Source organism: Aquarana catesbeiana, linkage group LG03, assembly GCF_042186555.1.
Source record: "Aquarana catesbeiana isolate 2022-GZ linkage group LG03, ASM4218655v1, whole genome shotgun sequence".
NCBI classification, from domain to species: Eukaryota; Metazoa; Chordata; class Amphibia; order Anura; family Ranidae; genus Aquarana; species Aquarana catesbeiana.
The window spans coordinates 283244090-283316178 of record NC_133326.1 but is presented as its reverse complement, the minus strand read 5'-3'; the positions used below and the strand labels follow the sequence as shown (position 1 = coordinate 283316178).

Here is a 72089-nt window from a genome sequence, read left to right as displayed (position 1 = left end):
GTGCTGTAACCTATAGCAACCAATCAGTGAGCAGTAATGCTGTGCAATAACATCTTTCAACCAATTATTGAGCGGTAAGGATATGCAGTAACCTCTAGGAAACAATCAGTGAGCAGTAATAATGTGCAGTAACCTCTAGCAACCAAATGGTGAGTGGTATAGATGTTCTGTAAACTCTAGCAGCCAGTCAGTGAGCGGTAATGATACACTGTAACCTCTGGCAACCAATCGTAATCGCTGCCTGATCTGTTTCAGTAAACTGATTTTGAGTCTAGCTGCTATTTATTGTATGTCTCAAAGCATGTGGAGAGTGAAATTTAATCAAAGTGGGGGCCCAAGAAAATGTTTGCCCAGGGTCCAGTCAATATTAAAGACGGCCCTGACAATTGACTTCAAGCAAAGTCCATCCAGGCCCTCAGCCCAGACACTGCTGAGGCCTCCAGAGCAGCTGTACAGTCCATGGGCTGCCTGAGGGTACCAACCCTTCTGGCTCTGGAACCCTCCTGGGGAAAAGGAAACCAGCTCTCCAGTACTTCAGACTATTTATCAACATTCCAGCCCCCTTCAGAACATTCTTCCCCAGGGATAGTCTAGAACCTGATAAATATTCAGGCTGGTTGTTTTGAATCTCCCGTCCTAAGGTCTGGAAGCTTCTTCCATAGGTAGGGGGAAGCAATCAAACTCCCAGCCTGTGAAACCCTGAACAGGTCAGGACAAATGATCACTGTTTGATTACAGAAGGAGCCAAAAACGAAATTTACCTAGCATCCCATGTAAGAAGGCTGCTACATTTGCAAAGTGGAACAGTTGGCAGAGCCTCCATCCAGGACAGGGGGACACCTGCAGTTTACGCTTATTCGTTTGCATTAGTAGACTAATGTTCTCTGAGATGGCCTGGGAGGGGTCCTTTGTAATTACAATTTTCAGGTACATAAAGGAAGGCACAACAATGAGAGGGATCTGAGGTGGACTACAGTGATGCCAATGGCATTAAGACAGACTTTGGCAAGTTAATTGTAAGACCTGAGTATTCATGAAATTTTTCTGTAGCCTGAGTGGCCAAGAAAAAAAGGATGACCTGTATGTTAAACATATAATATTAAATACTTTGTATATATGCCTATTCCTTCAGTAATTTGCCATAGGGTAATACCTTTAAAATGTTGTATTTTCCAGCATTTACATTGCAAGAACCTCTAATGTTATAGCAAAAAGGGGCCATCCTGTCCCATACCCATTAACAGAGGACAGAATAGGGGGAAATGAGGCTAGTAGTCAGTGTATTAGAATTTAGGTGTGTGTAAAGAATAGTAATCTGTTTTCCTAGCTTCCTAGCAGGAGAAAAGCAGCTTAGAAAACTCCCCAAGCCGCGTTTTTGCATACACGTTTAGGCGAGTTTATTTCATTGTCCAGAATATTAATTTATTCTGGCCATTGAAATAAAAAAATGCTCAGGCATTTTTTTTCTATCAAAACACTCCTCTTTTGAATGAGCAAATGATAATTATGATGTTTTCTGCCTCTAAACTCTTGTAAAAGCCTATGTGTGCATGGACACACAAGCTAACATGGAGGGGAGATTAGGGACAGAAAAAAAAATTCAAACACCTGTAAAACAGGCGATTTTTGAGCTCAAGTGTGCATGACTAAAAAATGTGGGCCTAAAAAATGCCACTGAATAGAGCCAATAGCCTTGACAGTGTCTAAAGACACCAATGCTCATGCCTCTAGGTTGTATCCTTTTAGTTGAAACAAAATTTGTGTCCTGCAGATATTCCTGTAGACTTAAAGACATAAAGCCTACTGGATTGTCATTAATAATTGAGAGTAGAGATGAGCCCGCGGTTCGAGTCGAACCTATGTTCTAAAACGAACCGAACATATGGGGCGTTTGTGGGAAATTCGAGCCCGCGGAACGCCCCATAATGCATTACGAGATCGCCATGCATTGCTGTATGATGATTGGCCAAAGCATGCACAGGTGCATGCTTTGGCCAAAGGCAGGGTGCCTTTGGCCAATCAAGGCTCAGGGGGACTAAGTCCATGCCCCACACTATATAAGGCTGCTTACATAGCGGCTGTGTATAGTGTGTGCACAGAGATAGATTAAGCTAGATTAGGCAGGCAGGTTAGTTAGTGGCAGTGTATTTGATATATATATATATATATATATATATATATACACATATACACATATACTCTGCATTTAGTGTAGGCTATACATTCAGTGTAGACTCTATATTCTGTCAATGCAGGCAGTGTAGTTTATATAACACAGTGTATTAAAGTGGTTAAGGGGAACCCTGCGTAAACCTTTAAAGATTGTTTTTGAATTCCATTTCTAAGTGGCTGTCAGAATACCCAAACAACAGCTATCTGATTGCATGCAGCCTCTGTTCACCCGATAATTTTCTCCCCTGTACAGAGAAGAGCCCCAACGTGTTTTGATCGTATATTGTTCCGATTTTCCTCAGCGGGATGAAGACATCTAATATCACAAAACATATCAAGGTTATGGCATTCTAAATGAAGAAGTGTACATATATGGACACTTATTTCAATTGATTTAGCCATTGTTTGATCAAAAAGTTTTCATACCTTTAAATTGAAATATTGTGCATATATCCCACTATCAGAGAAAAAGGGAATAGAAAAGGACCACATACCAAATTGTCAATGAGTATTTCCTCTAATGATGTCAAAGATTGAACACACGTATAGAATACATTTATATAGCGACATACTGGTATATTGCCCACTTCCAGGCTTAGGGCGCTTCTCACCCGCACCCACTGATTATACACAGTGGTAGCCTGTCAGCAAATGCCCGCCAATGATTCACCAGCCACTGGCTATGAACTTCCTTGTTTTAGTCCGGTCGTACGTCATCACGTACGAATTCGACGGACTTTGGTGGATTGTGTGTAGGCAAGTCCGTTCATTCAGAAAGTCCATCGTAAAGTACGTCGAAAAGTCCGCCGGGCAAAGTCTGCCATAAAGTCCGCTCGTGTGTACGCGGCATTAGTGTCCTGAGGGTCCATGTACACTGGGCTTAAGAAAACACTGCTTCTATGGGAGTTTTGCATTTTTTTTTTCTCCTGTCTGTAGAAGCAGCTCAATGTTAAATGTGGTATTTAGGAGCGTTGGCGGTTTCAAGTGCACATTGAAAAATGAGCAGAGGGGAATGATTTGGGCAAAAAAAAATCGCTTGTAAAAGCAAATGGCCATAAACTCTCCTAAACTCTTGTGCAATATGAGCCACTACGAGCATTTTTTCTGCTCCTAGTGTGCATGGACCCTGAATGATTCAGGGCGACATCTAGACTTTTCACTTCCACATTCTGCTTTGGGGATGTTGCTTTTTTCTTGTATTGCAATAATACAATGTACATCTAAAAAATACACAACAAAGCAGAAGTGATTAGTAATAACAATATACATATAAATACAGAATCAGTTGGTTAAATAAATATAGCAGTGAAGGAGTGTACAGTGTGCGGTCACTGTCTACTCACAAATGACTTATTCAAGCTGCATTTCCCAGTATGTCTCGCACTAGTACAATGTTAAAGGACCTGCAGGGGTAGTAAGAAAGTGTTAATAAAGGTAAGGATTACCCATATCAAATAGATCCTTTGGAACTTCAGTCCTTTGTCTCATTTGTTTATTTTGTTGCGTCAGTGTATTGCTATGCACATTTTACTAGCATCCATGTGGCAAAGTTATTTAAAATCTCCTGTGCAGACCATACACATGTAATTTTCTGTCAATTTCCTCCCCATTTAATTAAAATTAGAACAATACATCTGCTACCATCAGTTTCTATCTAAACCATGCCATGTTGTTTGGTTGTTTTGACCCATTTGGCCATTTCTTGCAATTAGCTCATAAAAGCCACTGGTTTCACTTGCAAAAGATTGTTGTGTGTTTTATAGCAAGAAGTAGGCTATAAGGAAACAACACAAAAAGGTAAAGTATCTTAAAACCTATAACAAATATGCTAAAATCTGATTGTACAATTTACTTTAGGTTTACTAAGGCTCTGTTTCCACTACTGCGAGTTGTTGTGCGACTTGACAACATGTGAAGTTGCATGATAAAGTCAAAATCTATGTATTTCAATGTTCCCCATTCTAATCGGTGCGACTCAAGTCGCAGCGACTCCAAAAAATGTTTGCACTACTTTGTTCTGACTTCGGTGCGACTTGTTCTCCATAGAAAGTAATTGAGTCCCAATGAAGTCGCATTTACATGTATGTCACCGCGACTTTAACGGAAGTTTGCGGAATCACTTGATCTCTGCTCCTCCTATATAACACCTGACAAAGAAAGAGGAAGAGGAAATGACTGAGCAGGAAAAGGAATTATGTCACTATGACCAAATCGCATAACATCAACGTCGCATGAAAGCCGTTTGTAAAGTCGCATGAAAGCATATTGCAAAGTTGCACTGTAAATCGTGTGATTTTGGGGTCGCAATAGTGGAAACCTAGCCTTATAGACATGTAATACAGGGACTACTTCTGTAGTGTTGCTACTTCATATCACAAAGGAATGACACAGGGGGTTTATTTACTAAAGGCAAATCCACTTTGCACTGCAAGTGCACTTGGAAGTGCAATCGCTGTAGTTCTGAGGGGGGCATGCAAGGCAAATAAAAAACAGCATTTTTGCTTGTATATGATTGGATGCTAGAAAACAGCAGAGATTCCTCTCATTTCAGATCTTCCCCTCAAATCTACAGTGACTGCACTTCCAAGTGCACTTATAGTGCAAAGTGGATTTGCCTTTAGTAAGTCAACCCCAGAGGATGAAAGATTTAACAGTCTAAAGCTGGCCATAGATGATTTAAATCTTGGCCGCTTCAGCAGGAACCAGATGTTATTCTAACTGTGTGTGGGCAGGTTGAATGTACCAAGCTGATCAATCGATCAACTTGGGTACAACCAGCCTGCCAGATTTGCCTGCAGATTCAGCAGGAACTGGCCAACTTTCAGTGTGTACAGCTCCAGTTGCAGCTGGGTTTTTTTTTTTTGGAGGGGGGACGGCAAACAATCCCCCCCCCCCCTCCGGTGGGTCAGTCAGTAGTCAGGACCCCGCACTTACCCCATCTCGCAGGCTTCTTTTCTGGCTGCGGACGGCTGCTTTCTCGGTTCCCCTGCATCTCCTCCCTTCTCCTCCTGGTGGCCAATCTGATCTCCTTTCGGCCAATCGGTCTCAGACCCGCTTCCTGATTGGCTGGGAAGAGAATCAGTGTTACAATAGCAAATATTCATTTGCTATTGTCAAACAACTGGGTGGGCTTCGGATTTAGTGCTCTGTGCCCCCAGCCTACTCTTTTTTGAAGCCTTTTAGAGACTCTGGCTCTAATCACGTGCTTCAAAAAAACCCAAAAAACCCTGATTGGAATTCATGCGTCCGGTGACCTGCATGTAGATCAGGGGACGGAGCATGGATGGGGGGGGGGGGGGGGGGGCGCCCGTGCGCCCCTAATGGACGGGCTGCCACTGTGCAAGCTTCTGTCAAACAGCATGCTGGTAAACCAGCATCCGATCAGCAGCCATTCAGCGCTGGTCAGTGTGTTGTGGCTAAGGAAGAGTTGGAGTCTGTGCCCTGTTTGTTGGAGTGCAAAGGCACAGTAGGGGAATCCACGGCACTAACATTGCTTGTGTTAGTACAGCAATCTCTCTAGTGTGTACCCAGCCTTACACTGGCCATAAACATCTTATTGGACAATATTCTTAACTGTAGTAAAACTATGCAATGCATGGAACTACCTAACTGGATATAAATTGAATAGGCCCTAACACTACATAATTGTTGGCAAATGTAATTGACATTGTACAGGGATTGTGTAATCAGAATGTAAAATGTGTAGCTTACAATGTTTTTGAGTATGAGGCAGGCATAATAAAGACAACCCTAAAATCTCTGATTCTGGCCACACAGGTAACACATTGCAACTACGTGATCGATAGATTTAAAGTGTTTCTATTGCGGTATTAAACCAAAAATGTATTACATTGCAGCTTACCATCATTACAAGTGGTGGCTTTCTTTTTTAGGCTTTTCCCTCTGTTTTTTCTGGCCAGTAACACATCTCCTGTATTATGCCGCGAACACACAATCGGAAATTCGGCCAGCAAAAGACAGATGAGAGCTTTTGGTCGTAAAATGCGACCATGTGTATGCTCCATCGGACTTTTGCTGGCCGAATTTCCGCCAGCAAAAGATTGAGAGCATGTTCTCAATTTTTCTGACGGAAAAAGTTTCTATCGGAAATTCTGTTCCTGTGTATGCAATTCCGACACACAAAAAAACACCCATGCTCAGAATCAAGTACGAGACGGAGCCACTCAGTCTGGTAAAACGACCGTTCGTAATGGAGATGGCACATTCGTCACACTGCAAATTTTTAAATCTTTCAATGCAGCGCATTCTCTTCTTCTTTATAATGCTAGAAGAATGAAGTTGTTTTGCTGCTCATATTCACACAGACTTCTCACAAACGTATTTCTTTATTTTTTCTCGTGATCTCATGAATAATCTTTTTTGTTTTTAAAGCCAGATCTCCATAATAATGTTTTTAATTTTTTTTTTATAGTCATTTTTTTTTTTTTATTATTTTATAGTCATCTCCTATTTTTTTTTGTATGTCACGTTTCCACAACACCATTACTATCTTGTATTTGTAAACCTCAAGGAGGTTGCTTGGTGTTGGTGTCCCTTGTTAATTTGACATTGTATTTTTGAAATGTACCTGCCTACTCACCAAAAAACTGTCCTATTTGAAGAAAAACACATTGGCAAATATTTTCATATAAAAAATCTCCATTTATTCTGGCTCAAAATAACAAAATAAAGAGGGAAGGCAACGCTGGAGAAACAGCTGGAGACATCAACCCTGTGGATAAAAAAATTGGTAGCTGGGGAAATCCATATAAAAGGGAGCACAATCTGGGCCAGGACTCCCAGAGATCAGAAACAGCAGCAGATGACATGTATGTCCCCAGTCTGTGGTACTACAACAGGCTGCGTCTTCTGTCAGATCAGACTGAACCCAGGCCATCACTTTCTTTTCTTCGGTGCAACCTTCCCTCAACGCTGCCCTGCAGACTTCCCTGCAGGCTGTGGCTCAGGAGGTGGACTTGTGGCAGGAGGAGGAGGAGGATGGGCGAGCATATATAAGTGGACGTCATCCTTCATTTGGCCACTCAACCCCTTATGGATGGCCTCAAAAATGATTTTCTCGCATTTGCGGCGTGGGCCCTCCTCCATTTGCTGCAAATTTGAGGCTATATAGATGCCATAGGCCTCTACAGCATCGAGGGGGGCTTTCAGGGGTCATTAGCCTCCTTAATGAGGCCCAGTGCTGCCTCCTTCACGTTCCTCCCCTTCCTGGGCCTTTTTGTTGTAAGGCGGAGGGGAGGCACCTGGGATTGGGTGAGGCTACTCGGCCCTGCCACCTCCTGGCTGACACTTACCCCCGCCTTCCCCTGGCTGACACTTACCCCGCGCCTCCTCCTGTGTGCCACTTTCCAGAGCCTCGTCCTGGCTGAGGTCTTCCTGTGTATGAAAAAGGGACATAGTTTTAGTTTTTGGTTCATCAATCACACACAATTTTCAGCTCATGACTGTTGCAAATGAAATGTTAATAAATAGAAAAGACTATCATTCTGAGCCCAGCATTTTTCATTCTTGTCCCAATCATTTTTGGCCCCTACTGTCTATTGATATGTAAAACACTTTTTGTTAAAACATTCATTTGTTAGCAATAATAACATCTAGTTAACAACAATCATTTTCCCACAAAAAATATGTTTTAAAATACTATACCTGGCTCCATCTGTGCGCCTCAATTTCTTCCAGGATGGAAGGCCCAGGTTGGTTCTCGGAAGCCTAAGCTGGGGACGAGGGAAGGGTGGATGGAAGGGGGGCCGGAAGAGTCGAAAGTGATTCCCTGTTGTAGGACCACAGACTGGGTACATACACGCCTTCTGCTGCTGCTCCTGACCTCATGGGCTTATGGACCTTCTGAAGCTCATTCCTATGCGTGCTTCTCAAGCTACCAATTTTCTTATCCACAAACTCGATGTCTGCGTTGGTGACCCGAGTCTTCACAAAGTCCAGCAGTTTCTCCAGTGATACCTTCCTTGCTGGTTTGTTGTGATAGAAGGGGTTTTTTTACCTCTCACAAATTGCGCATATCCCTGTATCTGTCTATGAATTTGCCGAAGAAGTCTGGGTCTTTAAATTGTTTCATTTTTGCTGCAAGACCAAACAAAAGACAAAAACACTAATATCAGGCTAAACTCTCCTAATCTTATCCCAATATAGGCCTCAATCTAGAATCAGTATAGGCCACTCATGTCCCAAGTTAAAATGTTACCTTCGTTATTATGTTCGTCGCTTCCGGTCCTCCTACCTCTGCACACAGAACATAGGTACGACACACGCGTGTTAGCTTTATAGACACTGCGCATGCCTGAAACTCCGCCTGCGACGCCCGCCTCTGACGTTCTTTCTAGAATATTCCCCACACTTTCTCTTTCGGTGCAGTGGGAGATGACATGGCGGAGACACAGCAGGTGCATAATAGCAGTAACGACGAGGAGGAAAGCCCGGAGCCAGAAACGTCCCGATCCAGTAGGAGATATAAGGCCTCAAATATGTCCTTTGTAGAGATAGTGGAGATGGTGGACATATTGAAGAGGGACGACTATGATGGGAAGTATGGACCGTACACCAACCCTAATGAAAGGCCAAGATCAGTGGCATCTCCAGATTTCATATTTGGGGGGGGCACATGGGGGGACAGGGACAAAAGTAGGGGGGGCAACTATAAAATGCAATTATATATATATATATATATATATATATCCTGGGGCCCTTTACTACGATATCACAACGGACCCTTTCACATGTTCTGCAGTGAACTCCCTTCCTACTGTATTGGGGCCCCCCAGGGTGGCAGAAAACAAGCTATATATGTCACCAGCGTACCAAGAAAATATAAAGGTCCAAAGCAGTGGGAGAACTATCAGAGTTGCAAAGGTCGTCTTGCCACCGGGCCCTCGTGTTCTGCCACTGTAAGGTTCCCCAGCCTCCTCTTGCTGTCCTGCCCCTGCTATTGACAGCGCTGGTCTGGCATCTCTTGGAATTTACAGGCTGGCTCTCCTGTCCTAAGGACGGGAGAAATTAGTCTGTTTTTTCAGTAACTGAGAGTCCTGGTGGAGTCCCTCCTGCAACTCGCTCTTCTCCCTGCCAATAAAGGTGCAGGGGAAGGAGCAGATCGGGCGGCTGTGGTTGTGTGAGCGCTCGCATTATGCAGTGTCAGCGAGCAGAGGGGGGGAAGGAATCACCCGCAGGAGCTGACCGGGGACGCTCTCCTTTTCAATAGAGACTGTGTTACTCCAGCGGCGGCCCGAGTAAGATGCGGCGCATCCGCTACGAATGCAAACAAAAAGACATTGCCTTTTTGTAAAAAAATTTAAATAAATAAATATTTTTTTTTTAAATTGGGGGGGCACATTGTGGGGCACAGCATAATGTTGGCCCCCTCTGACCCCCACCCCCCACCCCCAGGGACGCCATTGGCCAAGATCATGAAGAGTCTGCAGAGGAATTTTGGGATACGACGATCCAAGGAGCAATTGAGGAAACGCTGGTCAGACCTGAAACTGAGGGAGCAGGGTCAGTACAGAAAGATCAAGAAAGTGCTTCTAAAAAGTAAGTAGTTGTTGTGTGTTTCTATTATTATTATCCCTTGCATGCTGCGCCATGTGCTTTTCTTTACTGTTGGACAGTTTAAAATGGCTACTTTCATGTTCGTGGGCACAGTAATCGGTCGTAGTAAACATTTTGCCAGATACAGGGTTAACTACATTTGGTCATGATAATTTGTATTCAAAGAAGTTTAGGACATTGTTGTCTAGATGTGTTTCAAACTAGAATGAATTGCAAACTTGATTCAGTGTAATGTAAGGAGAGGACACTCAGCAGCTGTTTACACATCTGGACTCAGAAGCACTAGTGTGGGACACAAAAACAAACTTTTTAGGGTGTCCCACACAGGTACTCCAGTGGATACTTGGGGTGTCTACATGTGTGAAACTTGTCCAAAAAAGGTAAGTATTCCAGCTTTGTTAAGGTAAAAAGTCATGTCTTCAGCTTTGAACTCTGCCAAAACAGACAATTGTACCCCACTTCCAAGCAAGGTTTCATATTCCTATTTCAGGCCTCAAATATCAGTGTGCTAAGTATACCTTTTGTTTCATTCTCATAGGGGAGCAAAGACTGGGAAAATATGAGGACACCAGGGACCCCCCACCTCCTGAAGAAGGGAAACAGATGTCACAACCTGAGGATGTGGAGGAAGGAGAGGTGGTTGAAATTAACACCACAACAGGTCAGTGTCTGACACCACAAATTCAGGTAATAGATGTATGCCTGCATATTTTTAATACATAGTGTGTATTTTTATTTTAGGTGATGTTCAGGTAATGGTACCAAAATCGAGTCATTTCACCAGTGACAGTGCACAACGGCTTATCCAAGAAATCATGTTTTGTAGTCTTGATTTGGACCTTATCAAAGAAAAAACCAAGGAGATTGAACAAAGACTGAAGAACATGATTGATGTACTAGGGAGAATCTAAATCCTAAAAAGATTCCTGGATTTTTTAAATGTTTTTTTCTAAAAATGTTATCTAAAGTTTTAATACAGTTTTAGGTATGGGATCAGAAAGGAAATCCCCATTTTGACTCACAATTTGTGTGCATCTTCTAAATTTGGCTTTTACTGGGGTGACATCACCCCATCTGATGAAGGCAATATCAAGACCTTTTTCACACTATAAAATGTCTGATATTGCCTTCTTTTTTGCAATGTTGAGCTTTGTAAGTTCCAGAGTTGTGTATGTTATGTTTGGAAACATGCCTGTTTCTGTATTTTTTCAAAAAATTTCAAGGTAAAACTTTGAAAAAAAAAATGTTTTTTTACCTCCAAATGTTTTATAAAATGCACATGTGAATGTGCACGGAGTAAAAGTTTTATACTCAACAATGTGTGGCTTCTTCTTTCAATGATCAATACCATTTTTTGTGCTAAGTTGGTGTTTTACAGTGACAATTAAAAACCCTCTTCCCCGGGGTGAGGGTCCTCTGGGGGAATGGCCTCATCACGTGGTCACCCCCACCCCGAATGCCTCATCTGCAACGAAGACAAATGGCAGTCCTTCCAAGTTCTCCTCCGGAGGTGGCAATCCCAAGCCACCACTCTCGTGGTAGGTCAAAGCTAGAAGCCCAACACCAAGCCCCCGCACAGAATGAACTCTACGACAAGCACGTACCCGCAACATGGCTTCAAAACGGTCGGCTGGTCAGAACGAACTAAACAAAACGCACTGAAGAATAGCAAGGCCTGTGAAGAGCGAGCTGAAAATCAGTAACGAGCGGACAAGAACGCACTGAAAAACAGATACGAACTGACTACACGCACTGAAAACCAGATCCAAACCCACAAGCACAAACTGAACAGCAGTAAAACAATCTGAAAAAGCACGAGTCTGAATAGTAAAATCGTCTCTCAGCAAACTTCTACTAGCACGCGATAAACACGAGATTAGCAGAAGGAGCCCAAAGGGTGGCGCACTGGGTACTGAACTTCCTTTTTCTAGTCCCGTCGTATGTGTTGTACGTCACCGTGTTCTTGATGGTCGGAATTTGGTTTGACCGTGTGTATGCAAGACAGTTTGAGCAAAATCACTTCGGCATTCCATCGAAAAAAATTCCGACCAAAATTACGAACGTGTGTACGCAACATTAGAGTATTTTTCTTTGGGGATAAAGGTTTTGCACGAATAAATAAACGCTGATCATTTTAATCTAATTTTGCTGGCTGGATCACCAAATGAAAATAGAAGAAAAGCAAGCCTAAAGCTAATACAGCTATCACATCTAACAACTGGTAAGCTCTAATATAATAGAAGTTTGCTTTTGGGTTTAATACCACTTTAAGAGTTTCAAATAATTGTTTTATTAAAAATGGCCATTTATTACAACAAAGAAAAGATCCGTTTGGTTGGTATTTTATCACATTGTCCACTATAAAAATATATAGTCTTGTCGAAAATAATATTTTATCAATTTTCAAAAGATACAATTGTTCTAACAAAATTACCAATATTTTGAATCATATTGTTATGTGTACAGCCTGCATTAGGACCTTCTCTATAGACACGCATCCTCTATGAAGCCTTGTAAACCCTGCAAATCAGCAGTATCCACACTACTACACACATTCTGAACCCCTCAGTGTCCAAGTCCCTCTTAAACCTCGTACACACAATAAGAATACTGGACAAATGATCATCCGTTTTGTTTTGTTTTTTGCATGCTAGTCTCATGTCCAAAATGAAGAGGTTACTCAATTTACGCAAATTCTCATACGACACAATACAACATCAAAGTGATGTAATAAATCATATTGTATTTGTATTGTAATTTCAGAAGAAAACTGTGCTGATTAACCACTTGTCGGTACTAGCTTCTGTGGGAGGAGGCACACACGCCGATTGTGCCAATCAGCATGTCCAGCGAACTTGATGTCCGCCGCCCACCCGCAATCGTTCCCCACAAAGACAAAACGGGTATCTGCCGAAGTAAACAATGCAGATCTCCGTTCTGACGGGATTACACTGAGATCTTGTCTTTCTGCTATGCAGGAAGATGGATCTCTGTGTTATCCCAGGCAGCTCATCCCCCATACAGTTAGTAAACACACCCAGGGAACAGAGTTAACCCCTTGAACGCCCCTGATGTTAACTCCTTCCCTGCCAGTGTCATTAGTGCAATGTCAGTGCATATTTTTAGCACTGATCATTGTAATAATGTCACTGGTTCCCAAAAAAGTGTCAAAAATGTCAGTTAGGTGTCCGATCTGCCTGCCGCAATGTCGCAGTCCCGCTAAAAATCACTAATCGCCACCAGTACTAGTAAAAAAAAATAAAATTAATAAAAATGCCATAAATCTATCCCATAGTTTGTAGACGCTATAACTTTTGCGCAAACCAATCAACATACGCTTTGGGGTTTTTTTTTGCCAAAAATATGTAGAAGAATACATATTGTCCTAAACTGATGAATAAATTAGTTTTTTTTTTGTTTTTTGGGATATGTATTATAGCAGAAAGTAAAAAATATTGTTTTGACTGTGACATGGGACTAATCTGGGAGGCGCACAAGGCGGTGATCCGCGGTGTGCTTATAAAGCACGGTACGAGGATCAAAAGGCAAAGGACTGCTCAACTAACACCATTACTTAACAAACTCCAGGCCCTGGAAACTAAACAAAAACAGACACCGACCAGACCACTGGGAAGCGAACTCAACACAGTACGCACGCAGATAACTGACCTTCTCCACTTCAAAGCTAAGGCGGCACTCCAAATCTCCCGCAAAAAGATATATGAATCAGGTAATAAATGCGGTAGATTACTAGTACAAATTTTACGATCTCAGAAACTGGCGTCCTACATACCGTATATATACTCTCCAACGGGACAAAAAGCAGCTCTACCCCAACAAATCACTTGAGAGTTCAAGTCTTACTACGAGACCCTATACAATCTGAACTTAGCGCAACCACCCCTGGAACGCATAGTGGAATACATAGCCACATCCACAATGGCCACCCTACCGACTAAAACACGCGACCTCCTAGATGAGCCAATAACATTGACAGAGCTACAGCTGGCAATAGGGAACACCAAACAAGGGAAAGCCCTGGGACCAGATGGCCTCACAATTCAATATTATAAGACTCTAATCCCATCCTTAGGAAATCACCTAATCAAACTTTTTAACGACCTTAGTAAGGGGAGCATGCTACATGACACCACATTACAGGCCCAAATAACTGTGATTCCCAAAGAAGGTAAAGACGCGGCTCAGTGCGGGAGTTACCGACCAATGTCCCTACTAAATACAGATCTCAAACTGTTCACTAAAAAAATAGCCTCCAGGCTACAACTGCACATACCCCGCCTGATACACTTAGACCAAGTGGGCTTTGTCCCAACCAGGGAAGCAAGGGACAATACTACCAAAGTCCTGAACCTGCTCTATACAGCCACCCTAGCAAAAACACCAAGTGTTTTTGTCAGCACTGATGCTGAAAAAGCCTTTGACCGGGTAAACTGGGCTTGTATGTTTACAACACTGAGACACGTGGGTTAGGCTGCAACATGATGAAGTGGATCTCGGCAATATACAGGACACCGGCAGCAAGGGTCAGGGCCAACGGAGTAACATCAGACTCCTTTCCAATTACAAACAGGACACGTCAGGGATGCCCACTCTCGCCCCTCCTCTTTGCACTATCTCTCATTGTGGGAATATCGATCAACCAAACTCAATATAAGGTGTTAACCTACGCAGATGACCTGCATTCTCAAAATCAATTTTTCCACCCTTACTAAAAACAATCAGAACACTACTAAACCAATGGCATTCCGTTCTACACTCCTGGCCTGTCCCGAAGAGGACTTCCTGAGAGCGCTTAAACTAAGCCATTTCCTTGGCTCCATCCATTCCCCACAGACAGTAGCCGCTTACAACCCTGGAAGAACTTTGTACTACCACGGGAGTGCTACCACACACACTCTCTCTGACCTACAATCTATTAAATACACCCCCAGCAGATTTCATACCCCTGGGACTACTCAAATGAGAAAAAGAATTAGATTGCCATTTCAATACCACTAAGGGGCAGCACATTCTTAGATTCACACACAAATCCTCCATTTGCGCCAAGATACAAGAAACCAATTACAAAATTCTTTCAAGATGGTACAGAACCCCAACAATACTACATAAATTCTTTCCAACGATGTTGGACCTTTGCTGGCGCTGCCGGGCAGACAAAGGGACCTTGATACACATCTTTTGGTCATGCCCCAAGTTAACGCACTTCTGGCGAGTAGAGCGTGAGACGGTACAGCAATTTACTGATCGTACCATTACAGACGACCCAGCATTCTTTCTCTTACACGCATCAAACATCCCTGACAGAATATATAAGAAATCAGTGATCCGCCACCTGCTAGATGCAGCCAAGGCCTGCATCCCACTCCACTGGAAATCTACTCTTCCACCAACTATTGACTTATGGCTCCAAAAAGTAGAGGAAATTAAAAAAATGGAAGACCTAATCCTCACAGCACAGAATAGACAGGAGACGTTCTCCAAAACCTGGCAGCTGTGGAAAATGTTCATAAACTTCGCTGAGGGACAGGCCCTGAGAGGGTCTGAGGCTGATGCATGAGCATATACAGTACAACATATTGCCCCCAAGCCCTATATGCAGAGGCATAGAACCTCACAGATATAATCCAGACCAGACTCCCCAACGCTCCTTGCTTGTGGGACACAACTCCCCCCCACCCTTTCTTCTAATCTTCTTTTTCTTTTCCTACTTTTTTACTTCCTCTCTTACTAATCTATACTATTTCTACCCCCCCCCCCCCCCATATTGGGGGAACTATATAGAAAAAGGGAAAAGATGGGACTGAGCCCATGGGACTGCAACACCACTCCATACCACACCGTCAACACTGATAAAAATTTCCCCCTGAGCTGAGGACCTTATGACAATTTTAAACATAATACACCTCGTCCCGCCTCAGGATAGACAGGAAACGATATTTGAACCCAACACATCAACTGTAACTACCATGTTGTAAATTGATTCCATTGGTATTGCTAATGATGAGATATGATGTTGTATTACAAGTTCTCTTGATGTAATCGTTTTCTGTTGTGTGCAATGCTTTGTAACTTGTGGGCCTCTTTCCTGATATAAATAAACAAAAAATAAAAACCGCAGAGGTGATCAAATACCACTAAAAGAAAGCTCTATTTGTGGGTAAAAAGAATGTCAATTTTGTTTGGGTACAACGTCGCATGACCTGCAATTGTCAGTTAAAGTAACACAGTGCCGTATTGCAAAAAATGGCTTGGTCATTAAGGGGGTTAATCCTTCCGGGGCTGAAGTGATTAACATTAAATTTTGGAATGCATAAATTCACAAAGGAAAACTGCATTCACTGTTAGAAATTTACGCTTATTGGGTTTTTTTTTTTTAACAAAAATATGTAGCAGAATACACATTGGCCTAAATTTATGAAGAAATTAGATTTAAAAAAAAAAAATTCTTGGGTATTTTTTATAGCAGTCTTCTTTTGTTTATAGTGCAAAAAATAAAAAAAGGGGGGAAAAAAGGGACACAATTGCATTTGGTTACAGCGTTGCACGACTGCGCAATCATCAGCTAAAATTACCGCAGTGCCGTATCGCAAAAAATTGCCTGGTCATTAAGGGGTAAAACAAAGATCGTACGATCTGCTGATTTTTGTGTTTGTCCCTTCTGATAATTTTGGATGAACTGTCGTAATCTGTGTACTAATGATCAGATTACCGAACGATTGCTTCGAAAGCTGTATTTTTCATACGATTTTCTGATCGCGTGTACTAGGCTTTATGTACAGTGTTTTCTTGCCAAGGTCCACATATTTACATACCCTCTCTTTCCATATGCTGCAGTTCTCCCCACTGTCTACACTAGCCTCTGTCACAGTTGATTATGTATGAGCCTGTTCTCACCTCTCTCTACCCCAAACTCCTCAATGCATGATGTATTCAGCATGGTTCACCCTTTTCACTCTCAAGCTATATACTGTACAGTACTTTGTAGTGAATCCTGCAGCTGCTGGCTTATTGCCACCTTTGGACTTTGGATTCTGTGATCAATCTTTTCCATAATGTTGTCCTTCTGTATCTGCATGCTATCGCACCTGTTGTCTGGCTGCCATAGTGGAGATTTGGTTTTGTGAACGTTGTAACACATTTTAGACAATGTTTTATTTGAAGATTATAAAAAGAAACCCGTGTTTAAAAGTTTTGGACAGGAAAAAAAAAATGAATAAATGATTTACTCTAAAGTTCTCAGAACTTTTCCTCTCTTCCGCTGCTCTATCCCATGGAAAGAAAATAAAACAAAAGGTGCTTTCATGACATCTTTAACTAAATGGTTATGATGCTGCTATGTGCACATACAGGCCTTAGTGATGTAAGCCTTGCTAATATAACTGCTTTATAATAGTTCTTTTAAATTAGTATGTAAGCCAAGGTACTTACTCCACCCATTGGAACAAGTAATGTACGCCAAATCAAAGACACAATTAATTTTCTTTTACATGCTCATGTCAAACCCCAAACCCACTTGCTACTGGTGGTAATATCAATTAAGTCAATTAGAATACTTTACGCAAACACTACAGTACTACCCTGAGATAAACAACACCAGATGTGCTCATCATTTTCCCCCTCCCTTCTTCATTCACATGGAGCAAAAATTTCCTGTTCATGGATCCCCCTCTAATCCTGCTGCCTGAGGGCTGTGTGATTGTTCATGCACATCCAACCATTGTACGTAAGCTGGTTGACAGGGACCTAAAAACAGGGGAGGCTGGTAAACACTAGTCTGCAAGTCATTAAATTCCAATAGCATTAACAAAGTTCTTAAACCCTTTGAATTATAACTATAGGCAAAATAAAAACTATTTCCACTAAAAAATCACAGTGAGAAAACAGAAAAAGGAATTATTTAGGGCTGGTTCACACCAGAAATGATCCAGTGCATTTTTATTCTGCATCAAAAGTGTTTAACATGGATTCCAATGGTTAGGGGATTTTTTTTCTCAGAAAATAGGTGCTGGAACTCAACCACGACCCCCTAAAATGCCTACACCCCCCTCCTCCCCATACACACACTCTCCAAACTGCATTAAACAGTGGGTGTGGGTTAAAGGGGCATTAAATACAAGAAGGGCATTATATACAGAGTGCAGAGTTCAGGGGGGTTACACACAGAGTGCAGGGTTCAGGGGTGTGCTACGTGCAGAGTTCATGGGTGCATTACGTACATAGTGCAAAGAGTGCAGAGTTCAGGGGTGCACTGCACAAAGAGTGCAGAGTTCAGCCTTTTTACAAGTAATGATGCTGAGCAGCGAGCAGAGGATATAAACCAGAGGTGGTGGAAAAGTTTCAGCTGAAAAAAAGCTCTGCCAATAACCCTAATTCACACTAGTGCAGTGCATTCCAGTGCAGTCAACAAAAGTAGAACATGTTGCATTTTATCTGTATGGAACACATCTAGAATGTAGCAATCCGCATCAAAAACACATTGTCCTAAATTGAGATGAAGAAAAAAAAAGGAAAAAAGCACAGCAACGCATCAAAAACACACCAGAAATGCATCTAAATTGTGCATACAGAACTGCATCCGGAATGCAGAAATTGTGATGTGACCCTAACCTTAAACTTATAATTTTACCTTCTGTCTGTTTATAAGGATCTGGTGATCCTCGGAATGCACTGCTTGATTACATAAGTAGAGAAGGTTTATCAACTTTGTCAACACGGAAAATCCTCCTCCTCATTGCGGATGCTGACAATGTCTGTCTTCTTTCCGGACCTTGTAACTGACAGCATACTGCTATCCATACCTCCTAGAGAGAAAAGTGATGCTAACGATACAGGATGCCCTCTTCCGTCTTTCCTCCCAGATCCAGAGGCCAGAAAATTGCTGTAGCCCCAGGCGATACTGTGCCCCAAGTGACATGGAGGTCTGTTGGGGGAAGCACTGACAAAATCAGTGGACCAGGAGATCGACATTTCCGGAAGTGTCTGTTTCTTAGTGGACTTCATGGAAAGATTTTTCCTGAACAGAGCAGTGTTTGTATGACCAGTGAAAGAAGTAGGTATATTTTCTCATCTTTTGCAAGACTTCTGACTTTACTGGTCTAATTGCTTGTCTGGGTCAGTGACTCAAAGTATTGCAGCCTGTGAGTAAGAGGCAAATATAATTTTCAGAAAGAGATCAGTAATGGCGGTCTTCATATTTGGAGGCATGACAGGTTGACTTTCAACACTGCTTAAAGTTTGTGAAAGGCTTCTAAAAGCTTTTTTAAAGCTACAATCCGTGCCTTCACTATGATCCTTGATCCTTATTCAGAACACTAGAGTGTTCCTTAACCCCTTCCCGCCATTGGCTCCCTCTGCTGTAAATCAAAGTCAGTGAGCCAATAAGGAGAGAGAGGAGGCAGGGCCGAGCCACGGCTCCATGTCGGAATGGACACACAGAGCAGTGGCTCAGCTCAGGTGCCCTCATAACAAGCTGCTTGCTGTGGGAACACTAGGCAGGAGGCAGGGGCCAGGAGCACTGGCGAGGGACCCGAGAAGAGAAGGATCTGGGCTGCTCTGTGCAAAACCACTGCAGATTTAGATACACTAGCAGATTGAAGCCAAACTCTAGCTCATACTTTCTAAGCAGTTACAACAAACAGTTTTTTTCCTTTTGGGATAAAGATTTTGGACAAATAAAAGCTGATTATTTTAATCATCCCGCCAGTGTCAAGCAGTTTGTTCAATCCATGTAAACTGATACATTCTGCTGGAGAGTATGTGCTGTAAAAAACAACAGGCTTGCTGGCTGGATTACCAGATGAAAATAGAAGAAAGAAAACCTAAATAGGGAAACTAAGACAGCCATTCACATCTAAGAATTGGTAAGCTGCAATATAATAAAAGTTTGGTTTTGGGTTTAATACTGCTTTAAGCTAGTGGGCCAGCATCACCAACAGTTAACTAGTACTTTCAGGCCGGGTTCACACTGATGCGAATTGGATGCGGTTTTCCCAGCATCCAATTCGCATCTCAGGAGACTGTGACCGGCTCTCAGTGGAGCCAGTTCACACATCTCCGGGGCAGCCGCGGAGCGCACTGGAAAAGGGTCCTGTGCCTCTTTGGTTCCGTTTCAGGTGCGAATTCAGGCAAAAATTTGGACCTGATTCGCACCTCAAACGGTGAACGGGGACGCACCGGACCCCCGCTGTGACCCGCGTGCCACAGCAAGTGTGAACCCAGCCTTAGAAGGAGGTCAGCAATGGCGGCCCTTGTATTTCTATCCACGAGTAGACAGTAAACAAATTACAGTCCAAGAATTCAACTAGTTTTGTGTATAAGGTTAAAAACATTTCATTTATTCCAAGTCTAAACAAGGCTTGCCTTTAGCAAACAAAAACAATGTAATAAAATGAAACCAGTTCATCACAAAAAAGAAGCCTTGCAGATAAGAGGTAAGAGACCCTACAAACATTAACATATAATGCTTTGTCCAGACTAAAAAGTCATTTCTTCATTTACTTACAAGGAATAGTTTATTCTGCGGCACCGTTTAGTTATATAGCTATCGCAGGTAACTACATAACACATAGGCCACTATTTACAGTTGTCTTTGTTACCCGCTTTACTTATCAATCATTAAAGATATCATATCATCAATGGATATTTGCTTAGGTTGTTACATGTTTACTATTAGTAATATCAATGTAGCGGCCATTCTATGCTATAAAGTAGATTTTGGAAATTGTTACATGCTGAGAACTACAAAATACTGCAACATAAAAACATTTGGAAAAGCCTGATAAATGTACACAAACAAATGTTGTCTTGGGCTGGAATAAAACACTTTTTGGTATGTTTACATGTCTGCTTAGCCTAAAGCTATAAACTTTAGCTGTAAACTTACATTTGAAATTTTTCATTTTTAGAATGTTTGTTTTGATTTTCTGTTAGTGTTGTCAAATTGATGTTTGTTTTTCACCACAGTGACAAGAAAATTCAAAGAAGTAGGATCAAAAAGCCCTGCAAATTAAGAGACCCCCCCAGATCACCAGAATTAGTGTCCCCATTGGAAGATTTCCCCACTAGCACTTTTCTGGGGATAACCCAAAATTTGAAATTTTCTTTTACTTTCACTTTCAATGATAATTGTAAACAGGACAAATAGAGAGGGTCAGGGGCGGACTGACAACTCATGGGGTCCCCGGGCAATAGGAGATTATTGAGCTCCCAGGCAATAGGAGATTATGGGGCCCCCAGGCAATAGATTATGGGGGCCACACAGTATACACACACACATACAGTATACACATACAGACACACAATATACACACACACATACAGTATACACATACAGACACACAATATACACACACAGAATACACATACACACACTGAAAAGATACTGGAGAGGCGGGGCAGCTATAATCTTGGGATTTAAAAAAAAAAACAGATTTTTACATACTGTCCCTGGTTTTATTGAGGCTGGCAACCCTGATGGGGCCCCTTAGTGGCATGGGGCCCTCGGGCAGTGCCCGAGTGCCCGAATGGTCAGTCCGCCCCTGGAGAGGGTGAATCTCCCTCTCTATTTGTCTTGTTTACCATTATCATTGAAAATGAAAGTAAAAGAAAATCCCAAACTTTGGGTTGTCCCCAGAAAAGTAACAGAAGGGAAATCTTCCAATGAGGACACTAGTTCTGGTGATCTGGGGTCCCCAAGGAATTCCCCTAATTTGCAGGGATTTCCTCTCACTTCCTGTTAGGCTATGGGACAGGAAGTGATGGAAAATCTCTGCATGGGGACACAGATGGCGGGGAAAAAAAGTGACAGGGGTTATAACCCTCCCTTGCTCTATCCAAAATGTAAATAAAAAAGTTTTGCCCACAGTTCTACTTTAAAGTCTGGTCAAAAGCTAAATAAGCTCAAACCTACTCCTTCCCCCATTCTAAGCCTTATGATAACTACTATGTAAAGGAAAGATGTGTATACCTACCTAATCTAAGGGCGCTCTGGTCCTGTCATGTGATCAGATCCCAGTGTCAGCTTTAGTGAAGAGGAGGGACAGTGGACAACAGACACGTCATAGTAAGCCTATTGGTGACATTACGTATAGGCATTGCAGTCATTATTAAGGATGAGCTCCGGCGTGTTCGCACACTCCGCATGTTGAGCCCACCAGGAAGTGAGACATTTTCCAGATGTGCGGCTGCAGAGATCGGGAAAAATCTCACTGCCTGTGATTAGCGCAGCGCCATGCCGACTTCCTGGCGGGCTCGGCACGTGAAGTGTGCGAACATGCCGGAGCTCATCCTTAGTCATTATCACTGCTCTCTCCTCTCCCCTGAAGCCAACCACTAGAGAGATCACATGATTGGACAGGAGTGCCCTTAAAGGGGTTGTAAATGTTTAAAACAAACATGTCATACTTACCTCCGCTGTGCACTTGGTTATGCACAGAGTGGCCCCAATCCCCCTTTTCTGGGGTCCCTCTGCGGCACTCCTCCTCTTCTCAAGTGTCCCGCCAGAGAAGCGCTCTCTGACGGGTCACTCATTCGGGCGCACCCCCATGTCCTGCTGCTGCGTCCGTAGACAGAGAACTCGGCTCCAGCCCCTGCATCATTGGATTTGATTGACAGCAACGGGAGCCAATGGTTGCGCTGCTATCTATCCAATCAGGACACGAGACACCGGCCGGAACTGGTGTGCTCGTTCCCGTCGTGGGAATTTACGGGGTTCAGGTAAGTAAAAGGAGGGTGGGGGGGGGCACTGCTGCACCACAGAAGGTTTTTCACCTTAATGCATAGAATGCATTAAGGTGAAAAACGGCAATGGTTTACAACCCCTTTAAGCTAGCCATAGATGGAGCGATTTTCTTTCCTGCAACCACAGGTGTTGATGGGGAATCCCTTTGTGTTCTGGGGGGGGGGGGAGCCGTCCTCACCAGGAGAACACAATGATTATTGCTAATGACTATAATAGCTGCTAGCAATAATCGCATGTAAAGACCAACAGGCTGATTGCACCTGAGATAATCGATCAAACAACTTGGGTACAATCAGCCTGCCCATACATGGTTCGAATCTCGACAACAAGGATGCAGATTTGGTGGTTTTACAGAGTTACCTCATAGCCCTCCTCACTTCCTGTCAGCCACATGTGTAAACCTTTGTTTAGTGTAAGTAGCCATTGTTTTATTTACTTCCTGGCCCGTGAAGTCCACCTATCCTACAAGTGAAGGAACAAAGCCATTATTTTAATATATCCGAGCTCCTAAAGGCGGCTTCTCTTTTCATCTCCGCCCGATACTATGACACCACTCTGCATGAGCTCAGTGTAGTCTCATGAAGAACCGCGCGCCTATAGCGACAGACGGCAAGGTGTGTTGCGGCATTTCTCTACTCAGGAGAATGCTCCTCATTGGACGGTTGCCCGGGTAACACTTGTAAAAGAGGGCGGAGCTCCCCCCCCTCCTCTCCCGCAGCACGAGGGACACACGCGCACACAGCTAAGGAGGCGTGGCTTCCGCAGATAGTGGAATGCGCGCGCCACGCCCTGTACAGTCTCGCGGAGCGCGCGCGCACGCGGAGTGTCCATTGAGCAGCGGCTCGCGGACGGTCTCTAGCCCTCCCCCCCCGCCCTCGACAACGCGCATGCGCGACTCTCGACCGCTACAGGAGGGTGGCGCGCGCTGGAATGCTACCTTAGCACTCGTCTGGTGGGAAGACGGACCGTTGCGCGCGCAAGGGGTGGGAGTCACGGGGGGCCGGGTGAGAGAAGGCGGCGGTGAGGGGGCCTCACACCACAAGAACGGACACACACTGGAGAAGGTCCAAGTCCATGGAGAGTCGCGTCTCCCCCGTAGCGTCACTGCTCTCCGCAGCCAGCAGGCTTCTCTAACCCCGGGCCGGCTCTCCTCCCGCACCGGGCGCTCTCGGACGTGTAGCGAGGATAAACGAGCGGCGAGAGTCGCGGTGACAGCAGCAGCAGCACTCGGGGAGGTCGGAGGAGCAGCCGCCGCCTCTATGATGAAGTTCAAGCCGAACCAGACTAGGACTTACGACAGGGAAGGCTACAAGAAGCGGGCGGCCTGCCTGTGCTTCAAGAACGAGAGGGAGGATGAGGTGAGACTGGGGGGAGGGGAGGCCTGCTGTGTCACTGCTACCCCGCCACTGGGGGGCACCCGAGATCACTGCCACATGTGTCTCCGGGGGATCCACACCACTCTGATGATCACTGGCCCCGGAGCAGCCATGACCAGACAGAGGGGGAAGTTGTATTCATGTCTGTAGATGTCTTCTCCGATTCTCATTGTGTGTGTGTGGCCAGAGATCATAAGTTTGTCTGGGTGATGTGAGTCTTGTACACCTGTGGTGCAGAGTAGCCAAGTTCACTCATCCATAGCAGAAGTATATGGTTGCCATGGGTTACCGCACATCTATGCCCCAGTTTCCCTTTGCCAGCTGTAGCCAGTGATGGAACTTTGTTGAATTGAACTTTTCATGAAGATGTTACTCTAGAGTGGTCTTCTGGTGGCAGGCAGGCTCTGATGTCCCATCATCTACTTTCAGTGTGCTATGGATTACATAAAAACATGTGTATGACAGCTCGTCTAGTTAGGACTCTGCTTTTTTTCCAATGTACAAGTTCATGGTGCATGTTGTTAGTGTACCCAGGGTCACCTACCAGGAGGGAGATGTCCGCTTGTGACAAGGAACACACCAGAGGTGTCACCGGTAAACCTAGGAAGGCGCAGGTATAAAAGGCACAGCTTACTGGTATTACTGAAGCCTGCCATGCACAGCTCAAATTTCTGCCCATTCCTGCTGAATCGGCTGGAATTCAAACCTTGAGTGACCCTGTCGGGACCACCCAGCTCAGGAAAATCAGTTTTGTCTGTTGGTTTGAAGAAGCTTGGATGGTACATTGCACCCAAACAGTGACTGCATCCAATCGACGGACAAATCTCCTCTACCTGCAGCTTTACTGTAGCAGGGGAGACTTGTCCATCTGCTCTATCGAAAATAGAATCCATTCAGGTTTTTTTTTTTTTTCATTTATTTCAGGTACTTGTATAACGCTGTCAATTTACGCAGTGCTTTACATATACATTGTACATTCACATCAGTCCCTACCCTCAAGGAGCTTACAACCTAAGGTTCCTAGCACACATTCATCTACTAGGGCAAATTTAGACAGGGTCTGATTAACCTACCAGCATGTCTTTGGAGTGTGGGAGGAAACCGGAGTACCCGGAGGAAACCCACACAGGCACAGGGAGAACATGCAAACTCCAGGCAGATGATGTCGTGGTCGGGATACGAACCGGAGACCCTTTTAGCTGCTAGGTGAAAGTGCTGTGCTCCCCATTTAACTCGAGGGCTGAACTAAAGGTGTTCAGGAGTAAGGTTTGCGATATATTCTAATTTTCTTTAGTTTTACCAAAACCATACAATGTGAGGTCAAACGTAAACGCTTTCAATTTGTATGCAGTCGGGCAGGGCCTTGCACTGCATAGTTCAAGGTAAATCTAAAGGAAATTGAAAAAGAGAATTGTACAATGTCTGGCCAGCTTAACTTCATTCTCCTCTGGGTGATCTTTGTACATTACAAGGATTTTTTAAAAAACTTTTTTGCACATACCTACTTTTTTTGTTTTTTTGTTCTGAACAATCAGTGGTTTGTGCCCATGTGGAAAGTGAATCTAATTGGAGTGATTTTATAATTATCAATCCGCTGCTGCGCATGCAGTGTTCTGAGGAAAGTGGTAGGGTCTGCTTCCATTTTAGATGTGATCTCCTTTTGGGAGTATCTACAAAAATTGTATTTTTGTTGTAGGGAATGCCCAAAATCTGGTTTTGTATCATAGTGCAGACTTTTAAGAAAATTAGCCAGTACTACAAGCAGGAAATTGCGTATCTGGGGGGCCATCTGTGTACAGGACACCTCCAGGTTGCTATATTGCATTTTACTGAAAAGTAAGGATGAGCTCAGGCACGTTCGCACACTCCACGTGCCGAGCCCGCCAGGAAGTCGACACTTCACATCGCTAATCGCAGGCAGTGAGACATTTCCCGATCTCTGCAGCCCCATATCGGGAAAATGTCTCACTTCCTGGCGGGCTCAACACGAGGAGTGCGCGAACACGCCGGGGCTCATCCTTAATAACGACTGCAATGCCTATACGGTAGTGTCACCAATAGGCTTACTATGACGTGTCTGTTGTCCACTGTCCCTCCTCTTCACTAAAGCTGACACTGGGATCTGATCACATGACAGGACCAGAGCGCCCTTAGATTAGGTAGGTATACACATCTTTCCTTTACATAGTAGTTATCATAAGGCTTAGAATGGGGGAAGGAGTAGGTTTTGAGCTTATTTAGCTTTTGACCAGATATCTACTTTAAAGTAGAACTGTGGGCAAAACTTTTTTTATTTACATTTTGGATAGAGCAAGGGAGGGTTATAACCCCTGTCAGTTTTGTGTCCCTATGCAGATATTTTCCATCACTTCCTGTCCCATAGCCTAACAGGAAGTGAGAGGAAATCCCTGCAAATTAGGGGAATTCCTTGGGGACCCCAGATCACCAGAACCTAGTGTCCTCATTGGAAGATTTCCCCTCTGTTACTTTTCTGGGGACAACCCAAAGTTTGGGATTTTCTTTTACTTTCACTTTAAATGATAATGGTAAACAAGACAAATAGAGAGGGAGATACAATGTCTCACTTGATTAGCGCTGTGCAGTGCCGACTTCCTGGCAGACTCTGCACGTGGAGTGTGCGAACGCGCCTGAGCTCATCCTTACTGAATAGTACAGTGCTGCCTATTGAAAATGAGAATTCTTAATAACATTCAGTTACACTATAACTTGTGGAGCAATTGTTTATGGTATATTAATCTTTTTATATTCTGTTTTTTAACCACAAATGTGTGGCTACCCTTTAACATCCTGAGAAGTTAGTTTTTTTTTTTTTTTTTAGATGAAAAATTGGTTGTACATGTATTTATTTTTACCATTTAAGAAGTTGCCTGGCATACTTAAAAAGCCAATATTTTATAAGTTTACTAAAACGATATTTGATCTTCTGTTCTGCAGATTGCTCGCACTTAAGTTTATGATGATGCAAACTGTTGAAGTTGAGGCCTTCAAAATGCTTTCAAAAGTTCTCTAGCTGTTGTACTCTCTATCAGCAATAGATTATATAAAAAAAAAAGTTTGCTGGTACTATTAGAATCATTTGTGAACGTTGTGTTGTCCATTTAATTGCATTGCAGAGAAGACCAAGGACTTGGCTTGGTATTGTAGTGAAGAAAACCCAGATAGCCGCACTCTAATGCAATCACCTTTTATTGGTACAAAAGACAGTCCATACAGTATAAGGAACAGCTGTAGCTAGCGCGTTTCACACCCTCACTGGTGCTTAGTCATAGCTTGGCTTGGTAGATGACAGTACAGTGACTTTTTAGTAGAACATCTCACCACAGTGCACTTAGAAAACAATTGTTCTCTATGTGCCCTGGCTGTAACCTGTACTTATCCAGTGCAGGAAAAACACTGGTGACCGCACATAGTGTGAATGAAGCCTGAAGTGCATTCACTGGCGGCTGTACCAGAATTGGGCACAGTTTACCCCCTTGTTCTGGTTTTTAGTGTGAGTGCTCTGAACCGTGCCCGGGAACAGTTAAGTGCATCATGCCCCTTGGAAGAGGTGTTCCTGGGCATAATCCACTTGTGGTTTGGAATGGGTTGGCTCCGCATGAGCGCAAACTTTGCCTGGGCACGTAACTCCACAGATCTCTGGGCACAGAAGCAGGGACCGCTGTGGTCTGGGTGACATGAGCGTGCCCGGGAATACTTATTTTAAAGCAGAGTGAATTCAGTAGGAGGGACTGGAAATTTCGTAGATCTTACCCAGAAGTGGGAGCGGAAAGGTGACACGATTGCTCTGATTTTGCCCGAAAGGTGCCATGTGACGGTGGAGGGGGTAGGAAGCAAACAAGCGGAGCTTCCCCTTTTGGGTGGAACTCTGCTTTAACTGCTCTCAACCAATAGAAGTGCCCCCCATCGGATAGTGCCCTTGCTGAAGGGCACATGCGCAACGAATGCGTCGTACATAACAGCTGATTTTAACATCAGCTGTTGTGACGGCGCAGGTGCACATTAGCTGACAGCGTTTTTATTTTCTGTCAGATTGTGCCCCGCGTTCCCATGGCGAGTTTATGTCCATGATGGGTGGATTTCTTCATGTTGGGGGCGGAATTAGATGGCCAGTGCTGCAAAAAAATAACACTTTGTGATGGGCTATTTTTTAAATTTCTTGTGGGCGGAATTAGATATTCCGCTCACAAGAAATGTTAAAAACTGCCCATCACAAAGTGTTTTTTTGGAGCACTGGCCATCTAATTCCGCCACAATCTGCCCATCATGGACATGAACTCGCCATGGGAGCGCGGGGCACAATCTGACAGAAAATAAAAATTCCGTTGGCTATTGTGCGCCTGCGCCATCACAGCAGCTGATGTTAAAATCAGTTGTACGTACGGCGCATGCGCCCTTCAGCCCGGGCACTATCCGATGGGGGGCACTTCTCGACAGAACACCGGCCAAGGATTCATGACCTGGACCTGCTGATCAGCTGTGTGCAATCGCATGCACCCCAGAGCTTATGTGTTGGTAAACACAGAGCTCTGTACAGAGTGAGTGATCTGTCAGTTTCTCTACAGGGATGAGAAACTGAGATATCTTAGTAAAAGCAGCACACATTATATGTAGGCACCTTTTTAACCCTTTGATCACCCTAGATTTTCCACCCAGTATCACATGATTCTGGCTAAAATGAGAATCACTATTTTTTTTGCTTAGAAGATAGATCACGATTCTCTCACGATTCTCGCAGCGTAATATCATCTTTTACATTAAAACAAAAAAATCGGGCTAACTTTACTGTGTGTTGTTTTTTTTTTTTTTTTTTTTTTTTTTTTTTTTTTTTTTCATTGAAGTGTATTTTTTCCCAAAAAATTGCCTTTGAAAGACCGCTGGGCAAATACAGTGTGACATAAAATATTGCAGCAATTGACATTTTATTCCCTAGTGTCTCTGCTAAAATATATATAATGTTTGGGGGTTCCAAGTAATTTTCTAGCAAATTATATTGATTTTAACTTAAGCAAGTCTCAGAAAAAGATTTAGACTTTAAGTGGTTAAACTTCCTGCATTTACAGTAGTTTAAAAACTTGGCAGACTGCCTGGAAATTTTTTTTTCACACAGAAGTTTATCCCTTTGATCTAAGAAGGAAGAGTTGGTTACAATGTTTCATGTTAAAAACTTGGCAGACTGCCCAGATGTTTTCTTTTGACAGCTGAGTGAGCAGATAAGTCTCTCCACTTGTTATATGAAAGAATCAGCAAACTCTGCAGTAGAGATTGTCAGGGGGGTTGAATTGAGATCACGATTTTTTTTTTAACAATTGTGCAGTTCTAATTGACAGCAGCAGCTGAGGGGACTGCTGCGCACAAAGTTTCTTTTTTTTTTTTTTTTTTTTACTTTTTATGCATAGAATGCACAAAGATAAAAAAAACCTTCAGCCTTTAAATTCACTTAAATAACTGTTTTTGTTTCTTGTTTAGACTGTTATACAGCAGCCAGTTGTACCCCTTCGTGACAGAGCCTGGGTTCACATTGGTGCGATTTGACATGTCAAATCGGTGGAAGGAAGGCACGAAAAGTATGTGGCTGAGACTAGGAGTAAATTATTGTCCCAATGACAGTGGAATTAAGGGCACTTTCACACTGCCAGTGCCCGGTCTTAGCAGTGCTATTTGGCCGCTAGCGGATCACTTTTAACCGCTGTTAGCGGTCAAAAAAGGGGTTAAAACCACCCGCAAAACGCAGCAGTGCTGCCCGTTGATTTCAGTGGGCAGGGGCGCTTTAGGATTGGTGTATTCACTACTTCTACAGCGCTGCAAAGAAGCTGCTTGCAGGACTTTTTGTGACGTCCTGCCATCACAACGCCCCAGTGTGAAAGTACTTGGGCTTTCACACTGGGATTGCAGCTGAGGCTTTTTTCAGGTCCTTTACAGGCGCTATTTTTAGCGCTAAAGCGCCTGAAAAATGCCTCCAGTGTGAAAGGAGTCTAGGGGAAAAGACAAGGTGACTCTCACCAGCCAAGACACAATCTGCCCTAAAAACCTTACAGGTGCTCCAAGTAGGATAAAAATGACACACGCCCTGCATTGGGCATCGTGGACCACTGGAGACCTGGGCTGCTCTCCAGTATTCCCCTAGCAAAATATATATTTTAAACAGTGTTGCGGCACAAAAAAATTAAAGAAACCTATTTAGTACTTTATATGCAGCTTGACTGCATTCGAGTAATGCCCGTGCGAGGGCCATGTTTGCCTGCTTTTATGTTAATTGGGATGCATCAGCTGGGCACACAGCCGCTGCACCCATTGTGCACCAGCATGACTTTCAAATTGGGAGGATTGAATGTGTCCTTGCAGCCGCTGCATCCTAATTGACATGATGCAGGACTAGCTTTCAAACATGTGACCACTGTGACAGCCAGTCAGTGCTCACGTGATCAGGCAGAATTGAGAGCAATTGAAGGTACTTTTTGAGTTAAGAAAATACACTATAACTCTTTAGCTTTTATAAACATGTATTTAGTGTCATTTTATAGGAGATTTAAAGTCTCAGCATACACTTTCTGCCTGGTAGCAGCAATGGGAATGATACATGAAAAATCTTGTTGCTCCTTATCTGCTGGCCATCTCTTCCCTGGATTACCTGCATGCTTTACAGCTTTTCCTCATTTATTTGTTTTACTTTTGAGTTCCTGAAACTCCTCTGAGCATCTCTCTGAATTGTGTGACACAGCAGAGCATGGTGAACGTGTCACGGAATTTAAAGTGGAAGTCAGGGCTGGATCTAATGACGTTTTTAAAACTGCTTACCCCAGTGTTCAAACTTCAAGATCGATCAGATTAGTAGGATTAGGCTAGAAATAATTGAAGTTCAGTGTGGAAATATAGGATTTACATTTTCTACAGTGGACACGTGACATTTCCAGGCTGCAATGTATTTTGCTGTTACAGATGCACGTGGAAACAGAACTGAATTGGTGGTATGATAAGTGAGCTGGTCCATGAAAACAGGAATTTAAGTAACCTGTCTTGAGAGAAGTGTAGTGGTTGTCAGTGCTAGGCTGACCTTAAAATGTAAGTCGCTTCAATGCTTTGAACCACTGTTTATGCACCAGAATGCAGAAGGCAGAGAATACATTAAGGTAAAAAAACTTCTGCCTTTTACAACCACTTTAAAGCTAGTATGAGTCCGTAACGGTTAGTCGACTAGCATTTTCAAAGGAAGCTGTACTTTGTGTCAATCCTGAGCCATTGTATGGTATCATTCCGTGGTAATCAAGCACAGATTCCCCATTATTCCCCAATTGACAGTTTAGGGAAGTGTACATAAGCCTCTGGCTACTAACACCACAGAGAGATAAGTGTGTAGGCGTTGCCATTGGAGCCCTACGAGCTGTTGCGGTCAATTTATGTGTAAGCTGTTTGTGCTAATGATCGGTACTCATACCCTACTTGTTGGTCTGCCCTTCATGTACATCAGCCTTTATATGCTGTGCTGTTTATCATTTGTAGCACAAGTACTGGGCAGAAGGTGATTGTAAAGAAGCATGGTTTTTAAACATTTGCAGAAAGTCTAAATTCTTACCTCACCTTGGTTTTGCGTAAAAATCTGATAGCTTTTATATATAACTGTTGCAGGTCTGTTTTGAATCTCAGCAAAACCTTTGCTTCTGGCTACACTGGATTGCAGGCTCATAGTTTGCAAATGCGTACAAAACCAACTGCATAACTTTCCTGAATGAGATGCAGCTTTTTTAGGCTACATGCACAAGGGTGGTTGATCCATGTACTTCAAATCCCAGAGTTGACACACCCAGGAGGCACTGGTACAGCATCCGGCCCTGCTGCCAGCAGCCTATCAAAATATGACAGGCTGAAATAACGCAGTGGCTGGATGCTTTACTGGTCAGTACTTGCGCTTAGGGCTGTATGCATTCGGGGTGAATGCCGCCCTAAATGTGAATACTTCGCAGTACAGCATCAAGCTGTGTATTCCAGCCCATCAAAAACTGACAGGCTGCTGGCAGCAGGGCGGGTCGCTGCATTCATGGCTCCTGAAAACCCTTGAATTTGACACACAAAGGCCAAACCACCTATGTGCATAAGGATCCAGTACCCTAAGTTAGTCAATTCCTTGATAAACCTACCAGTGGGATAGAATCAAATATGCAACCAAGGACATGTCACTGATTTTTTTTTTTTTTGTTTTTTTTTTTTTTGTCGTTCACCAAAGCTAAAGGATGGACAACCCATGGCTTTGAATGAGCATGTCCAAATCCAATTCGGTCAACAGCAGATGTATGAGAGAAATTAGTCATGTGTCAGCTTGTCTGTCAGATACCTTTCATTCCTTTGAGGACCACATGTAAGGGAGATGCCTCGCATGCCTTTCTAAAGGTGGCCGTTATTGACAAGTGATTAGTGCAGCACATCACGCTATTGCACATTGGGTTTTGGTTGTGAATGAAAAACATTTCAAGAGTTGGAGATTTATATTATTACAAATGCTCATTTGGTAACTGGATCATTTTGGAGATAAAGGTAAAAGGGTCCCAGAAGTTTGACACTTGCTGTTTTATCAGTTGAGTCTGCTGAAATTACTGTGTTTTGATTTGTGCAGCATAGCATACATAAACTTTTATGTGCGTCTCACAAGATTTTTTTCCCCAGGAAATATATCTTGCATCTACAATGAGTATCTGTTAAAGGATATATAAACCCTCACCTTGTAAAACAACCCATACATTTTAAAATAGAAATGAAAGGCAAAACATTTGTGTCTAAATAAAGTTTTTTTTTTTTTTTTTTTTTTTTTTTTTATAAATACCCACCCTACGATGGAAGCCATTTGAGTTGGTGAGAAAATGGCTCATGAGATAAACTGTAAAGATATTTTGAGACATTCATGCTTTCAGTAGATGAATGTTGATTTCATGTGAAAAAAAATTCACATGGTTGTCATAGTTCTATACATTTTAGGGCTACAACTAATAGATTCATTTGGTAAAACCTCACAAAAATGTGTGGCGTACAATTTAGTTATCCACTTGACCCAGATTTACCCTCTTCGTGACCATGCCATTTTTTGTGATGGGACACTGTTACTTTACCTGACAATTGCGCGGTCATGCAGCACTGTGCCCAAATGAAACTTGTCATTTTTTCCCACAAATAGAGCTTTCTTTTGGAGGTAATTGATCACCACTGTGTTTGGTGGTTTTTTTTTTTTTTTTTTTTTTTTTTTTGCGCTATAAACCAAACTGACAATTTTGAAAAAAAAAAAAAAAAAACAGTTTTCTACTATAAAACATCCAATTAAAAAAAAAAACTAATTTCTACATAAATTTAGGACAATATATTCTGCTACATATTTTTGGTAGAAAAATATATCCCAGTAAGCTACAGGGTGGATTTGATTGAGTCACAATTTAAATCACTAGTAAAAAGGCTTGATTTAAATAATAATTTTTAAAGAACAACTGTCATCGCTGTCCCACTGCGGCGCCTCCTCTGGCTCACTGTTGACTCACCGAACCGTCCCATTCACTTTAATGGGACAGCTGGTGATGGATGCGGCTGTAACACAATGAGGTGAGGGACGTGGCGGCAGCAGTTGAGTGGATGCCCACTAACAGGCGCTGCCATGATGGATCTGAAATGACAGGTGCTCTTTAAATGTAAGGACTTATTCTTGCTGGTAGTTAGAATTTTTAATATTTGCCAAAAAAAATGATGGTTTCCTATTTAAAATAAGCTGTCAGGTCAGTAAAACGGCGATATCTGAACCGATTCAATCAGTTTTGTAGTATACATAGATTTGCAAAACCATGGGATAAAGGAATATTCCTGAACTTTGGTTTATCTCATGGTTACTGTGAAATTGTGTGAATGCATCAATGCAGTGCATGTTATCTCAGCTTGCAGAGCTTGGATTCATTGAATGAGTTTACCAAAAATGTAAATATTACAGAATATACAGTCTCATGCTACGTAACTAAGCTCCATTTCATCGAATAAACTAAATGATGTATCTTAAATAGAAAATTATCTTTAGATAGATTTTTACTCCAAAAGCATTTTATGAAAATTTGATAAAAATCAAAAATCCTTTATTTCATTTTTTTCCCCTCTTTTTTAAAAAGAATCATTGATTTTTATCCACCCTGGTAAGCCATATATTAGTTTGTGCAAAAGTTAAAGCTTCTACAAAATATGGTGTGTGTGTGTGTGTGTGTGTGTGTGTGTGTGTGTTATTTTCTGGCATTTGTGTTTGTATTTTTATACTAGTAATGGTGGTGATCAGCAACTTATAGTGGGACTGCAATATTGCATTGGACACTGACACTTTGCAGGAACCAGTAACACTAAAGCTAGTGCTAAAAATATGCATTATCAATGTACTAATGACACTGGCTGGGAAGGGGTTAAACATCTAGGGAGTATAAAGGTTTAAATAATACAGGGGGAAGAAGGACCCCCTGAAAAAGAAGTCATGGGTGGGCCAAGCTGCTTATATCAGGGAAACTATTTATTGCACAATGAAAAAATAATACAAAGGTATACAAAAACTAGGCACCCAACACCAACACCTAGACTACATTAAAATAAGACAACGTTGTCTGAGTAAAAGCAGCTGCGTCACGCATACAGCAAGCACACATCATATACCCAAATGGATTGCAATATAAAGTGCTAGAAGTGGCGGTTGGGTAGGCACACAGATCTTAGTGTGTATCACCATAAATTAATGTGCATATCCCGTCACTGTATGTAAACAGGCCCCTGTCTAGGGGATACCAGGGTATTGATTTTAAAGTCCACACACTTGAAAAGTAAACCCCATAGTAAACATAACACTGGGTTAGCTGAATTGCTGGTATTTGGCTAATAATATACCCTGTGTAGAGAGCTGTATATAGCCACTGATAGTGATTTCAGATCATCTATATCGGGCCGTTTAGCGGGGCTAGTCTAGTATGGGGTTTTAATGTTGAACAGTGGGTAGAGGTTATCTGCAGGTGAGCACCGGCATATTATGCAAAATTATAAAAAGTCTAAGGACCAAAGGGTCCACTCGCCCGACCGCAGTAAGCAAGCACATCCGGTTTCTGACAGGTGTCCCAAGTGTGTCCACAGAACTCCGTTTGTTAGGATGGGGTCTTCACACTGCAGTAGTTTTATCATCTAGGATGCTCTATTACTGCACATAGGGTCCTGTAAGCTTTGCAGATTAGATCTGCTGATATCAATGTAACATTATACCGTCCAGGGACACTGTCCTGATTTCAAGCTATCATTGATGTTAAAGGGGGCAATACATGGTGTTAAGAATTGGGGTATATAAACGTTTGATCTGGGTCATTTGGGTAGTTTCTGCTGTGATTAGGTTTTAAAGAGTAAACACAGTTGATTGATAATAAATGGCTTTAGGCAAACGCTAACCACGAGTGAAGTGAAGAAGTTTATCATTCATATTCTCTGAAAAGTGGCAAAGAAATCATACATTTTTCCAGGATATGTAAATTTACAAGCACAACTGTAACTAAGCGGTGTTAGTGCGGCGATGTCCCTCATTGTGCTTTTCAGAAAACAATTAGTGCTGGAATGCCATTAGCTGCCAGCACTAATCAGATGCTGGTTTTCCAGCATGCCCGTTCAACAGAAGTTGGTCAGGCTGCTGTACACACTGGCTTCTGTTGAACTGGCTGATATTTGGCCCTTGTGTACTATCCTTAAACTCGAGCATGACACAAGTATGCAAATCAGGAGTTCTTAATTTACTTTTAATTGCATGCTGCTTCTAGATCATTGACTGAAAGTTCTGTAGCCAGAAACAGCCAGGCAATTAATATTTATAGGCTAGGAAGAGCAGCCTGTTCTCTCAGTATAGGTGTTCTTTAGGGCACACACTTTTTCAAGCTTTGTGGCATATTTTTAAATGAATTTGCTGTAATGCACCTAAACTTATGCTACTTTATTCAGTGCAGCACAGGTCATGTAGTGCAGGTGCCTTGGGGTTCCATTCAGTGCCGAGTGGTGTCACTCATTTTGAAGTGTGCATTTTGCATTGGCGCTCAATATAATGTACCTCTTACAAAACATTACCACAATGCACTGGTATTTGAATGAGCCCTTAAGCTGGAAAGTTCAATGAGGCTGCAGAAACTACAGCACTCTAAGTGATTTGTCTACAAATCTCTAATGCAGTAACCATATTGGGGAAGAACAAGCATTTAAAAATGTTAAAAAGAAAAAAAAAAAAAACAACAAAAAAAAAAAACCGCACCTTCAGTAACTTATTGACAATGTAGGCCTGTATTTTGCTCTTACTAGGCATGATAACAGGTTCTCTTTAGAGGACTTGACTAGCTGAGCAAGTTGAAGCGTAAACAATACTATGGGGTTGGTTTACTAAAACTGTGTGCATCGGCTGTGCATGGTATAGCCCATCAGCTTCTAACGTCAGCTTGTTCAGTTTACAGAGCGGCACCTGTGTGCCGGATCACATATACATGTGTTATCTGACACTTCCAGTTGGGGGTGTGCATCACTTTCCCTAGTAAAAGCACCTCGCACAATAGAATGGGGACTATTGTAGGCATTCCAGACAAAGGGAACTTCAGATACAAAATTAACCACTTGCCGCCCGCCATATAGCAATATGATATCGGCAAAGTGGTTGCGATATCCTGACCGGACGTCATGACGCTGCCAGGATATCAAGCAGCTGCATGCCCCAGGGGCGCGCATCGCAGCGGACGTTGTTGCAGTTTGTCAGTCTGACACACTGCAACTCCGATCTAGGTAGAGTCGTCAGAGACTCTTTACCACGTGATCAGCCGTGTCCAATCATGGCTGATCACGATGTAAACAGGAAGAGCCGATCGGCTGCTCTCCTGACAGGGGGGTCTGCGCCGATTATCAGCGCAGCCCCTCCCTCGGATGCCTGCCCAGGACCACCAGGGATTGCCACCACACTGGACCACCAGGTATGCCACCCTAGACCACCAAGCAGCTGTCAATCAGTGGTGCCTATCGATGAAATCCAGTTTTAGCCATCAGTGCCACCTCATTGGTGCCGCCTTATCCGTGCCCATCAGTGAAGGAGAAAACTTACTTATTTACAGAAATTGTATAACAAAAACTTTTTTTTTTTTTTTTCAATTCTTATTATTCACTTAGCAAAGAATAAAAACCGCAGAGGTGATCAAATAGCACCAAAAGAAAGCTCTATTTGTGGGAACAAAATGATAAAAATTTAGTTTGGGTACAGTGTTGGATGACCGCGCAATTGTCATTTAAAAAGTGACAGCACTGAAAGCTGAAAATTGGCTTGGGCAGGAAGGTGCGAAAGTGCCCTGTATTGAAATGGTTAAAAAAAAACATAATCTTTATTACACATCAGAATAAAAATTTGGGATATTGAAAAGAAAATGGCTTGTGTACATATGTATGGTAGCAGCTCGGAGGTGTGGCTACCAAAACCTTAACCAAAAAGCAATAATGAAATGAGACATCCGACATGTTTCGAAAGTGAGGGTTTATGATCACACAGTATAGTAAAACACTGGCTACGCACACAGTTAACCCTTAGATTTCCCCTGCTATTAACCCCTTCCCAGCCTGTGTCATTAGTACAGCGACAGTGCATATTTTTTTAGCACTGATCACTGTATTATAGTCCTGCTATAAGTCGCTGATCGCCGACATTACTAGTAAAAAATACATTTTGAAATATCCCATAGTTTGTAGACGCTATAACTTTTGTGCAAGTCAATCAGTATATGCTTATTGGGATTTTATTTTACCAAAAACATGTAGCGGAATACATACCTTTATGAAGAAATTGAATTTTTTTATTGGATATGTTTTATAGTGCAAAGTAAAAAAAAAAAAAATATATATATATGTATGTGTGTAAAGGTGATTGATTAAATACCATTAAAAAGCTCTATTTGTGGAGAAAGATACTTTTTTTTTTTTTTTTTTTTTTTTTTTGTACAGCGTCGCACTACTGCACAATTGTCAGCAAAGCAGTGCCGTATCGGAAAAAATGGCCTGGTCATGGGGGGGGGGTTGGTAAAAGCTTTAACACAGAACCTGAAAGCTGACTGATTTCTATGTAGAGCTGCCCCAGACTTTGCACTGTCCAGTTTTAGTAAATCAACCCTATATATGCTCAAAATTTCCACACATGGCAGTAGTACTATTAATGGTAATTGTCTGCTCAGGCACGAAGTGCTGCATCGTGGGGAGTTGAAGTGTTATGTGCTTCCTGAAAGTAACAGAAATCCTTATGGTCCATATTGTAAAGTGAACTTTTTCCTAATAAAAAAAAATCCAGGTACACTTTAAAAGCATCTCAAAACATAAGGGAGAGGTGTTCTGTAGTCCAGCAGGGGAGAACGCAGGCAGGGCCAATAGCACTACTGCATGGTATTTCAGTGTAGCAGAGGTAGAATTGTTAGCTCATATAGAAAGTTAGGAGCTTACGGGATTCCTGGCACTATAGAGTATTCGAGAATCAAGTATTTTTCTGTACTCCTAGCACAAAGATTCAAAACATGCAGAATATTTGACTATTGCAGATATGGATGGATTGTTTTATTTTTCCTCCTTCTGGGATCCCCCTGCTGAAGCTCTCGGCTCTTCCAACCTTCCAAGTAAGACGATTGCTATGGGGGCAATCGTGCGTGCTCCATCCCAAGCCGGTGTCTTGTCGAATACAGTCCCCTATCCAGAACTGTCCGCCCTGTACTGCGCAGGCGCAGTACGGAGGACAAACGAGACGCCGAAAGTCTCCGAAGTTCAACAGCTGATCGTCAGCTGTACACGGCGCCTGCGCATTTATTCTTACCCTATGTCCAGGATCATTCCCTACTATCCAAGTGGACATAGAGTTAGAATAAATAGTTGCCGAGCGCAGCGAGGCCGTGCCCGAAGCGTGGCGAGCGAAGCGAGCCCGCGAGGGGCCCTCTTACACAGCCATCGCTAACAGGTGCCCGAGCGCCGTGTACAGCTGATGGTCAGCTGATCAACTTCGGACATTTTCGGCATCTCCTGCTGCTCCGTACTGCGCAGGCGCTGCGCCTGCGCAGTACGGGGCGGACACTATCTGATAGGAGGACACTATATGTCAGAACACCGGCCCCCCCTCAATTTGATTGACAGCAGCAGAAGCCAATGGCTCCTGTGAGGAGGCAGAGAGCAGTGCTCCATTGAGATGGGACTCGACATACACCATAGTGTATTTATGGTCAAAGTAATTGTATTAACCGCTTCAGCCCCGGAAGATTTTACCCCCTTCCTGACCAGAGCACTTTTTGCGATTCGGCACTGCTTTGCTTTAACTGACAATTGCGCGGCCATGCGACGTTGTACCAAAACAGAATTGATGTCCTTTTTTTCCCACAAATAGAGCTTTCTTTTGGTGGTATTTGGTCACCTGCGTTGTTTGTTTTTTGCTCTATAAACAAAAAAGAGCGACAATTTTGAAAAAAAAAAAAAGCAATTTTTTTTACTTTTTGCTATAATATCCCCAAAGAATATTAAAAAAAAAAAACAATTTTTTTTCCTCAGTTTAGGCAGATATGTATTCTACATATTTTTGGTAAAAAAAAATCGCAATAAGCGTATATTGATTAGTTTGCGCAAAAGTTATAGCGTCTACAAAATAGGGCATAGATTTATGGCATTTTTATTTTTTTTTTTTCTTTTAGTAATGACAGCGATCTGCGGGGGTGTTTTTTTTTTTTTTTTTTTTTTATGGCAGACACATCGGACACTTTTGACACTATTTTGGGACTATTATCACTAGACAGAACGGGGAAATGCCTGGTTTACATAGGCATCTCCCTGTTCTGCGGCTCCGTGACACAATCGCGGGACACCGGCAGACATAGAGTCCGCGGTCACTCGGCACGTGCGTGCCCACTAGCCCCGCCAATTATAGGGGATGTACAGGTACGCCCAGTTGCCCACCGCTGCCATTGTGCCGAGGTATATCGGCGTGCAGCAGTCGGCAAGTGGTTAAAGTGATTGTAAAGCTGCAGATTTTATTTTAATTAAACCTGTTATACTTACCTGCTCTGTGCATGCATTAAGATAAAAGACCTTCAGGCTTTAGAACCACTTTAAATTGGTCAATGAATTTCTGTTTTAACCTAGTTCTATTTTATAAAATGCTTTTCTAGTTTGTAAACATAACCTTACTAGACTCTCGGGAACACAGAACTGTAGTGGCACAAATTCCCTATGCATGTTGAATATGCACAGCGGTTTCACCTTTCTCTAGGAGTTTGCTGCTGGAACTACAAACCAGGTATTCTGCTAGGATGTCAGCAATTACTCTGTCCTAAGACCTCTTGCACATGATACTCCTGTTTAAAGAGGCCTAATACTACTCTCCATTAGTGGAAAACCTTCATCAAGATCTTAAAGAAGTACAGCCAAAGCTTGTTTGTCTGTACTTCTGTGAATCACAAGGGTACAGTTTGTTTGCACTCCTGTGACCCATTTTCAGCAGACAGCGGGCTGAAATCGTAGAGCAGGCCGGGCAAGATCGCGACAATGGAGTCTGGATCCACCCACATGCCTGGACCGACACCTGGCTCAGCCTCCTGAGCTGGCCGCTCCCGTCCCCTCTACAGCTCTGTACTCCAGTGAATGGGGGGGGGGGGGGGGGGGGGGCGGCGGCACAGAGCAAAGAGCTGCTGACAGTCAGCTCAGGGAGCTGTGAGAACCGAGTGATCAGCGGTGTTCGATCGCTCGTTTCTTCGTTTCTCAGTGTTCGAGCTGCCAGGGGAAAAGATGTAGTATTTTGTGGTGCTGAGGGTTTTCAGGAAACTGTCAATAGAGGCAGCACCCCATTTTTGATATCCGTATTCTTCGCTGGCAGTATAACTTGCGATTTGAAGTACTCTGTAGACATGCATACACCATGTGATTTGGCCAGGAAGGGAACACAAATTGGTGCAGATTCCAAGCCGTGGATAAAAGGTATGGTTAGAGAATAGGTAGTGCACACAATATAAGATGTTTTTGAAAGTAAGCTTTTAATAGATACTGAGAAATACCTGTTGTTTGGATTGATATTGCATGGCTGATGTTATAATCTCATTTTAGGGTAAGGCTTCAAGTTAGGTTTAATTTTAAAGATTGGGTTAGTATTCAGGTTAAGAGTTTAGGGACAGATGAGCCAGGCACATTGTTAAATACTGTTTGAATTAATGGCTCGCAAGAATTCTATATAAATTTATAGAGTGTAGCTATACTGTATTCAAATGTATTATGTAGTAGTTTTGCAGTGCCTGAGGACTTCAATAGACAAGCGCCCCAATGCAGACTAAACAACCAAAATAAACTGCACCCTCTAGTGGCTGAAGGAGATATTCACTCTTGTAGGGAACCTAGGTATTCAGGTTTTTATCTGTGTATATTTGGCTTTGGCATTCCTGGAGTGGTCAAGTGGAGGGCTGCTTGTTTGTATGGGAAATCTAGGTTTAAATAACCCTTCCTGGGCTTTTAAATCAAATTCTCTCGTTTAAAATTTGTTTAAAAAAAACTGAGAAAGAATGATCTTGGATAACAGATAGTTAGATCCCAACTTTCATTTTGCTGTCTTTCAATGCAGTTTTGAATCTGCTTACTTGTAAGGGGTTGAACCGTTTTTTCCTTTTTGTTTTGTTTGTTTAAAGAGGAACTGCAGTCTGCTCACATAATTTGTAATAAAAACATCTTTGCCATTCTGAAGCTTCCCTCCAAACATTTTGCATATGATTTTATATATACTGTGATCCTGTACTTGCCAAATATGCTGCAAAAATCTCTAGCTCTACATTTCTCTTTACTTGCAAGAGTATGTGTTTGTGAGGTATGCATCGCATTCTGCTACAGGAGCATTCATGCAGGCTCGCTGCTGCTCAGCATGCCCATTGACCCAGTGTTACTTGGTCTCCAACCGCCACTGGTTGGGAATGACTGCAACGGGAGCCTTATTTACCTGAGCTGAACTTCATCTTTTTTTTTTTTTTTTTTAGGAAAAAAATTAGGTAATTTGGAAATAGATTGTATCAAAACATCTCAAAGTTGGGACAGGACAACAAAAAGCTGGCAAAGTTAGTGGTACTAACAAGAAAGAGCCAGAAGAATTTTGCAACTAATTAGGTTATTGGCAAGGGGGTCAGTAACCTGATTGGATATAAAAAGAGCATCTTAGGGTGTCCGTGTCTCAAGTAAAGATGGGCAGAGGTTCACCAATCTGAAGTTGAAGTAATGTTTCTCAAAGTAAAATTGCAAAGACTTTAAATATATCATCATCTACAATACGTAATATCAAAAGATTCTGTGGATATGGCAATCTCTGTGCACAAGGGACAAAGCTGAAAAGCTGAAATATTGGATGCCTGTGTTCTTTGGCCCTCAGATGGCACTGCATTCAAAACGGGCAGATTCTGTGATGGAGATCACTGCAGGAGCTCATGCCATCCAAAAATGCAAGTTAATGCTCTATTATGCAAAGAAGCCATATCTGACGGTATGGAGGTACACTGTGTATGGAATGGACAGATTGCACATCTGGAAAGGCACCATTATTTGTGAAAAATATATTAAGGTTTTATAGCAGCATATGGTCCAATTCAGACAGCATGCTTTTCAGGGAAGGTTTTTCATATATTAGCAGGACAATGCTAAACCACATACTGCATCTAAGACAACAGCAGATGCGTCTGGATGCTTAACTGGCCTACCTGCAGTCTAGACCTTTCATCAAATGAAAATATTTGGTGCATCTTGAAACAAAAAAATACAGCAAAGACCCAGGACTGTTGAACCTTGCTCTCCCAAAACTCTTCCAGTTCCGAGATGTTTACAGAGTGTTAAAACGGGGGGTGCTACACCGTGGTGAACGTGGCCCTGTCCTAACTTTGAGACATGTTGCTGCTATCCATTTCAAAATTTCCCTTTTCTTAAAATGGTACACTTTCTCAGTTTAAACATTTTGATATGTCTTCTATTGTGAATAAAAATATATGGCTTTATGAAATTGGCAAATCCTTGCACATTCTGTTTTTATGTATATTTTTACACAGTGCGCCAACTTTTTTAGACTTGGGGTTGTTTTTTTGTTGAGTGTGTGTGTATTATGGTTTGTTGTATGTGAACCTATTTACTATTTCAGGAGCTTAAACCGACTAATCTGGCTGATTCCAGTCATACCTTTGCTAACTTTGAGATGGCCATACACAAGCTAATTTGTTGGAGTAACTGAACTTTCAATTGCACTTTTTGTCGGTGTTGCAAAGCAATCAGTGGTGGTTTTGATGGACCATAAGAAGATTGGATCAAACCCAGTAGAACTGTATTGAAGCTGTCAGTTTTATTAAACAGTTTTTACGTCACAATCTGCCAATTTAATTCATTAATTAATCTGCAAATTAAATTCAAAATACTAACTACTTACAAAGCCATCCACAATTTAGCCCCCAGCTACATCACTAGCTTAGTCTCTAAATACCAACCTACTTGTTCTTTGTTCCTCTCAAGACCTCCTGCTCTCTAGCTCCCTCGTAACCTCCTCCCATGCTCGCCTCCAGGACATTTCCAAAGCCTCTCCAATCCTATGGAACTCCTTACCCCAATCTGCCTACTTATCTCCTACTCTATTAGCTTTATAGACGATCCCTGAAAATCTTCCTCTTCAGAGAAGCCTACCCTACCCACACTTAAAGCCCCTTTCACACTGGGGCAGTAGGGGGCGTCGGCGGTAAAACAGATTTTATATATATATATATATATATATATATATATATATATATATATATATATATATATACACACACGCTGTTTTACCGCGGTATTCAGCCGCTAGCGGTGCGGTTTTAACCCCCCACTGGCGGCCGAAAAAGGGTTAAAACCCCCACGTATAGCCGCGGTATAGTCGCGCTGTCCCATTGATTTCAATGGGTAGGAGCGGTGAATACACCGCTCCAAAGAAGCTGCTGACAGGAGATTTTTTTTCTTCTCCTGCCAGCGCACCGCTTCAGTGTGAAAGCCCTCGGGCTTTCACACTGAACAAACAGCGGAGGCTGTTTAGGGGCGGTTTGCAGGCGCTATTTTTAGCGCAATACCGCCTGAAAACTGCCCCAGTGTGAAAGGGGTCTAACTGTATTTTCATTTTCTTCATTAGCTCACCCCCCACAGTTATTACCTTAGTTCCACTTGACCCTCCCTTCTAGACTGTAAGCTCTAACAAGCAGGGCCCTCTGATCCCTCCTGTATTGATTTGTATTGTAAGTGTACTGTCTGCCCTCATGTTGTAAAGCGCTGTGCAAACTGTTGGCGCTATATAAATCCTGTTTAATAATAAATGGTTGTTTGATCTTGGGGGTTGTTTGTCAGTTACTTGCAACTGGATGTGTGATTCCTAGTGGCTGGAAAGTGGTCGAAATTGGCAAAATGTGGTGTATGCTCAGCTTTATTGTTCTCCGGAAAAGCATTATAATAGATGGTATCTGAAGTGTTCAGACAAATGGGCTTATTTGTATGCAGAATTGTCACTGGTCATTTAAGTTAAGCTTGTGTTGTGATTCTTTCTAGTCTGATGTTGGTTAAGAATGTTAGGCAGCCACTTTACATTGCCTGGATCTTTGGAGCAATCACTGTTATAATCAGGAATGTTAATGGCTATGTGCTGCTGCATAACCAGGCACCAGCTCATGACGTGTGGGCAGTGTCCATACAAGTTTGTTTAAATACTCACACTTCTTTTACTGTTTGATTGTAAAAACATGAGAGCAGATCTAGGAATATTTCTTGTTTTTAAATGGAGCCCCAGTCTTTTTCAAATTTCGGCTGTACTATCCTGAACCAACGACAGCTTCCTTATATCTTTTTGCGATCACTGCATTAAAAACTGTCTGTCGCCTCTAATAATTCAGTTTGAAATACTGAAATATACCAGCATGTGGCAGTGCAGGGCACTTTTACAAAGTCTGTAGAAGCTTAGAAATTGTGGTAGGGGAACTATTAAAGGAGTATGGGTTTTCTATAACTGTTGGTAATTCTCTTTAAAATCTGATACGGCATTTGATGCCGGCTTAGGATTTTTGTCTTGCAGGAAAATTGAAGCTAAACTCTGCACCTCATTTTAATATCTTTCAATGTGTTTTTATCTTGTGCGTTGTAGCTATTAATTATTACACTGTGGTAGAGTGCATCACACCAGCAGCATTATCACAGGCTGTGCTTTGTGAATGGGAAAGCTTGCGCTGGGGGGGGGCTAAAAACTGACACCAGCACTGCTGTTGATCATAGTTGCTGTGTTGGGGTAGGTGGAAGTACATCAGAAGCTGTACCAGGCAACACAAATTATAGGCTTATTTTTGTTTATGCAAATTCAGTAGAGCACACACTCTCACTCAAACCGATTTAGATCCGCCTGTCAGTTTTTCAGGCGGATCTGATCAAAAGCTCAATTTTAATATATTGGCAGGCGGTTGTAAAATTAAGCTTCCATTCAGATGCACCTGAAATGCCAACAAGAGGATTTGATCAGGAATGCTTTTCAGAAAGAAACCTACTTGAAGCTTACATATTCCCCCAAGTCCATCTAGATCTGAAAAAGTTTTGCGGCCTTTCTGCTTCTTTTGGACCCAAGGGTGACAGATCACAGGTAAAAGAATGTAAACCGACGCATATCCCATTACATTCACCTGTCTATAGACCTAACATGGGTCTGTTTCGAAATGATTATTTTACTATTCACTTTTTTTCAGTTTGTTCTGCACAGAAGGGTGTCCTGCTGAGAGACTAAGTGCTGCATCACAGGGTGGAAAGTTGCATGTATAAATTCTCTGCGCCTTTGTCCCCCCACACCATTCCACATGAGGCAGCATATTTCCATCACTGTTTATCTCAAGAGATAAAAATTTTCACCTCTAAGGCCAGCCATATATGAATAGACATTCGACTTGTTCGGCAAGTGTCGGCTGAATTTCAATCCAAGCATGGGCTAAGTGCTTGTACACAAGTCTACTGAACGACTTCCGTGCAACCACCCTGTCAAATTTTTGCCGTTCGATCATTGCTGTTGGCAATACCTTCTGTGAGAATACAGAGGCTCAGTAGGGAGGATTCCTCAACCCAGAAATTCAAGGTGGAAATACGGTTGGTTGCGAGTGGTGGTGTGTGCTGGTTATTATTTTTTTTTTTTTTTTTTTTTTTTTTTTTTCTTTTTAATCAACCCGCTAGTTAAAAAAAAATGAATCATCTATGGGCTGCTTTAGCCCTTGCTGCTGCCTACTGTGACCTGGTCACCTTCAGTTTTGAACCAGTCCTCCTTCCGGTAGTCAGCCTCTCAAGGTCCTGGCATTGACAGCCTGGAACGTTTGTTCCTACATTGTTTGGTCCAGTAATTGCCCAATTCCAATTTTCCTAAATTCCACACAATTGGGTACTTAAAGCGGGGTTCCACCCAAATTTTGAACAATATCTGTATGTATTCTCTTCCTTGCCTAGATGCTGACATGCCGTTTAAAAAAATTTAAATCGCCGTAATGACCTTTTTATTTTTCTATTCTTCTTTGCACTTCCTAGTTCTCCTGCAGTGAATAATATAAGTTATTCTTTCTGACGAAATCTGACACAGGCGGACATATTACACACAATATGTGAGTATGTAATGCTGATAAGAAAAGTTTGTGAATGAACTCAAAAAAAAAAAAAAAGATAGGTGGACCCCCGCTTTAAAGAAGATATATGATGACTGCTTACACCTCCTCCATTTAATAACCTCAGCATTGTAATAACAATACAAACAATCGTAACTTTTGACAATTCCATATAAGCTTTGAAAAATCTTTTAATGTTGAGGTCAGCTGACCATCTCCACAATTTCCTGGATTCCCTGAATGCTTTGCCTTTTCCTCTGCTCTTTACATTCAATTTCTGACTACATTTCCCATTAAACCTTGCTGTCAGAAAAAATAAATTTTAGTTATGATAAGCAGCACTGTAATGAATTGAAATCATTCATGTGGTGAATCCATAGGAGAAGACCATCCACCCATGGACTGATGCATTTTGCCCCTCTGCTGGGGCTTAATCCTAGATCAATAAAAAATAGTTTTGAGCTATTTGAATCAGCAGTGTGGCTTCAACTAGTGGAAGTTAGGGATGCCCTCAACTGGGGGATGGTAAAAACAGGTAGTAGAACCAAGATTTTATCGAGCACTGGTTGCAGCGCGGTGGTCTGCCTAATGTGTACAGTTCTTACAAAGGATCTATTGCAAATGTTTTTAGGATGATTTGCTCTACAGTGTTTGTAGTTACTGAGTTCAGTGAAAACCTCCTCCCCCCCCCCCCCCCCACGTATTCACATAGTCTATATAAGGCAGTGTTTCTCAACTCCAGTCCTCAAGGCACCCCAACAGGTCATGTTTTCAGGATTTCCCTCAGATGAAACGGTCGTGGTAATTACTAAGGCAGTGAAACTGATCAAATCACCTGTGCAAAGTAATGGAAATCCTGAAAACATGACCTGTTGGGGCGCCTTGAGGACTGGAGTTGAGAAACACTGATATAAGGAATATATCTAAAAAAAAAGTGTGAGGTAATTGGTAGATATTGTTTAATGTGTTTTTAATTTAATAAAATATATAAAAAAAATAGCGTGGTGCCTGTGAGCAAAACCTTTTTCATAACTTTTTTTTTTTTCTTCCCACCAACTTTTGCAATTTCACATTTGCTTGTGCTCTGCCTATACTCACTCATAGGCTGACTATTGCATTTTTAGCTATGATGGTTATTTTTCCATTCTGTAAAATTCCCAGTATTAAAGATTAACTGGAGTTGCTGGCACTTGCACATTTTTATGCATTCCATGTTATCATGTTTACATGACTCAAAAGGCAGGCTTATCTTGGTTTGGCTGGAGATTCAGGTTCAAGGCTCAAAATTATGAATTGTGCAGTGTGTAAATGATTGATCTGGAAGTGAAGCATGCAATTGGTTGTTTGGCAGTATTGAACCAAACTGAGCTGTCAATTTATTTTCGTTCAGCTCTGCTGACGTGAATGAAAAAACGACTAGTGTGTAATAAGGCTTTAGGTTGGGTTCACACTTGTGCGATCCAGGAATTAGTGGGTTTTCGCATCACACCTGAATCACCAGCAGTTCACACTGACATCTGTGAATTGCTGCGCATTCCAATGTAACGTTAATGACACCCCCAGACTGGATTGCAGTGCAAACTCTGAAATTATGCTGGAATCTGATTGCTTAGGTATGAACACCCATGTGATCTGATTCCAGTGCGGACTAAAGAGTTTTGCACCATTTTGATGCAAATGCGATTTCAGCCATACAGTTTGCAAATCGCATGCAATGTCTGTGATTGCACAAGTATGAACCCAGCCTTAGAGTTGCATGTGAATTGGCATCATTGGTATGTGTTTTTCTGTTGAGTTTGTGGAGTATGGTAGGGGCTTCCTTTGGTCATCACCCAGAAATCCAGAGACAGGGATTTTTATACAGGTTTAGAGTAGTGACATCTCTATACATGACTACAAGTGTGTGAGTGGAAGACCTTGTGCACAGATGCATTGATCTAGTAAACAGTAATATTCCTATGTAAATTGTGTCTGCATGAAGTTGGTTGGTACATGCCCACAGGACGGTTGCTCATTATTGTAAACTGGGTATGTTGTGCATAAAGATTTGCAGAGTGATTTGCCCTCTTTTTGTAAACCTAATTTTCTCTGAGGTGTACTTTGTTGTTTGGTTGGACAAGAGAAACGGTCAGCTCCAATCGGAGTCGCTGTACTAACCATGCAAAGTTCAACAATCTCCCCTGCTGAGCTGTTGTGTTCTGATCAGGGGGATGCCCCCCTCCCCCGCCAGAACACTGCAACCAACGCTCTCTGCTATTGGCTGAGAGCGTTGATCAGGAGTCGGACAGATGCTGGTTTTCCAGCATGCACGTCTGACAGAGGCCGGCCAAAATGACATGCACACGTCCGAATGACGACTTTATTTTTTTATTTTTTTCGAACCAGCCGTTTTCTCCCAACATTTGGCCTGTGTGTACCTGGCTTTAACCTGCACTGTCAATAACATTGTTTTAGGCCCCTTTCACACATGCGGACCGTATGTCCGTATTTCATCCATCCGTTTTCGGATGAAATACGGACATACATGCATCCCTATGGGATAGCGCGTGTCAGCGGATGTACATCCGCTAACACCCGATGTCATCCGGCTCCGCTCTCGTCCGATTCTGCGGACGGAAGAAAATCCTATTTTTCTATCCGTCTGCAGAGCGGATCGGATGAACACGGACAGACGGTCCGTGTTCCTCCGATCCCTCATAGGGGAGAGCGGATATCTGACAGGGCGGTCCCTGCACAGTGTGCGGGTCCCGCCCTGTCATCTGCCTGCTCAGCTGGGGAAAGAGGAGCGATCCCCGCTGAGCAGCGGATAAACACGGGGCGGATCAACACGGATCCGTCCCGTGTGAAAGGGGCCTAACACAGAAGTGAATGGTAGCTGTCCAGCTTGATCAAATTACCCTGGGTTCCAAATCTACTGTATCTGTGGCTTGCAAGCTTCCCCGAATGAGTGACTTTGCAGCTTTACACAGCTCTTACAGGAATATTTATCAATACATATTCAGTGCTTTATACTTCAGTACATCAACAATCGCGTTCATTGTGTTTTTCCTGATGATGGCCTATTTAAAAATTATATGGATTTTCTGTTTCCTTTTTAAAAATTACATTTTGGCGCATGTTGCGCTCCTTTTGTTTATAAAAATAAAGACCTTTAAATATTTGTTTGCTGCAGATACTCTTAGTCAGCAGCAGTCGTTACCCTGATCAGTGGATTGTTCCAGGAGGTGGAATGGAGCCGGAGGAAGAGCCTGGTGGAGCTGCAGTCCGAGAAGTGTATGAAGAGGTAAAATGGATGCTTTTATTTATGTTTTTAAAGAAACCTCAGTTGAAAATAGCCTTCATGGTAATGTCAGCATAGATGTCTTTTCAGGGAGCCTTTACTGATGTGTATATTGTCCAAGTATGTATTTTACCTGTTGATTTTCTTTTGCCACCATTATAAGTAAGAGGGAAACTTCAGGAAAAATAAAATGGCTGAGTTGAAGTATAACTAAGTGAAACATTTTATATTATAATCATATGGTACAGGACACAGACTTGATATTCATAGACCCTGGGTTATAGGCTCGTACCTTCAGGTATTTGACCACTGGCAAAGCTTTTGAGGACATGCCCCCAAGGGTCCCCCTTATAACTACTCCACTCTGAGGTGTCCGTTTTATGCTAGTGTTCTAGGATGGACGACTTCTCCCTTATGGAGAAATCGCTCTTGCCTTAACTAGTTTTAGTATTTTTTACTTTGAATTATTCAATAATCAGCGCTTCATTGTTTCTTTCAATAGAAGCAATGCATCCAGATCCATATATTTTGGATATGGTAAAGAGGTATTCAAACACCTGTGGTTGTTGTTTTTTTTTTTTTTTTTTTTTTTTTTTTTTTCTGTTTTCTCTAGTGGGGAGAAGATTTACTGTTTGCCCTGGTGACTGTTATTACTGAAAGTGAAAGAAAATCCCAGCACCGGAATAGAGGGAATAATCGTCCTATGGGTACACTAGTTCTGGTGACAACCAAGGATTTCTCTTGTTTTTGGAGAGATTTTCTCTTCCTGTCTATCAACAGCTGCTGGTAAATTTCTCTGGACTTATTAAATCCTGGATGTCCCTCCGGTCAGCAAACAAGCCACTAGTATATCATGCTGAACCTGTGAGGCTGCATTCACATCTGAGCGTTTCAAAGTCGCGCTTTTTTTATGTGATTTTTGTTCAGGTCACCATTGTAATAGGCAGAAAAATGCCTGTAATCTGCCCCAAAGAAGCTCATGTTCTTTTTTGCGCTTAGGGCGTTTTTTGGGGCGTTTGGCTTCAGGTGACAAAGCGCTCACATGTGAACAGGTGCCATTGAGATTAATGGGATTTTGCTTGTTTAGCGTATTTTGGGCGTTTTTTATGAGCTTAAAACGCTTGGATGTGAATGCAGCCTTATAGTCTGAAAGTCTCTCTAGCCAGCCTGTAAGTCCTGGTTTTCTTAGTTTTTACTGGTATTCTCTTGAACTTCAGAATTTCTGGAAGTTTCTCTAGTCTTTCAGCTATTGGTAGATTTAGGTGAGATGTAGAAATAATGAAAAGCTCCAGTTAGCCAAGTAGTGTGGGCTGCCAGTTCAATTTCTGTAATGGTGTTCTCTCTGCGACAGTCTTGCAGTCGGCGGTGACTACTGCTCTGTGTTCCAGTTCACACAGGACACTATTCAGGTTAGGGCCAATAATTGTTGAGATTCCTTATGGAGCTACGAGTCAAGAGCTGGTATAGTGTTCCTTATCCTGTATCTACAACAATACCTAGCAGTTTTGTGCAGTGTTTAGAATCTACTATTTTTAGTCGCTGAGGCAACATATGTGGTCTTAGCTAAAGTGGCAAAATGGCCTTGGTTGTTTGACACTGTACCCTGAACACTTGGATAGTTGGCTGTAATTTGCTTAACTCTGCTTAAAGTTTCCTAGTTTTGCGTTCTCATGATTTTCTTGTTGGTACTCACATGTGGGCAACTTTATTAAAGTGCTGGCCTAATGAATTCTTGTATTGACAGTGTCTCTTCAAATAATTCTAGATACTATTTGTCATTACATACTGTAGGTAACCCCAGAGATTTGGTATGGTTAACAATGAATGTAAATTAACCTGATATGCTTAACCAGATGAACAATAAGTTATCAATAAAATTATCAATTTCATTCATACAGATGCATGAACAAATTATGAGTGGGTAACATTTTGAACCCATAGCTGTCCCCAGAACCTGCAGGAATAAAGTTTTTCAAATTTAAAATAATTGAATTCGTAGGTCAAGTAAGAATTCAATTGGTGGTGAGCCATGCTCTAGTATCAGCGAGGTTTTGCCAAACTGCATTATTACTGACTTCCTGAGGGAAAATGGTATAAAAACGTTCTACATCTAGTGTAGCCAAAATACTGTTGAGGGAGAAATGGGCCCCATTTGACTCAGGATGTGAATTATCATATTGGAGTCCATTAGATAGAATATTGTAGGGAAAAGTCCCTCTACACTGCAAGTGGTTGCAGTAGAAAGTCATGAGCTGTAATAATTGGCCAGCCTAGAGGCCAGTTTGAGTGCTTATAGATTTCAGTAATGTATGTATATATGATTAGAACTCATGAAAACTTGGAAGAGACTGTCCAGTTGATCATAAGAAACCCGTTTCTTTTTTCAGCACCTCTTATTTTTATACTGTATTGTGGCATCGTCAGTAAGCTTACTGTACTGTGTCCAGATTTTGGTAGAACGGTTTGATCGGACTTGACCAGGACATTGTACAACATAATAAATATTATCTTTATTACAAAAATATTTTTAAAAAAATCTTTACACATTTACACATAAGGTGGTATTAAACAATATAGCTCTATATCTACTAAGTGAGGAGGTCTCAACCAATCCTTTTGGTTTTATATGTAAATGTGTAAGGAATTTTTTTTTTTTTTTTTGTAATAAAGATAATATTTATAATTAGGTTGTAAATGTCCTTCACTGGTACTGGTAAAGTCCAATCAAACGTTCGATCAAAATCTTTTATAATCTAGGGATGAGGTACCCACTTAGCCCATCAATCCTTATATGTACTGTGTCCATTTTGGAAAGTTGTGTCAATAGTTTTTTTTTTTTTTTTTTTTTTTTCTATAGCAGGATTAGAGTAGCCCCATCTCATAGTGTTATCTTTGGCCAACTTCCTCAAAGTAGTCCTTTCAGCTTTGGAAAATTGTTTCATTGTGCCATCCTTTTCAGGCAATCAACGTATGACTGTCTGAAATGTACTGCTTTCTGTATGATAAAAAGAATCGGCTCTACTTTTTTGGTTTATTCTTTCCTGAGCGCTAGATTTCTTTTGAAATTTGACAGGTCTGGCTGAAACTCCAACTCTTTTTAAAGGTAAAGTTCACCTTTTGGAACATGTTACACCACTATTTTAGGATGGAACAGTTAACATGTTCCAGCTTCTGCCCCCCGATCCCTCCCTATGACAGAAGGTGATGGTTCTCCCTGTACCTGGTGTCTAGAGCTGAAACAACTAATCATTTCTGTAAATAGTTGTCAACTATCTTCATAACCTATTAATCAGTCAGCCGATTAGTTGGCCTGTATACAGAATGCATTATTTGTTTACATATCCGGAAATACAGTGCAGCACACATACAGCTCAGTGCACTATCCATACCATGTCAGTAAGTGCCTGAGAGCTTGTGAATGTGTGAGGAGCAATGTCTCATGTAAACTATATTCCTGGGCCGGAAGTGAGTTGTTCTGAAGGTAGAAGTTCTTTTTACCTTGCTATAGGGGCACTATATACTATACTTTGCAGCTTGCTATTGGGGCACTCTGAAGGCAGGAGGAGCCAGAAGTGTAGGTGGGGGACCCCAGAACAGGAAAATCAAGGCTGCTCTGTGCAAAACCATTACTTAGAGCAGGTATGTATAACATGTTTGTTTAAAAAAAAAAAAAAATCACTTTAGGGAGGCTGGAGGCTGATAGACTGGAGGTAATAGAAGGCATTACATTTTTAAAGTTAAGTTTTACCAGTATTTTGCATTTTATATTTAAAATGATCATGTCTGACTCCTAGTTAAAATGCTGATATAGTCTCCTTCTGGGTGTGTTTTTTATTTTATATATTATACTATTACTTTCGCTGTTCCACAGTATAAATTAACCCTTTATGGTAGCAATTATCTACTCTTTTTGTACTAATTTTAGTTTTCTTATCTCCATTATGACAGGTGATACAAAAAAAAAAGCACGCTGCTGCTACTAAACTTCTTAGGCCTATGCATTTTTTTTTTTTTTTCCCCAGAAACACACTACAGTTAATTTAACATGGTTTCTTATGGGACATGTTCACATCTATGCTCTTTTCAGCCGCTGCGTATTTGGAAAGGGTTCAGGGACTTTTTTCAACGCAGAACGGTGTGTTTTTTTGTGTGTTGTGGTGTGTGTGTTTTTTTTTTTTTTTTTTTTTTATTTGTTTTTTTTTTTGATTGTTTGTTTGGTCCAATAGACCTCAAAGGAGAATCTGCAGAAAAGCATGTAGTGCGTTTTTTGCCGCAATTTTGCATTTTTTTTTTTTAAATCTGCCCAACAGCAAATTTGGCCAAAAAAAGCATATGAAATGCAAAACGCAAATCCCAGGAAAATTGCGTGTGCAAAAAGCAGTGTAGAAGCGGATTAAATGCAAACTGCATAGGTGTGAACCGAACCTTATGCTGGCCATACACGTATTGATTTTTATACCTGAATATTCATATGAAAAATCTTAGTAAGTTAGCTGAATGAAGGAATGTTCTTTGAAAATTTCTCTTGCTTTTAACATTCAGTTTTAAAATTAATGGAATTTCTGAACGAATACCACATACAGTGTCTGAAAATTCCTTTGACCAAGAAGTTTTCTATTCTTCTAATTTTCCGATCACTGTGGTTGAAAACGAACATCGATTTGACCCCACTAACAATTAGAAAATCGAATGAAAGTTCTGAAAATTAAACTGTTTTCCTTCAAAAAAAAAAAAAAATTTTTGTTTTTGTATGGCCAGCATAAGTGACAACAGGCGGCATAAGTGACAGCAGGCGCAGGTAGCTTTTATCAAGCCACCTGCCAATGACAAGGGAGTCTGTCATACATAATATTACAGTTCTGTATAATATATTACAGTTCTGTCTGAAAATCCACAAAACAGTCTTTATTTTATTTTTATTTTTTTCTTTAAATAAAAAATTTGATCTCTAAATCTGATATTTACCAGATTCAACCTCCTAATAGTATATACAGTATATCTCTTCTGTCTGCTCTTAGAGTAGATTCGAGATTTTGCTCACTAACCATATAGCGGTTTATATTTACCACTGCATATAGATATTTAAGAATAAATTACCTTTTTTTTTTTTTTTTTTTTTTTTTTTTTTTCTTTACATATTAACTAAATTATATACCACACTTTTTTTTAAGGTTGTTATCCGCTTAATCGGCCAATTGATTATAAAAATAGTTGCAGCCCTATTGCTGTCACTTTTTAAAAATAGCGCAGTTGTGTGGGGCTCCGCCCAAACAACCGCATCATTCATGTACAGATTCCTGTAAATGAATAAACTTCAAGTACCATCTGCCATCACTTCAGACAGACTTGTAATTTCCATGGGCTGCAGGGGTGATAATGGGCACTGTTGTAGTCCACTGACATGTCCTCTGGCTTTCAAACTGAAAGCCCGAACAGAGGTACAGACTGAAAGCCAGAGACATGTCTGCAGCAGCCCAGCAGGCTCCTGCAGGAAAAAGTAATAAATGCGTAATTTTTTTTTTCTGCTAAAATATGTGCATTTATTTTATTTTTTCTGTAAAGGTGAACTTTTAAGGAAGCCTTGAACAAAAGCAAGGCCTCTGTAAAGTATTGTCTCCTCCAGTAGATAACATATGGTGATGAGGTTAAATAGTACTGTGTTTTTAATGGTCCAGGAGGCAGAAAATACGTTTATTGGCAGGGTTTACATTCACTTTATAATACAGGATGCCCTACACAGGCTGTGTGGGGTGCCTGTTCCTAGTATTGTGTAAACTGTTTTATAATAGTTTGAATACTTTATTACTTTGGAACTCTTTCCACATTTTCAAGGGACCAGGTAAAGTATATACTTTATAATGAAGCCCGCATTTTTTTTTTTTTTTTATTTTTTTTTTTAGTTCATATCAAGGTTGAGATGTACTTTATGCATTGCCATGGATTCATAAATACCGTTTGCACTACTTTGTGGTTTCTATTTTGAAAATTTTGTGATTTTTCAGCCATAAAGCATAGTAAAAATACCCCCAGTTTCTAATACATTGCAGGCTTTTGGCAAGCTTCATCTGCTTTGTTTGGAGGGTGGAGAGTTGAGAATCTTCTCACAAATTTCTGTGAATATTGACAATATGTGAAAAGCAACTGCACATGATTGGGTATTCAAAGGAATTTGCTTTGTATGTTATTGGATAAAATATAGTCAATATTTACACTTTTTTTTTTTTTTTTATGAAGATTCTCTAATCTTTAAATCTGCCTCAGTCTTTTTAAGCACTGTGCAATCTCTCTTGTGGGACTTTGCCACTGAAATATAGATAGGTATAGAGATATATATTTATATCTAGATATGCATGTTTGTGACCTTGGGGAGGGATGGACACCCAAGGGTGGCTGTCTAAATAAATTATACTGCTATTTTTAATAACTTTTTTTTTTTTTTTTTTCTCTGCAGGCTGGTGTAAAGGGGAAGTTGGGAAGACTCCTGGGAGTTTTTGAGGTAACTCTTTTACGGTTTTGATTTCTTCATGCCCCAAAAATCTTCCCTAGAAGAAGGCAACCGCATGTCCTTTCCACCAAGATCCTGGGAAAGCAGAGAATACCAATCTTGTGGATGCTCAAGCACTGTGCATGAGTCTTTTTGTGGGTTTTGAATGCCACAGTTTTCCAGAATCTTGCCATAAGACCAATGACACCCTTGCCCAGGCGTCGTGAGGTGAAAATATATAATTGAATGCGTCTGGGAAAAATGAGAATCATGATTTTTGCTTGGCTTAAAAACCACGATTCTCGCGGCTTAACATCATTCACATTATACAAAAAATTGGGCTAACTTTTTTTTTTTCAATTCTAGAGGTGCTAAAATGGCAGGGCAGTACAACCCCCCCCCCCCCCCCCAAATGACCCCACTTTGGAAAGTAGACACCCCAAGGAAGTTGCTGAGAGGCATGTTGAGCCCATTGAATTTTTTTTTTTTTTTTTTTTTTTTTTTTTTTTTTTTTGTCACAAGTGATTGAAAAATGTCAAAAAATTACACAAAGTTGTCTCTAAATGATGTATTGCTCACACATGGCATGGTTATATGTGGAATTGCACTCCAAAATACATTCTGCTGCTTCTCCTGAGTACGGGGATACCTCATGTGAGACTTTTTGGGAGCCTAGCCGCGTACAGGACCCCGAAAACAGATCGCCGCCATCAGGATTTCTAAGGGTGTAAATTTTTGATTTCACTCCTCACTACCTATCGGTATCGAAAACCAAAAAAATGCCAAGATGGCATTTTTAAATGGGGTCTATTAGACCCTAGATCTCGCATCTGACCACACCAAGATTGGTGTGATTAAATACTTTGCCAATTTCCCAATAGCACTGTTTATATCTGGCGAAACCTAAGTCATGAAATGCTCGTACCTTCCGGTTTCTTAGGCCATAGAGATGATTGGAGCTGTTCTGGTCTCTTGTCAGCTGGCTGAACCACCGGCTGCATTCTCGGGTTCCCTGTTGGGACAGGAGAGCCCAAGAAAACCATGGAAGACAGTGGGGGTGAGTGGGGACGTTCCCTCCCACTGCTTGTAGAAGCAGTCTAGAGGCTAATTAGCCGCTAGTATTGCTTTTTTTTTTTTTTTGAAAGCCGACTGCTGGCTAAAAAGAATATCAAGATGTTCATTCTGGTATAACCACTCAAAGTACGTTGCTGGTCCTTGTTGGGCATACATTGTAATGTTCTCTTTTTTTTTTTTTTTTTCATGCAGCCTTTGGGCTGAACGAAGAAAGATTGATCGGTGGGTATGCCCACCATTAGAATACTGCCCTTCATCCACCCACTTCTAATGATGGGCATACATGCACCGTTTTTTTTTTTGTTTTTTTTAACTGTGGTGGTGAAATCACCTCTGACAGTGCTGGAGTCACAGCTTTACATATCGTGGCAAACGCTGTTGCTGTCAAGATAACTAAACCCGTGCTGCAGCTGAATGGTGTACCTGCTAAGCAAATGATGGTTAATAAAACAAAGTAATATTACAGTATAACAGTAAGACTTGCCATACCTGCAAAGCAAACACAATAAAACATAGTAAAAATAAAACATTGCAGTCTGTGCCTAAAAAAAAATATATGCCGAAGCATTTTTTTTTTTTTTTAAATGTGGTGGTGAAATCACCTCCGACAACGCTGGAGTCACGGCTTTATGTATCGTGGGAGCAAACACTGTTGCTGTCAAGATAAATGAACCCATGCTACAGCTCAATGGCGTACCTGCTAAGCAAATGATGGTTAACAATAAAACAAACATTACAGTTTAACATACATACCTACAAAGCAAATACAATAAAACATAATAAAAATAAAAGAGAACGATATAGAACAATAGTGAGCGGACAGAGCGAGCATAAGCGAGAACAATAGAAAGAAGAAAAATACAACCAACTGTGGGTTGGCATTGCCCAACCTGCTGGTTTACTACTGGGCAGCCATATTGGTCACAGTCAGATGGTGGTTGGAATTAGGCAATCTGATCTATCGTGGAGCTTCAGCATACCCCTTCTTGCCGATCCCTACCAAGACTACTCTGGCGGTGTGGGGCCCGGCTAGGAGGAGGTTCGTTTCTCCGGGTAGGTGGTCACCCTTCTGTCCCTTGTGAGGAAACCCTTCCCTCCCACACTTCCTGATAATCCCCGATCCACAGATTTGGGCCCGGTATAGTATCAAATTGCTAAAAGATATTGTAGTAGCGGGTTCTATCCGATCCTTCTCAGAATTGGGTAGGATGTATGGCCTTCCTCGATGGATGCTGTTCCGGTACCGTCAGTTGAGACATGCCTTCCCTTCCGTGCACAGTTCCCGGCCCCGCCAGATCTCACATCTGATGTGGTTGAGGACTTGTTGGCCCAGGAGACCCTATCCAAGCCTTTATCTGCGCTGTACTTCATTTTCATTAAGAAAGATTCTCCCAAGATGGAGGTACTTTGGTCTAGATGGGGGGCGGATATCCCTACCTTGGATAGGGAGTCTTATGAGGAACGTTTTGAGGAAAGTTTTAAACTGGTGATATCCTCTAGGGACAAATTGGTACAAGCCAAGTTCTTCCATAGGACATATCTCACGCCTCAGAGGCTGCACAGAATATACCCTGAAAGGTCCCTGGAGTGCCCCAGATGTAGGTCTCCGGATAGCTCATACATTCATATGTTCTGGTCCTGTCCCAGATTATTGTTTTACTGGTCTGCAATAATGGAAAGTATCAATGCTCGTCTACAACTCGAGCTCCCATTGACCCCAGAATTGGCTCTGTTAGGCATACATGATGACCAGAGACCTAGGTATACCAAGTTGCTGATATCATTGCTACTATTTTATGCCAAGAAGGGGATTGTATTGAAATGGAACTCACATAGCTCTCCTACGGTAAAGGCGTGGGAAAACTCAGTTAATGCTGTCCTACCTTTGTACAAATTGATCTATATAAATAGAGGATGCCCTCAGAAGTTCATGAGTGTGGCGTCCTTGGACGGACCCTGGATGAGGTCTTGATTACATAGGTGTTAACATTTCCTTGCTACGCATAGTATGGTGTTATTGCTGCTCCCCCCCCCCCCCCCCCCCTCGTTTCCTAATGGATCCCCAATCCTTCCCTCCTCCACCCCTCCGGTTTTCCTCCTTCTCATCCCCCCCCCCCCCCCCCCCCATTCTTGTCTTATCACTGATACAAACCAGTCAAGTTAATTATGATATGCACTTCATGTAATCGTTTCTTTCTGTAAGCCATGTGTGTATTATCCTGTGGCCATTCACCGTTCTGATCCACTCTATTTTGTATACCATTTCTTTTTCAATAAAGACCAACCTTGTTGTTAAAAAAAAAAAAAAAAAAAAAAAAAAAAAAAAACTTCAAACTGAAAGTTGCAGATTAGGGTCTCTCAAAATGTGATGGCCATCACTTCTTTCGAGACCTCAAGACCATGTGTTAGTGTGCCTATGACTGTGTGGTGCTGTACCCTACGCTAATACTCAACTAGTGTGTGGTAGCGTTTGAAACTTTCTCCAATGCAGAGACCAGGTTGATTAGGAAAGGAGGGACAATAAAAGCGGGTGTCACGCCTAAATCCGCGTTTGCTGCAGACACGACATCTTCTTTGGGGTGTTCTTTGGGTAGGGGTACCAGGGAGGACAAAAGGAAAATGCCTCTCATGCAGCCGGCTCACTGCATTTGCATTGGGAAGTTTGGCAAGAGCACAATCTGGAAACAGAAGGGCTCTGACGATCTCTTCCTGGAATTTAAGGAAGGATCCAGTCCGTCCTGAAGCTTTGTATAGCACAAAAGCGTTCAGCAAAGCCAATTGAAATAGACACTTTTTTGTACCAGCGTCTGGCCTTGTGGGCAATTAGGTACGGCGCCAACAACTGGTTGTTGAGGTCCACTCCTCCCATGTTAAGGTTGTATTCGTGGACACAGGGGTTTCTCCACAACACCAGTCGCCGTAGGAATTTGGACTTCCGTGTCTGCGTGAAGCGAGGACAGAAGGAAAACATTCCGTGAATCCCTCCACTTCACGGCTTACAAATTATTACACTTCAAGCAGGCTCTCTCCCCCCGTCTAAGTCGGGATTCTACAAGCCGTTGGGGGAAGCCCCGGCAATTAGATCGCACAGTGCCACATGCGCCAATTCCATAATCAAAAAGGTGACTAAAAAGTGGCACGCTTGTCCACAAGTGGACAAGCGTACCCCTTTCTGAATAAGGGTGACACCAAGTCCCACACTGTTACCAGCGCTCCCTATGTAGTCTGGGCAGTTCTCCGGCACTACGTGACTATCTTTTCCCTCATAAACCATAAAACTAAATGTATAGCCTGTGGCCCTGTCACAGAGCTTATACATCTTGACCCCGTATCTGGCACGCTTAGTGGGAAGATACTGTTTGATAGACACGTGGCCAGAAAACTTAATCAGGGACTCATCAACGCAGACAACTTGATCGGGAGTAAAAGCTTTAGCGGTTTATGAGGGGCCGAATTTTGTAGAGCCGATCAAATCCAGGGTCACCCCGAGGACGACAGAGTTCTTTGTCATTGAAGTGCATGAACCGCAAGATCTGCTCGTATCGTGTCCGTGTCGTGGAGGCAGAGAACACGGGCGTATGGTGAATTGGGTCAGTGGACCAATATGACTGCAACACACACTCTTTTTAGTTACACCCATGAGGAGGGATAGGCCCAGGAAGGTCTTAAATTCGGAGACCATAATAGGTCTCCAATCTCTGGCAAAGGTCAGCTGGGGATTAGCAGCGATGATTTGACCAGCGTACAAATTGCTTTGGTCCACAATAGTTCTAAAGAGATCTTCGGTGAAAAACAGCGAATAAAAATCAAGTGACGTAAAATCAACTCTCTCCACCTGAATCCTGGGTTGGCCAGTGAATAGGGGAAGTATGGGTACTGCAGAAGTGGTGGGTTCCCAATTAGGATTGGCGAATGCAGCAGGAAGGGCACTATGGGCTCGACGGGCCTGTATTTGCTTTCTTCTTGGTGGCAGCTGGACACTACTCATGCTTGCCACCTCACCAGTTTGAACTGCATTTATGGGACTCGCCACATCACCAAGTGTTACTGCAGTGCAGGATGTACTATGCCGCTGGTGCTTGCCAGTTCACCAGAAGGAATAGCGGCGCTAGTACTGGCTCTCTGCTCCATACGAGAGCCCTGTGGTTCTTGCACCTCAACGACACCAGAAGAAGATCGGGGTCTGGTACGCCTGACCTTGGCAGGGACCACAACTCCATCGTCAGAGCCATCTGTCAGGGTGCCTCTGCTGTCTATAGGTTTGAATTCTGAGCCTGAGTATAGCATATGAGTGACTTCCTCTTCACTGTCTGTCGTGCTCAGAAACGTATTGGCCTCTTCACTACTTTACCTTCGATTTGACATTTTGGTCTTTTACTGGTACAGTAGTGAGACTCGCAGGTAAAAAAGCACCTGACTGTCAGCGACTGCTTCAAATGCTGCAAAAAAAACTGTTAGCGTTCGCAGGGATCAGGCCTGATTCTGCGAACGCTACAGTTATGTGTTTTGTAAGTGACAGTGATCGATTGATACTGCACTGGGGTGGGCTGGGCGGAGGGGCTAAACACAGGTACTAGCAGGTATCTGGGCTGATCCTGTTAAAACTGCGTTTTTGGGAACCCTAAACTGCTGGGGACACTAATATAGTTTTGATCAGATATCGATCCGTTCAGACACTATACTACTAAGGGAGGCATATCGTGCGTGGGTGTTAGCGGTACTGGCACTAATCTAGCCTGGGGCAACGCAGACCCTATCTGACGCTAAAACCTAACTTTGATCACCCGCCGGGTGATCAAGGGGTTAAACCTTTATTGGGTAAAATACGGCGTGTGCCCTGGCGCTATAAAAAAAATAGCTAAACTGCGTCACCCGTGACACACTGTGATAATAGGTGATGAGGTAATCAAGGGGTTAAACTTTATTTGGGGGAGTTAGGGGTGATCCCTAGACCTATCTGGGCCTAAGACTAATTGCTCTAACACTGATTTTTGTCACTAATGACACTAGTACAGTGATCAAAAAAAATCTGATTGCTGTACTGGGTGTCACAGTGACAGGTGGTGAAGGGGTTAACTGAGGGGTGGTGATCGGGGGGTGAATTGTGTGCCTACGTGACCTGGTGTCAGTGTAGTGTTGTGCAACTCACTTTAAGATGCTCTCTCCTCTCGGTCTGGAACGGAAAAGACTGACGTGAGGAGAGATGACATCACTTCCCCTGTCAGTGTTTACAGTTACAGACAGGGGAAGGATCTCATTCGTCAGGACCGATCACCAGGTCCAGGCCAGATTTCATTGGCCTGGGGATTGATCGGTTCCTGATGGAATCCGATCGTCGGGGGGGGGGGGGGGGGGGGACCAGCTACATGGTTTCGTGCAGCCGGGCCAACCTGCTGCAGTATAACTGCGGCGGCTGGTCTAGAGCTGATTAATGGTCTCCAAAAAATAACCTGGTATTTACAGAGCCAGGGGATGGGCTGCACATACTCAGTTTGGTGTGTATTGCTAGAGAGATTTCTTTTTTTTTTTTTTTTTTTTTTTTTTTGGGAGTGTGCATGTGATCAGCACAAGGCCAATCAGCACTGTCCAGATAGAGGATCAGGGGGGGAATGAAAATTACAAGCTTTACTAGAAACTGATAGAAGCCACAATACTGCTATACACTGCCGGTGAGAAAAGGTATTTATCAGTTTATATTTACTAAAATGCATTTCCATATTCTGTGGGAGACCAGATATGTGCAGGTTCTGGATTTAACACTTTTTTTTTTTTTTTTTTTTTTTTGTGGTTAAATTTCCCTCATTTACAGACCAAAGTTCATTCCTTTTGATCTAAAGAACAAAAAGTTACAATGTTTAGTCAGCTCAGCAGCTGAGGAATGTTGTGAAACTTGGCAGTCTTTGTTTTTTTTTTTTTTTTTTTTTTTTTTAATGTGTTGCTTTATCACATGGGGTGCTGGGTGGTCTAAAGTCTGCTTGCTCTTTCTCTCCATATGTCAAGAACAATGAGTCTAATTTTTAATATGAATATTTCACACTAAAGATGTGTATTTTTTCCCATTTAAGCAGAACCAAGATAGGAAACACAGAACATATGTGTATGTTCTCACAGTAACAGAAGTGCTGGAAGACTGGGAGGATTCTGTGAACATTGGTAAGCTATTTAGATGTATTGTGGAACGTAGGAGAAATGGTGTTTTCTATACCGTACTATGCTGTCAAATAGCACGTAGGAGAAATGGTGTTTTCTATACCGTACTATGCTGTCAAATAGTAGTGTGTATCTGCAATATTTTAATACTAGCGAGAGAGAGCATCTTCCCTGGTTAAGGGCCAGTTCACACCATAGAAACAGTCCGGATGCTTTTCTGCATGCGGTTTTAGACTCATTGCGGTGCATAATTTCCCCCCTCCTCCTTTTTTTTTTTTTATTTATTTATTTATTTATTTTCTTCACCTTTAAAGGACATATGAGTGTTTGGTGTGTTCCGATGTGTGTGTTGTGTTTTTTTTTTTTTTTTTTTTTTTTTTTAAATCTGGAACTGACCGAACTGGTGTGAACTATGCCATTCAAAAGCATATAGCTTACTATCCATGAGTTTTGATGCAGAAAAGAAATGCACTGCATGTGGTGTGAACTGGCTCTAAGTGTGTGGTGTTTTTCTTTTTTGCCACTGCCTGAAATCCGGTAAACTGGGTGTGCTGCTTTTTCTTGGCATTGCAGTTTAATTGTGACAATAAATGTCTTAACAGGTTATGGAAAGTGATACGCAGGTGAACTTGGACACAAAATACGCCTTTTGACATTTGCAATTTTAGAGCGATACCATTCAGTAAAATGGAATTTGAACTTTCTGATCCCTTATTCTTATCTCTGTATATACAATTATTCTGATACATTACCTGTTCATTACCTGGCAGTCCGATGTGGGGTATCCCCTTGAACAGAGTGCTGTTAAACTGTTTGAATTTCCTGGATTCAGTTTGTAGACTTCATATGTTGGGCTACAGTGCTCAGTAATCGTGCTATATACACAATGCAGCCCATTACAGTGATAAAATGGGGGACCGGTGTTGGCATTGAAGCACCAGTGGCATCATGCGAATTTGTTTTTTCAGGGGGCATATCGATTCAGCCCAGTAGTAATCCAGCATTTCCCTTTATTTTCATAATTGCACTTTTAATCTTATTCTGATGTTGTCTCTTCCATGTCTGACAAAAGTACGAGTGCATCCAGTGTGATAGTATTCATGATTCATTACCAAAATATCAAGCCGTAAAACATTTTTGTTTATATAGACCCTGTTAATCTCACAGGTAAAATTAATGGACGTGTTAAAGTGATTGTAAAGTCTTGTTTTTTTCCCCTTTAAAAATAATAAACATATTATACTTACCTGCCCTGTGGAGTGGATTTGCACAGAGCAGCCCGGATCCTTCTCTTCTCGGGTCCCTCTTCTGTGATCCTGGCCCCTCCCTCTTCATTGAAGAGAAGGGCAGGATCTGGGCTGCTCTATGCAAAACCACTGCACAGCGCAGATAAGTATAACATGTTTGTTATTTTTAAACTGAAAAAACAAAAAAAAAGAAGACTTTAGTATTACTTTAACCACTTCAATACAGGGCACTTATACATCTTCCTGCCCAGACCAATTTTCAGCTTTCAGCGCTGTCGCAGTTTGAATGACAATTGCGCGGTCATCCATCGCTGTACCCAAACAGAAGTTTTTAATATTTTGTTCCCACAAATAGAGCTTTCTTTTGGTGGTATTTGATCACCTCTGCTGTTTTTATTTTTTGCTAAACAAATTAAAATAAAAAAACAGAAAATTTTGAGAAAAATTAAAGTTTTGCTTTTGTTTCTGTTAAAAAAAAATTGTAATTAAGTAAGTTTTCTCTTTCACTGATGGGCACTGATAAGGCGGCACAGATGGGGGGGGGGCACTGACGGGCTGTAAAGATGGCTACTGATGGGCATCCCTGGTGGCAGTGGTAGGCATTGGAGTGGTCATTGATTGGCAGCTGCCTGGGCACAGATTGGTATTTCTCTGGGGGTCTAGGGGGCATACCTGGTGGTCAGACCCCCCCCACCCCACCCCCATCAGGAGAGCAGCCGATCGGCTCTCCTCTACTCGCGCCTGTCAGACGCGAGTGAGGAAAAGCCAATCACCGGCTCTTCCTATTTACGTTGTCAGTCAGACTCTTTACCTAGATCAGAGTTGCGGTGTGTCAGACTGACACCACAACAACGGCTTAATATCCTGATCACATCATATGACGTCTGGTCAGGATATTGAAACCACTTTGCCGCCGTCATTACTATATGGCGGGCGGCAAGTGGTTAAGTATTCATTCTGGCCTTTTGAAATGACGAAAAAAGTCTCAAACATCTAAATTGCCTAGGGTTAACGCCATGTTCAAAAGCTCCTCTCCTGAATGCACGAGTTGTATATTTGTGTGTGTGTGTCCTTTTCTTTTTTTTTTTTTTTTTTTTTTTCCCCCTGCCTCCTAAAATCCTGTAAATGCCTATAGTGTGCATAGATACATAGGTTAACATGAAGGGGAGTTTAGAGGGAGAGGGAAAAAAAAACCCTCAAATGCCTGTAAAAAAGAAAATTCTCTTAGAAAATTAAGGTTCTAACATGTGTGCCATAAGATGTCGCATTGTGGCCTGTAATACAGGAATTCACCAGTTTTGCTTATTACATAATTTTTTTTTTGTTTTCTTTAGGGCGAAAGAGGGAATGGTTTAAAGTTGAAGACGCTTTGAAAGTGTTACAGTGCCACAAGCCTGTACATGCAGAATATTTAGAAAAACTGAAATTGGGATGCTCCCCAACTAATGGAAACTCTGTGGTCCCACCTATATCGGACAACACATCTCTGTATGTAACCTCTGCACAGACTTCTAGCTTACCATCAAGTGTGAGATAAAACTGCACTTTAAGGCATCTTACCTATACAAGTGGGGAGGATGCCATTATGTGTTCTCATGAAAACATCCTGATGATTAGACCTGGATCCTCTTGCAAGATGTGCTACAAACCGTTTTGTTTGCTTAATTCTACACCTTTTTTTTAACCATGTATAATAGTGTTCATCCAACAAAAGCCATACGGATTTTTTTAGATGCCTTAAATGGCCATTCTTCTGTCTTATGTTCTGTAACTACCATTGTAATATGGCTTATGTGCCATTGCAAGCTTTTACAACTTTTTCAAAAGGGCTTTAACTTCCGCTGGATGCAAGATAAGCCTTTAATTTGCAGTGTGAAAGGCTTCAGGTTGAGAGAGAAGTGTGGCCTTCACCGGGCTCAGCTGTACACTGTTATGTCACTGACTGCTCTGTAACATGGGTGTTGTCACTAAAGATTTCAGTCTGCTCATATTCCTTAAAATCAGTTCATCTTAGTTTTCTGGACTGGTTCTCCTTTTTAAAGTATTATAACTAAAGGCAAAAATTTTTTTATTTTGTTTTGATGGAGTTGATTAGAACGCTTGTCAGGTTTTCCTTTTTTATTGTATTAACTCTACCTGCACATGTTAGTGAGATTCACCCTCTTGACCTGTTTACCTTTTATATCCCCAAAAGTAAAAAAAAAAATCAGAACAGGAATAGTGTGGGTATCGCCAGTTCTGGTGACTCTGACAACCAGGGAGTCCCTCACTTTAGAGCGTTTTTCTCTCACTTCCTGTTTTGGGACAATAAGTGAAGGGATATCTCCTTAATTGGATACAGATGGCAAAAATGTACCTTACAGGGGTTATAACCCTCCCTCCATCCAAAAAAAAAAAAAAAAGTTTTGCTTTTAGTTGTACTCTAATGCCTGCATCAATTAAGATAATGTGATATTTGGGGAATGTCCCTAAAGTAGAGAAGCATAAGAAATTATATAGACCATACACCTGTTTCTACTGCATAAATGCATCAACTCATGCAATTCTCTGATTATGATATGCTACAAGAGGATGCCTAAACTACAATCCTCGTTGATAAGTGTTGCTAATAACATTCACATGTAAATGTTCAGTTCTTTTATTGAACTTGACATAATTACATTTGTTATGTAGTTAACTGTAGAGCGATTCTGTCAGCAGTCTTATTTGGCTACTGCCATCTGATTGGCTTCATACTATAGAATTTGGAAACCTTATTCACCTAATTTTCATGTGTCCTTAAAAGAGAAGTATGGCCTGAGCTCTTTTAGCCATACTTCTCTTCTGTGTCACTGGAGTTCACTTAGTTCAGCACACCTGTGACCCAGATTCAGTCAACAGCAGACCAAAGCTTGCTGATGTCAGAGCTGGTTCAGACTTTGCAGCAATCCTGACGATGTTGGGATCTACCCAGATGCCTGACGGGGCAGCTGGTTCAGTCTCTCAGCATGCCTCTGAGAGGCCTGAGCCAGCCGCTCCCACCCCCTCCATAGCTCGGTACTCCAGTGGGTGCTGGAGAAGCAGAGAGCCGATGATAGGTGGTCACCACTCTCTGCTCAGGAAAGACTGAGAAAGGAGTGATCAGCAGGCAGGGGAACACTCTTTTCTTGGTCTTGGAGCCAGAGGGGGACTGCTGCAGCATCGGACCAATGCTGCGTCCCTGTAGGTGAATATGTAAGTTTGTGGAGGGTTTTTTTTTTGTAATCCCACACTTTGTTCAGTTATACAGCATGTTGTAATACTGACTGTATGTTTCACTATGACCTGTATTTGCAAGGCTGGCACTAAATCTGCAGCCCTGCTTAAAAAATAAAATGGGTGTAATTTTGACATTTGTCCCTGACAAGGAAATTTGGATCCCATTATGTTTAAGAAAATTGTTAGTATCCCCCCCAATTACTATCATACATAGCATCTAAGTAGACAGTTCTTATGTCAGTTTTTGCAGGAAACCTTGAACCCAGTGACTGCATTTCTGAGGTTGTACACCTGAAAAATGTATAGATGTGTGAAATGTTTGTGTGGACCGAACCTTGAAGTACATCCATATGAGTGTTTGATAGCTGCTTGCTTGTAAGTAGTTTATGGTATTTGCAGTCATTGCCTAACTTGCTCAAAACATACACAGTGTTCAAAGCTGTGGATGGAGTCGCACCAGTTGGCACAGTCAGCTGTGTCTGCTGTGATGGCGACATTTTTTTAGTTTTTTTTTTTAATTGCTGTCTTGGCAACAGCTACCCAACAGCTCATTTGGATTTATTCTTATGTAAATTGATTTTATTGGTGGCTTATTAAGTAAACCAACTTGTGTATATATGTGCTATACTTTTAACTGGACAGCACCCATATTTAAACATGCTTAATCTTGGTTTAGTATTGTTTCCAGTTCTGGAAAAATCGTTTTTATTTTCCAGCGACTGGTTCATTAGCTCTTAATAGGTAAAAGGCTAGTCCACCTAAAAGTGACATTTTAATACCAGTTTAAATTTGGTAGTCTGAATCGCCCTCTGGCTTATATTTTGGGAACAGCCAACAGTAATATTCTTCCACTATAGTTCTAGATTTTCTGTATACTAAAATGACTTAAAAACCCAACATGAGAACAGAAAGAAGCCTGGAGAATGTGCATACCCAGAAACTTGAGAACATAGATTATCACCACCAAAGACTGCAAGGAAAGTTTTTTAAAGGAACCCATCAGGAGTATGGAGATTTTTCCACTGCTGACTTTTAAGGTGTTGGCTTTAGGCTTTTATTTTCGTTTTTGTTCTTGCCTTATTTAGAGTGTGGCTGAGCTGGAAAAAAAAGTGCATATATAAATAAATATTAGGTAGTGTCACTACCTAGTATACAAAAGCTATTTTCTTTTCGAGTGTCTTACCAATTAGTGAAAAAGGACAGAGATAAAGTCCCAGGCTGGACACCTGTAGCAATGATTGCTCCCATATTTATCTCCTGGTGGGTTCCTGTTAACTGAATTATGAGCTTGGGTGAATGTTTCTTTTTAAGCCTAAAAATACATGTAGTAATAGCCAGTGTATGCACTTTGCAACTGACACTTGGAGCGGGTTTGTTGCATTCATGAAAAAGGTGAGAGTTTAAGTCCAAAGAAAAGTTAATGTGCACACTGGTATCTTTACCTCAGCCAGGATGAGGATGAATGATCCCTACTGAGGAATGTAGAGACTGCTTATTGAAATGATTAAACATGCCTGCAAGGGAATTAAACATACATGCTAATCCTTGTAGATTTTCCATCATTCATGCTCAGAAGGGATCAATGAAAACGGCAGACTTTCTTGTGTTCACTTTCCACCAACAGAACAATCCAGATTAAAATCTATCCATCTGTATGTAGCTTTCCACATGTTATGCTTATACTTAATGTAAATGCATTTGCCACATCAGGTAAAACGCACGCAGATCCAAGAGCCCAGTGCTTTTGTGCAGGATGCCAAAGAAATTTTACATTTTGGTTTTTAAATGTTATACTGGGCAAGTAATCCATTATTCTGCGTGGTAATATCATAGTCTAAGATTGTGGATCCTTATAGTTCTCTTAATGCTAAGAATTTTAACAGAAGATGATTTGGATCCTCTACCCACGCACACAGCCACAGCAAACAGTTTCTTCTCTCAGGTTAAATGCCATTGATCTGTATATAGAAAAAGGATATGGTACTTTCTGTCCTCATCTCCTGGTCCTGATATGTTTAGATGAGTAGCTTTTTCCTTCAGTAGTCTCATTGAGGTCTTCATCAGTATATCTGTAAAGTATGTATATGTGTATGTATTTTCACACATTCATTTTATCTTTAACAAGTTACCTGCCACCTTCTCAGATGCTTCCTCGACATCTGCCTATGTTCACACAAGCACTACATAGCAGTGAAAGATCATCCATTGGAATGCCTGTAGTGCTTTGATTATTTAATCTTCACCATGAAAAAGATTCTTTTCTGGCTGCTTGAACCTTTGCAGTATCCTATACATGCACTGTTGAGCACAAGTCAGTCTTCCCATAGGCTGTAAGCAATTACGTCGGCTTCTCTACACTCTCAGTAGAGAGAATATTATAGTAACTGCCACAGTTTCGTCCCCAGAGATCTTTTACTCATGTAATGACCATCTCTCAGGGCTTTGTCTTAGAATCATTTGTAGCCAATACTCTGAGGTTTTCTCATATAGTAGGCTAAACATTGTGTGTACCTTGTAACAGTGAATGTAATGTATACAAGGTAGTCTACAGAAGAAAGTGTTTTGATTGCCCTTAGTTTTCTATCAGATGTTATCTTAAACTTCACGTAGAAAATTAACAGAAGCTGATTTATTGCTATCGGCAACGAATGCTTTCCTTTAGGACACTTTTCATGCAGTAGGTCCCAGATCTGTATGTGACCTGCTTTTGAAGAATTGTTGGACTAAAAACTCTGTAGTCTTGCATCTTTAAAACCGCATCTGAAACAGGAGAGTTTAATAAAAACACATTTCCCAATATAATAATTGAGGCATGGTATAGATATGATTTTTTTTGCGTTGTTCCATTTTACACTGGCCCCGGATTGTTCCAGAATAACTGTAGATAAGTTGTAATATTGCTTTCAGTGTTAACAATATATTCTGTGTAAAAATGCATCTTTTTTTGTAAATAATCAAATCAGTAAATATGGCGAGTGCACAAAGGATTGTTGTAATTTAAACATTTTGTTACTCAATACATTTTTTTTTTTATAACACAAACTGTGTAAAATGCTGCTATAAATTAAAATCATTGTGAGTGCTGTTACATTTATTTTAGTTTTTTTTTTTTTTTTTTTTTTTTTTTAAGAATGGTGCCACAATTGTTTTGGAAGTTAAATATACCTGTGCCATATAATTAGATTTTTATTACCTTTTTGAGTAATGTATGTACCAAGCATATTTACGGCTCAATCCTTCGATTCATTCAAGTCTTTGCTTTGTCCAGAGAATAAAAGCTGTACAAACAGTTCTTGTTCTCTGGGTATGGTATAAGACAGGGGTCTCAAACTAGTGGCCCTCCAGCTGTTGTGAAACTACAAGTCCCATGAGGCATTGCAAGCCTGACAGTTACAAGCATGACTCCCACAGGCAGAGGCATGATGGGACTTGTAGTTTCGCAACAGCTGGAAGGCCACCAGTTTGAGACCCTTGGTATAGGAACTTCAGAAGGTGCAGATTGTGAACAAGGGTGTGTTGTAAATAATATATGCCCACAATTTTCTGATATGCAGCTTCAGGTTCCTGGTTCTAAAGGGCTTCTTATTCTAGGCTTCCCTAATTCACAGATTCTGTGGTTCTGTAGGTTTACCAACTTTTATTGGAAAAGCTTTATTTAAGTTTAATGCTGTGTTTTGTTTTTTTTTTTTTTTTTGTTTTTTTATCCCTCACGCTGTTGAATGTAAATTCTGTAATACGTATTTAGCAGGAAGGGGAAGAATTGCAACATATCATAAGTTTTAAAATAAAGTAGCCATTATATCTACATACAAAATGACAAAATAGTTTATGAATGTAACGTCGTCCTAATGTGGTGTTCCAAACCTGATTCATAAATCCCTGAATAACATTCTTCATGTTTAAGGCATCTCATGCAGGCACCACATCATTATGTCCAGTATTACAAAATATAGAAAGGGAAATGTGCTCTAGACCAACCTGCCAAATTAGCCAGTTAAGTTAGCATCTCCACAGCAGGAGTTGAATGCAGAGAGGAGGAATGTCATACGTTGCAAAAA

At 41.7% G+C, this 72089-nt stretch overlaps 1 protein-coding gene across 2 annotated transcripts; it reads left to right on the top strand.

The window, feature by feature from the left end:
* The first annotated feature begins 23325 nt into the window (after nt 1-23325).
* Nucleotides 23326-71119, top strand: NUDT4 (nudix hydrolase 4). Of its 2 annotated transcripts, none has more exons than XM_073620178.1 (5): nt 23326-23865; nt 49732-49842; nt 56291-56335; nt 63463-63550; nt 66129-71119. In XM_073620178.1, exons 1-5 carry the CDS (start codon nt 23395-23397, stop codon nt 66329-66331), a joined length of 918 nt encoding a protein of 305 aa, XP_073476279.1. In that variant the 5' UTR covers nt 23326-23394; the 3' UTR covers nt 66332-71119. The 2 variants fall into 2 exon arrangements, with proteins under 2 accessions (XP_073476279.1, XP_073476280.1); XM_073620179.1 differs by having other exon boundaries at nt 23350-23865; nt 63466-63550.
* Nucleotides 71120-72089: the final 970 nt, after the last annotated feature.

Excerpts from the sequence above, each read along its gene's own strand:
- NUDT4 (XM_073620178.1), top strand. The coding sequence starts at position 23,395 with ATGCGCGACTCTCGACCGCTACAGGAGGGTGGCGCGCGCTGGAATGCT. Across the intron at positions 56,336-63,462 it reads GACTCCTGGGAGTTTTTGAG|CAGAACCAAGATAGGAAACA; the intron begins GTAACTCTTTTA and ends TTCCCATTTAAG. Across the intron at positions 63,551-66,128 it reads GGAGGATTCTGTGAACATTG|GGCGAAAGAGGGAATGGTTT; the intron begins GTAAGCTATTTA and ends TGTTTTCTTTAG.